Raw genomic sequence first — 69,318 nt, forward strand, 5'->3', positions numbered from 1 at the left:
GGGAGGGTGTGGGGGGCATATGAACGACTGCCAGTTTCTGTCCACCGCTGGATGGATGAGTCAGCACGACGCTCGCCGTCGTCGCGCCGATGGGTGTTGAGTGCGGGGCCGCTGCCCTCTCAGCGCTGGTGACGCGAAGTTGCGTGCTGTGGCACGCTGGTGGCACGCTGTTCGCACGCTGGTGCTGATGCTGGTGCTGATGGCACGCTGGTGGCGCACGCTCCCTCTCCTTGAAGATGCGCGAACGCTCCCGTGCTGGTTCGCTGACAGCAGTTTCCTCCACTGCTGGATGAGCTGCTGCACGCTCTTGCTTGGCGTTGCTGGCTGTGCTCTTTCCGCTGCTGTAGTATCTGACGCTGCGCTCGCGGGCGACAGGTCAAGTTTTCTTCTGCTGAGTGAGCCGAGTCGCACGTGCTCTCTTTGTTGAGGTTGTTGGCGGCTCTCTGACAGCAGGTTTCCTCCACTGCTGTATGACTCAAGTCGCACGCGCTTGGTCGTTGGTTTGCTGAAGTTGTTGGCGGCTGTCCAAGCTTTTCCGCTGCTGGTTGAGCCACGTTGCAAGCTCTCTCCCTGTGGAGATGCTCAAGCGCTCTCAGCGCTGATTCGCTGATAGCAGTTTCTCTCCACTGCTGTATGACTCAATTTCGTTGATACATGGCGACTCATGCGATCCTCGCTACTCAGCAAGGCTCGGAGCCAGCCGCTCCATGCGACTGCTCGTCCTGTGGACGTCTTGACTCGCTGATCTGTCTTGACTCTTGGCTGTTGACTGACTTTTGAAAATGCGGCTGACCGTTATATTAAAAGACAATTCTCTCCGCGCTGTGGAAAAGGTGGGGGGGGGGGGGCGTGGTCTGTTTGTGTGTGAGTTCGTGTGTGTACAGATGGTTCCTGCGATAACGATCTGTTTGCCCTGGCGTGAAATTCCTCTCTCGCGCTCTGCGGGAGAGACAAAGGTGGTCGGGAGCACCTATCTCTTTATACTTTCGACTTTATACTTCTCATACCATTTGGTTCCATGTTCGCCAAGACTCGTGTTTGTAACTACGTCCTCCCGACACCCCTCTCGGGTTACCGAGGTTCGCATTGTTATGATGGAATTATTAAAAAGAAAAATAATTTTCATCCTGAGTTTAAGAGGTCCGTTTCTTGATTGGTGAAATCCATATCCCTTGGTTCTGTAAGGTTCTATAATGGAATATCGTTTAAGGTTAACACATTATTAATGTTATATTGCAATTTCTTTAAAACTTTATTTGCCTGGTTGCCGTGTGAGGGGTGGGGTGTGTCTCCTCATCAAACCCGGCCGGCTTTTCCAGATGGCCCCTTGTGATAAGGTGTGATTCTTGCTTCTCCGTGCTGCGAGAGAGACAAAGGTGGTCGGGGTTGCTTGGGATATTGTTTAAACTCTTTCGCAAGTTTGCCCGTTGTCTCATTCCTTCTCGAAAACCTTTGATGTGACTCTGTATTTTGTCTCCAAGCTTTGTTTTAACAGTAAAAGTATTAATGGTGAAAATCATTTGATAGCGAATTAATTATTGGAGAATAATTCACTGATGTATCTGGTGGCCTGGTCTTAATTGGAGTGAGCGTGAGGACCGCTAACTTTAGCTTTTTCTTGTTATTGCATTTAAAATTTTAACCGTTATTTAAAAAAAATATGCTTTAACCCGTGGGCATCCTCATTTCTGGCTTGCGGAGGGCTTCCCTCTGCGTGACCTCCCTTAGGGCACATTAAACTCTTGTTCATCTGGAGATCTTCGCAGATAGCTGCTAACATCCTCGCCTCGAGAGTTTTATTATTTCTTTATTTATTAATAGCCTGTTTATGACCGACATCTGGTTTTTTGTGTGCCGGGCTTACGGGTTTTATTGATTATTTTTTTCGTTTGTAAAAAATATATGTAACGGCAAATATTATTGTTAATATCAATTTTGGAAAAGGCTCATATGCAACAACAGCGCTGGAGTGAAAAAAGCCACGTGCAGATCACGACCTTTAAGCTGTGTGAGAAGAAACAAAGCGCCTTGACAAAGGAATTAGCATAGAATTTAGCATTTAAATGGCTAATTAAAATAGCTAAGTTAAAGTATACACATCTGCAGAGGCACCCCTTGACAAAGGAATTAGCATAGAATTTAGCATTGAAATAGCTGAGTGATGTTCTGTTTGAGAGGAGACCTGATGGCTCATTGGGGCATTCTGTCTACAGGAAACCCACCCACACAGATTCCTACTTGAAACCTGATTCCCACCACCACCCAGCCCAAAATAATTCTCTCATCAAAACTTTATACCATAGTGCTCATTGCATTTCGGACCAACACCACCTGACCAGTGAATTAAAACATGTACACCTGGCCCTCAAAAGGAATGGTTACTCTGACCGTACCATCCGCCAAGCTTTTTCTCCCTCCATACAGAAACAACCACTTGATACTCTGGTCAAAACCATCACACTACCATATATAGCAGGCGTTACTAAAAGATTTCCAAAATTCTAAACAAACACAAGATCCAGGTCCGGTTCAATACAGTACACAAAATTCGTGATCTGATCCCATCCGTGAAGGATGTCATTCCTGACTTACAGTACCCCAGGGTTTACAAATTGAGTTGTACCTGCGGTGATTGCTATATCGGGGAGACAAAGCGACATGTCTCTGACCGAATTCGCGAGCACAAATCAGATTTGAAACACGGCAAAACGAATTCTTCTGCCGTGGCTGATCACTGTTACAACGCTGTGGGTGATCACGATATCATTTTTTCCCGATACCAAGGTTCTTTGCAAACCCACGGGTTTTTATCAGAGATTTGTTCACAAGGCAATTCAGATCTACAAACACAGACACAATTTCAACCGAGAAGATGGTTTCAAATTAAGCAACCATTGGAAAGATGTTCTAAATCGAACTAAGCATTAAACTAATTTCAATGGTACAGTATATTTTTCAAGTAGTGGTACCCCAAACTTTCGCAGCTCTTATAAATTCCCTTTTCACACCATCAATAGGTAAACTCCCACTCCCCCCCCCCCCCCCCGCGCCAAACGGCAAGTCCACCGGCACGTACACAACCTCTTTTCTAAAATCGGCCAATCAAATGCTAATTTTCATGCTAATTTCTTTGTCAGGACACCTTGTTTGCTCGCATACAGTTTAAAGGTCCGCGGTCTGAGCGTGGTTTGTGTTTCGCTAAATTCTCCTGTTTGATTTGTACTAGGTGCCTCGGTGAATGTATATGCTCTGACTTTAACATAGCTATTTCTGTGACCAGTTACAAGCTAATCACTTAGCTATTTCAATGCTAAATTCTATGCTAATTCCTTTGTCAAGGGGTGCCTCTGCGGATGTGTATACTTTAACTTAGATATTTCAATGAGCCATTTCAATGCTAAATTATATGCTAATTCCTTTGTCAAGGCGCTTTGTTTCTTCTCACAGAGCTTAAAGGTCGTGATCTAAGCGTGGCTTTTTTCACTCCAGCGCTGTTCTCCACACAGTCTCGTCCCTTCACCTGATGAAGGCCGTGTTGTGGCCGAAACGTCGTGATTTTTGTTATTTTATTTTTTTACCTACGTGACTTTACCCAATAGAACCAAAGAGTATGGATCCTAGCAGTCACGAAAGCTTTAAATCTAGAACTGTGATTCCATTTGCAAGTAAACTCACATTTCAACAACGAGGGTTGAAAGCATTAAGCATTAGCTCTGTCTGCATGTCTGCTCTGTTGTAAAGATGATGCAATATGAACACAATTGTAGTACAACAGCTCTGTTGCTGTTAGGGACCTAACAATGTTGAAAACTGCCAAAATTTATTACACGGCCCACTCATGGTCCAGAGCAGAACTCGGTACCACCTAAGGTAGCAACACTTCAGTCGTACCCATTTATTTGGATGGAAAATGAAAGTAAATTACTTGATAGTCTCACTCATTGAATTTATTTATCACTGGCCACGTAGATAAATTGCAACTGCTCAACTTAGGCCACATCACGTGGTACCGACAAAGGAGACATCTCATGGGCTATGAAAAAATAAGAATAGGTTGTATCCTTTCTGGCAATAAAACAGATCTTAAGATTCATTGAAAAAGGTTTCTGTTTGGTGTTTGAACATCTAAACACCCGTTTTGTTGCCAAAAAAGGATCAAATCTCTTCTTATTTTGTCATACTTTGATACCGGCAAAACGGTCTCATTTTGAAGCGTCTCATGGACTATTGGATGGGGAGAAAAAAAACGGCGCTAAAAGTCAGTGCCGACCTCTCCTGTTGTGCCCAATGACGTCATCACGGGCGAAGTTCACCGCGGGAAGTGAGCGCCGCTCGAAACGCAAAATCATCGCTCGGTGAACATTTCTGAGGACAAACAAACGCATGCCGGGAACCGTGTGAGTTTGTGTTTCTTGTTTCCTCTGCGCAATGTGGGGGAGGGCTTCATCCAGCAGTGGATTGACAAAAGCGCTGAATGCATACTGCACAGGCTACGCTAATGTCACATTTAGGCCCACGGACCGAACAAACGCGTCTCTTTCTCCATCCGTCTCCACTCTCTCTCTCTTCCTCTCTTCACGGCTGGCCTTTAGGTTTGGGCAGAGCGAGTTCCTGCCGGGGATTTGGCTTTTCAGGAGCTGATTCCCCCCGTGGCTTTGTCGGCACGAGGCGACCGCGCGGAGTGTCAAGGGCTCCACCGGGCCCCAAGCCGCTGCCCCAGCACCACCGTAGTAGCCAAACCACCGGTGCTCGGCATGGCCTATATGAAGGTCTTGCCGGATCGCATTTTGCGCACGGGGTACAACATCGTCCAGGAGAACGGGCAGAGGAAGTTCGGACCGCCGCCCGACTGGCAGGGGCCCCCTCCTGCCCGTGGCTGCGAGGTGTTTCTGGGGAGGATCCCGCGCGACCTCTACGAGGATGAGCTGGTGCCCATGCTGGAGACGGTGGGGAAGCTCTACCAGCTCCGCCTCATGATGGATTATAGCGGAGAGAACCGCGGCTACGCGTTCGCTACCTACGCCACGCACGCCGAAGCCACGGATGCCGTCAAGAAACTCAACAAATTAGAGATCCGTCCCGGACGCCGCATTGGAGTCTGCTTCAGCATGGACAATCGCCGCCTCTTCATTGGGGGGCTGCCAAAGGACAAGAAGCGAGCGGAGGTGATGATGGCGATGAGCGGTGCCACGGAGGGCGTGGTGGACGTCAAGATGAGCGTCTGTTACCGGGACAAAACCCTCAACCAAGGCTACGCGTTCATCGAGTACGGGAGCCATCGCGCGGCCGCCATGGCCCGGCGGAAGCTCCTTCGAATCAACTTCCAGCTATGGGGCCGGACCATCAAGGTGGACTGGGCCATCCCGGAGTGGGACACGGTGGCTGCGGCTGCGACAACGGAAGACCGTGAGGAGAAGGAGGCGGCGGTGCCAGACCTGCTGCAGCCGGAGTGCACGGGCACCGGCAAAGCCGCACAAAGCCAATTTGGGGGCTGGGGGGCACGCATGCAGCTGTGGTGGGTACCTCTCCACCTGCGGCCCATGCCCGTTGCTCTCGAGGCGCTGCCGGAGGCGGCCATGCTGTCGTGGGAGGTGCGGCTGCGGATGCTGTGCCGGACCGCCGGCATCAGCTACCCAATCTTCGAGCTGCACGCTTACTCGGAGCCCGGGATACCCGTGGGCCTCCTCTATAAGATGTCGATTCCTGGGGTGGGAGAAGGCGCCGGCATCTTCCCCGAATTTCTGAGCTCCATCGAGGAGGGAGCACGGGAGGTGGCGTGTCAGCTCGCCTACAACATCCTCAGCAATGCGAATCCCCCACCTCCGGCCACGCTTTCGTGGAACCTTCGAGCAGGTTACACGAGAGGGCGTGGCCAGAGGCGTGGCTAGGCCCCGCCTCCGGCCACGCCCTCTCGTGGAACCTTTCGAGCAGGTGACCGGAGTAACTCGGCTAGCCCCACCTGTTGCCTTTGCCCCAGATGCGCCTCCTTCCCTGATTGGTTGTTACCTCTGTGGCCGTACCCGTGAAGCCCTTGCCAGGCCAGCGGGTGTCACCCTGTCATGTCAGCAGGTGTCACCCTGTCATGTCAGCAGGTGTCACCCTGTGATGTCAGCAGGTGTCACCCTGTGATGTCAGCAGGTGTCACCCTGTCATGTCAGCAGGTGTCACCCTGTGATGTCAGCAGGTGTTACCCTGTGATGTCAGCAGGTGTCACCCTGTGATGTCAGCAGGTGTCACCCTGTCATTGCACTTTAATGAAAGCCGACAACAGAATCCTTGAAGAAAAAACGAATTCACGTGTTTGACATGTCAACGCCATTTCGTTTTTGAAAATGTACGGGAGAAAAATATATTTTGTTCACATCGCATTCTGTTTTGTCAATAATCTCTGTAACGTGCGCCTCCTCTGCAAGCCATGCATTAACCCCTTTCTGTCTCAATTTCATTCCCAGCATGCAATTCTCCAAGCCTCAGATTTTGTAACATTTCGCACAACTTTAATCCTGGTAGATATATTATTTTCTTTAAAAACACAAGCATTATATTTAGTCTATTGCATGGCTAATGTATTCTAAGTAAAAATATAAATTGTATTAAACCAATATTAGATATTAGATAATCGCTATGATAAATATATTTCTACCCTACAATATACAAATCTACATTGTGCTAATGTTTCAATTCTACTTTTATTAACTTACAAATATAGAGCCTAGGACACATTTTAAAAGAAATATTTTCATGTACCCAGACAATATTTGCACGTGGCCACGTAAAAAACTTGTAGACTGCATACGTAGCTACGGCAACAGAATCCTTGAAGAAAAAACGAATTCAGGTGTTTGACATGTCAACGTCATTTCGTTTTGAAAATGTAGGGGGGAAAAATATATATATTGTGCACATCGCATTCTGATGTCAAAACATTTGATTCTTTATAAAATTGAAAAACCCTTGAACAACTTTGCTGCACACGGAGATGTCCGTGCACCGCCTCGTTTCTACAGCCTCTATCCCGGTGCCATTTGTATTTCATGCACATACCGCTGTTAAGAGTTTGATGTTTTATTGATTTTCAATTTAGGTGTTATTCTCCTGTAATGTTTTTTTGTTACTTTTTTAGTGGAAATAAAGTCCTGAAAAGTCTCTTCCTCTCTCTCTCTCCACTCTCTCGGCCGAGTCTCTGCCACTTTTGGTTCTGAGTGTCGCATGCTTGGGATCCTTCTTTCCCTCCTCTGTGGATTTAATTTGATATTCTGATTTACACGCCAACATGTTTCAGACTTCCCTGTTTTGTTAGGGCATTTTCCTGATCATTACCAACGTTTCCATGTCTCAATTTAATTCCCAGCTTGCAATTCTCCAAGCCTCAGATTTTATAACATTTCGCTCAACTTTTATCCTGGTAAATATATTTTTTTCTGATTTGAAGCTTTCGTGACTGCAGTAATTCAACATGACTTAACCGAAAGAGCTAAGTATATATTATTTTCTTTAAAAACACGAGCATTATATTTAGTCTATTGCATTGCAAAGTATTCTAAGTAAAAATATAAATTGTATTTAACCAATATTAGATCATAAATACATTTCTACCCTATAATATACAAATCTACATTGTGCTAATGTTTCAATTCTACTTTTATTAACTCACACACTTACAAATATACTGTCTAGGACACATTTTCAAAGAAATATTTTCATGTATCCAGACAATATTTGCACGTGCCCAAATAAAAAAAACTTGCAGAATGCATACGTAGCTACGACAATGCAAAGCAGCACACACAGCCATGCATTCAATAGCTTTTTACGTTTCGCGGGTTTCTCTCTAAGTTTATTCTGTTTCTATTTCAGCTTATTGGGGTTTTCTCCTAGCGAATGGGCAGTGATGAGTCTATGGGCAGTGCTGAGTCTACGGGCAGTGCTTATCAGTTCTACGGAATCTGAGCCTCGCCCGCCCCCACGTGATCGCCTATCCGCGCTACGTTTTCTGAAAGCGTCAAGCTAAGGCCTCTGACGCGATCACAGGCACGCGCGCAAGTCACCCGTCCGTGGCAGTGACACGGAACGTCGGACATAAGCGACCTCCTCTTCCACCAGCGCACTAGGAAATAGTTTCGTGTGTAACCTCATCAAGACCCCCCCCTCCCCAAACACCTACAGGAGCTTTGCGCCGGTAAGTGCCGTAGTGAGGCCTGGTCCCCGGGAGTGTCGCCGGTCTCGGCTAGATTGCTCACCCGGCCCAGGCTGGCGATGTTGGCCGCCTGGGGCTCGCTGGGGAGACAAAGGCGGCCGCGCGCTCAGGCGCTTGGTCACCCCATCGTGCGTCACGCGGCGGCTGCTGCTGCTGGAGACTGAACAGCGGCTCGCCCCCCAAGGGTCTCGTTCCAGGGCTCGTACGGTGGGGGGGGGGGGCATCTCTATAGTTTGTCTTTGATGGTGGTGGTGATGGTGGTGGTGATGGTGGTGGTGATGTTGGTGGTGGTGTTGTTGGTGGTGATGGTGGTGATGGTGGTGATGTTGGTGGTGGTGATATTGGTGGTGGTGGTGGTGATGTTGGTGGTGGTGTTGTTGGTGGTGGTGATGGTGGTGATGATGATGGTGGTGATGTTGGTGGTGGTGATGGTGGTGATGTTGATGGTGGTGGTGGTGGTGATGGTGGTGGTGATGGTGGTGGTGATGATGGTGGTGGTGATGTTGGTGGTGATTGTGATTTTGGTGGTGATGCTGGTGGTGGTGATGGTGGTGGTGATGTTGGTGGTGGTGGGGATGTTGGTGGTGATGTCGGTGATGGTGGTGGTGATGTTGGTGGTGGTGGTGTTGGTGGTGGTGGTGATGTTGGTGGTGGTGATGTTGGTGGTGATGTTGGTGGTGGTGATGTTGGTGGTGGTGGTGGTGGGGATGTTGGTGGTGATGTTGGTGGTGGTGATGATGGTGGTGATGTTGGTGGTGGTGATGTTGGTGGTGGTGGTGATGTTGGTGGTGGTGATGGTGGTGGTGGTGATGGTGGTGGTGTTGATGTTGGTGGTGGTGATGGTGGTGGTGATGTTGGTGGTGGTGATGGTGATGTTAGTGGTGGTGATGTTGGTGGTGGTGGTGATGGTGGTGATGTTGGTGGTGGTGGTGGTGTTGGTGGTGATGTTGGTGATGGTGGTGATAGTGGTGGTGATGGTGGTGGTGGTGATGTTGGTGGTGGTGATGGTGGTGGTGGTGATGTTGGTGGTGATGGTGGTGATGTTGGTGGTGGTGGTGATGGTGGTGGTGTTGGTGGTGATGTTGGTGGTGGTGATGTTGGTGGTGGTGGTGATGTTGGTGGTGGTGGTGGTGATGGTGGTGGTGATGGTGGTGGTGGTGATGGTGGTGGTGGTGATGTTGGTGGTGGTCGTGATGTTGGTGGTGGTGGTGGTGATGTTGGTGGTGGTGGTGATGATGGTGGTGGTGATGTTGGTGGTGGTGATGTTGGTGGTGTTGTTGGTGGTGTTGGTGGTGGTGATGTTGGTGGTGGTGATGTTGGTGGTGGTGGTGGTGATGGTGGTGGTGGTGGTGATATTGGTGGTGGTGGTGATGGTGGTGATGGTGGTGGTGGTGGTGATGTTGGTGGTGGTCGTGATGTTGGTGGTGGTGATGTTGGTGGTGGTCGTGATGTTGGTGGTGGTGATGTTGGTGGTGATTGTGGTGGTGGTGATGTTGGTGGTGATGTTGGTGGTGTTGGTGGTGTTGTTGGTGGTGGTGTTGTTGGTGGTGGTGATGTTGGTGGTGATGTTGGTGGTGATGTTGGTGGTGGTAATGGTGGTGGTGATGTTGGTGGTGGTGGTGGTGATGTTGGTGGTGGTGGTGATGGTGATGATGTTGGTGGTGGTGATGATGTTGGTGGTGATGTTGATGGTGGTGGTGATGTTGGTGGTGGTGATGTTGGTGGTGGTGGTGGTGATGTTGGTGGTGGTGGTGATGTTGGTGGTGGTGATGTTGGTGGTGATGTTGGTGGTGGTGGTGATGTTGGTGGTGGTGATGGTGATGTTGGTGGTGATGTTGGTGGTGGTGGTGATGGTGATGGTGCTGGTGATGTTGGTGGTGGTGGTGATGTTGGTGGTGGTGATGTTGGTGCTGATGGTGATGTTGGTGGTGATGGTGATGTTGGTGGTGATGGTGGTGGTGATGTTGGTGGTGGTGATGGTGGTGGTGGTGGTGATGGTGGTGATGTTGGTGGTGGTGGTGATAATGTTGGTGGTGGTGGTGGTGATGTTGGTGGTGGCGATGGTGGTGGTGATGTTGGTGGTGATGTTGGTGGTGGTGATGTTGGTGGTGATGTTGGTGGTGTTGGTGGTGTTGTTGGTGGTGTTGGTGGTGGTGATGTTGGTGGTGGTGATGTTGGTGGTGGTGGTGATGGTGGTGGTGGTGGTGATGTTGGTGGTGGTGGTGATGGTGGTGGTGGTGATGTTGGTGGTGGTCGTGATGTTGGTGGTGGTGATGTTGGTGGTGATGGTGGTGGTGGTGATGTTGGTGGTGGTGATGTTGGTGGTGATGTTGGTGGTGTTGGTGGTGTTGTTGGTGGTGGTGTTGTTGGTGGTGGTGATGTTGGTGGTGGTGATGTTGGTGGTGGTGGGGGTGATGGTGGTGGTGGTGATGCTGGTGGTGGTGGTGGTGATGTTGGTGGTGGTGATGGTGGTGGTGGTGATGTTGGTGGTGATGTTGGTGGTGGTAATGGTGGTGGTGATGTTGGTGGTGGTGGTGATGTTGGTGGTGGTGGTGGTGGTGATGGTGATGATGTTGGTGGTGGTGATGATGTTGGTGGTGATGTTGATGGTGGTGGTGATGTTGGTGGTGGTGATGTTGGTGGTGGTGGTGGTGATGTTGGTGGTGGTGGTGATGTTGGTGGTGATGTTGGTGGTGATGTTGGTGGTGGTGGTGATGTTGGTGGTGATGTTGGTGGTGGTGATGGTGATGTTGGTGGTGATGTTGGTGGTGGTGGTGATGGTGATGTTGGTGGTGCTGGTGATGTTGGTGGTGGTGGTGGTGATGTTGGTGGTGGTGATGTTGGTGGTGGTGATATTGGTGGTGGTGATGTTGGTGCTGATGGTGATGTTGGTGGTGGTGATGGTGATGTTGGTGGTGATGGTGGTGGTGGTGATGTTGGTGGTGGTGATGGTGGTGGTGATGGTGATGGTGGTGATGTTGGTGGTGGTGGTGATGTTGGTGGTGGTGATAATGTTGGTGGTGGTGGTGATGTTGGTGGTGGCGATGGTGGTGGTGATGTTGGTGGTGGTGGTGATGTTGGTGGTGATGATGTTGATGGTGGTGATGTTGGTGGTGGTGATGTTGGTGGTGGTGATGGTGATGTTGGTGGTGGTGGTGATGTGGTGGTGGTGATGTTGGTGGTGGTGGTGATGGTGATGTTGGTGGTGATGTTGGTGGTGGTGATGTTGGTGGTGGTGATGTTGGCGGTGGTGGGGATGTTGGTGGTGGTGATGTTGGTGATGATGATGGCGGTGGTGGTGATGATGTTGGTGGTGGTGGTGATGTTGATGGTGGTGGTGGGGATGTCGGGTGGGACAGAACAGGGCAAGGTTCCTATGTAATTGGCCACTGATGTTATCCATTGTGGGAGTTAAACTCAGGTGGATGGGGTCATGGCTCAGTGTTCTAACCACTGCACCGCTGCTTCATCCACGTTACAGACTTGAGTCTCAGCAGCTGCTGAAGAAGCCCACTGAGCTTAGTGCAGCTCTGTTGCAAAGACGACCGCAGCCCAAGGCCGCCGCCAGTTGCAGGACATTGAAAGTGTGTAGAGATGCGCCTACTGACAAGAGCAAAAACAACTTCCACGAAATGGTTTAAACGTTACATTTTGATTTAAAGCTTTCGTGACTGCAGTAATTCATATTCTCAGCTCTTTCAGGTAAAGTCACATTGAAGAGAAACAATAAAATAATAATATATATAAAACATATAGGAATAGGTTTTACCCTTTTAATTGACACAAAAACTGACACCTTTATTCAAGGCATGTTTGCAATAACCACAACACAAGCAGTCAAAATGCAAACAAAAAAGACAACTCTGATAATAATATGCACTGTCCTTGAATTTTGGCGTCTTCTGGTCCAACACCAGTGGAGACTGGGCTCTAAGAAAAGCCGTCTCGGGTGTGGACCAATCAAATTCAAGGACAGTGCCAATATTATTATCAGAGTTGTCTTTTTTGTTTGCATTTTGACTGCTTGTGTTGTGGTTATTGCAAACATGATGCCTTGAATAAAGGTGTCAGTTTTTGTGCCAGTTAAAAGGGTAAAACCTATTCCTATATCTTGTTACTGGCAAAGGAGGTCTCATAATGTTTATAAAACAATATTATTTTATTGTTTCTCCTTCAACGTGACTTTAGCGAAAGAGCTAAGAATATAGTTTAAACGTTGTTCTCAAGGCTGTGTGATGCACCGAGTCGGAGTGTGACTCTTCCAGTCCGAGTGGCAGCCAGAGGAACGCAGAGCGCGCCCGAGAGTCCAACCCAGGGGTGGGCAAATTTCTTGACTCACGGTGCCACCAATGGGTTCTAAAATTTGACAAGAGGGTGCCGGGCCAGGAACAGACGGACGGAGCGTTTGCGTGAACTAAATATAAATGACGGCGTTAAAAATCATTATGTGGAAGGATTTGGCCTTTAACAGGTAGCAAAGTGTTCATTTGCAAGGCAATTTTAACAAATTGCATGAACATGTACGACACAAAAACGTGTCGTAACGTGACTGATCAAACATCACGAAAACGTCTGAGGCCTGCGCCCAAAACAATTACCGCACTCCCGGTCAAAGTGCGCCGTCTAATCTGGGAAACGGGGGCATTACAGGAGAAAGGTAAAATTTTATTTAACAACAACAATAATATTTGGACAAGTTCGGCAGGCCGGATTAAAAAGCCCAACGGGCCGTCCTTTGCCCACGTCTGGCTCAACCCGTGTAGAGACGGAGCTACGGGATCGCTTCATGACGCAGGAGTGAAGTGTAACGTGGCCCTTGCAGTACCGTGAACGCCTCACGAGGGGGGTGCCCTTCACCCCGCAGCGGATAGACCACGGCTGAGGCTGATGACGGACCGGTTGAGGCTCACGGCGTTCCTCTGAGGCCACATGAATCAGCCTCGCCCCCCTCCGCTGCACTCCGGGCTCTCACATGATGTATCCTGTACACAAATCGAACGTCTCTGAATGTGGATTCAACTGTCGCCGGTTCCAACGTGCAAGCCTCATCTCCCCTCTTACACCAGGCACCGCCTCCGTGCGCTCTGCGCTGCAGGAGCCGAAGCTTTCTGATCGAAGCGGCGAGTTGACCTTCTCCTTGTGTAGAGGTCAACCCTCGATTCGTCATTTGCCTCGCCTTCTCCTCTTGCTGCCTCCAAGATCTGGAACTTACTTCCCTCAACCATCTGTCCAAGTCCAAGCTAAATACATTTCCTCCTCTTCTCTGCCTATGGCCGTCTCTCTCTTAAAATACCGGACAAATATCACGCCTCGTTGTTACCGGTTAGGTGCACGCGTCTGTTGTGGTATAGCGTCGTGAGATTCGGTTGCATGTAGATGCTCTCTAAATTAAGAATCGTGTTAACTTATTCTGTACAAGCTACACCACTGTCGTCATGTATAATAATCACACACACACACACCACTTGCACTATTCTCCACCGCAGAGTTAATTGTGTAGGCAATGTCACAACAGTTGCAAAGCTACCGATGAAAGATGAATCGGCCCACTCTGAAACATGCAAAATGAATATCTAGATATGAATGGCGTGACCAAATAAAACATATGCTGGATCGTTTTGGTGAACGCTACACTAACAACAATACTCATTTCTATACAACGTCTGGCTCGCATGATTACTCTGTGTGGTTCATAAGGTGGGGGGCGTGTGCTGCTTTGATGATGGCAATTCAACCCCCGACCCACCACCCTCCCCAACAACTCACTCCAACCATTCTGCGGTCATGATTTGGGACTATGATTCCATTTGCAAGTAAACTCACATTTCAACAATGAGGGTTGAAAGCATTAAGCATTAGATCTGTCTGCATGTCTGCTGTGTTGTAAAGATGATCCAATATGAACACAATTGTAGCACAACAGCTCTGTTGCTGTTAGGGACCTAACAATATTGAAAACTGGCCACAATTGATTACACGGCCCACTCGTGGTCCAGAGCAGAACTCGGTATCACCTAAGGTAGCAAGACTTCAGTCGTACCCATTTATTTGGATGGAAAATGAAAGTAAATTACTTGATAGTCTCACTCATTGCATTTGTTTATCACTGGCCACGTAGAGAAATTGAAACTGCTCAATTTAGGCCACCTCACGTGGTACCGACAAAGGAGACATCTCATGGGCTATGAAAAAATAAGAATAGGTTGTATCCTTTCTGGCAATAAAACAGATCTTAGGATTCATTGAAGAAGGTTTCTGTTTGGTGTTTGAACATCTAAACACCCGTTTTATTGCCAAAAAAGGATCAAATCTATTCTTATTTTGTCATACTTTGATACCGGCAAAACGGTCTCATTTTGAAGCGTCTCATGGACTATTGGATGGGGGGGAAAAACTGGCGCTAAAAGTCAGTGACGACCTCTCCTGTCGTGCCCAGTGACGTCATCACGGGCGAAGTTCACCGCGCGAAGTCAAACGCCGCCTCGTGAGCGCCGCTCGAAATGCAAAATCATCGCTCGGTGAACATTTCCGAGGACAAACACACGCATGCTGGGAACCGTGTGAGTTTGTGTTTCTTGTTTCCTCTGTGCAATGTGGGGGAGGGCTTCATCCAGCAGTGGATTGACAAAAGCGCTGTATGCATACTGCACAGGCTACGCTAACGTCACATTTAGGCCCATGGACCGAACAAACGCGTCTCTCTTTCTCCATCCGTCTCCACTCTCTCTCTTCCTCTCTTCACTGCTGGCCTGTAGGTTTGGGCCGAGCGAGTTCCTGCCGGGGATTTGGCTTTTCAGGAGCTGATTCCCCCCGTGGCTTTGTCGGCACGAGGCGACCGCGCGGAGTGTCAAGGGCTCCACCGGGCCCCAAGCCGCTGCCCCAGCACCACCGTAGCAGCCAAACCATCGGTGCTCGGCATGGCCTGTATGAAGGTCCTGCCGGACCTCATGTTGTGCACAGGGTACAACATCGTCCAGGAGAACGGACAGAGGAAGATCGGACCACCGCCCGACTGGCAGGGGCCCCGTCCCGCCCGTGGTTGCGAGGTGTTTCTGGGGAGGATCCCGCGCGACCTCTACGAGGATGAGCTGGTGCCCGTGCTGGAGATGGTGGGGAATCTCTACCAGCTCCGCCTCATGATGGAGTTTAGCGGAGAGAACCGCGGCTACGCATTCGCTACCTACGCCACGCGCCCAAGCCATGGATGCCGTCAAGAAACTCAACAAATTCGAGATCCGTCCCGGATGCCGCATTGGAGTCCACTTCAGCGTGGACAATCGCTGCCTCTTAATTGGGGGCCTGCCAAAGGACAAGAAGCGAGCGGAGGTGATGATGGCGATGAGCGGTGCCACGGAGGGCGTGGTGGACGTCAAGATGAGCGTCTGTTACCGGGACAAAACCCTCAACCGAGGCTACGCGTTCATCGAGTACGGGAGCCATCGCGCGGCCGCCATGGCCCGGCGGGAGCTCCTTCGAATCAACTTCCAGCTATGGGGCCGGACCATCAAGGTGGACTGGGCCATCCCGGAGTGGGACACGGTGGCTGCGGCTGCGACAACGGAAGACGAGGAGGAGAAGGAGGCGGCGGTGCCAGACCTGCTGCAGCCGGAGTGCACGGGCACCGGCAAAGCCGCACAAAGCCAATTTGGGGGCTGGGGGGCACGCATGCAACTGTGGTGGGTACCTCTCCACCTGCGGCCCATGCCCATTGCTCTCGAGGCGCTGCCGGAGGCGGCCATGCTGTCGTGGGAGGTGCGGCTGCGGATGCTGTGCCGGACCGCCGGCGTCAGCTACCCAATATTCGAGCTGCACGCTTACTCGGAGCCCGGGATACCCGTGGGCCTCCTCTATAAGATGTCGATTCCTGGGGTGGGAGAAGGCGCCGGCATCTTCCCCAAATTTCTGAGCTCCAGCGAGGAGGGAGCACGGGAGGTGGCGTGTCAGCTCGCCTACAACATCCTCAGCAATGCGAATCCCCCGCCTCCGGCCACGCCCTCTCGTGGAACCTTCGAGCAGGTTACACGAGAGGGCATGGCCAGAGGCGTGGCTAGGCCCCGCCTCCAGCCACGCCCTCTCGTGGAACCCTTCGAGCAGGTGACCGGAGTAACTCAGCTAGCCCCACCTGTTGCCCTTGCCCCAGATGTGCCTCCTTCCCTGATTGGTTGTTACCTCTGTGGCCATACCCCTGAAGCCCTTGCCAGGCCAGCAGGTGTCACCCTGTCAAGTCAGCAGGTGTCACCCTGTGATGTCAGCAGGTGTCACCGTGTGATGTCAGCAGGTGTCACCCTGTCATGTCAGCAGGAGTCACCCTGTGATGTCAGCAGGTGTCACCCTGTGATGTCAGCAGGTGGTACCCTGTGATGTCAGCAGGTGTCACCCTGTCATGTCAGCAGGTGTCACCCTGTCAAGTCAGCAGGTGTCACCCTGTGATGTCAGCAGGTGTTACCCTGTGATGTCAGCAGGTGTCACCCTGTGATGTCAGCAGGTGTCACCCTGTGATGTCAGCAGGTGTCACCCTGTGATGTCAGCAGGTGTTACCCCTGTCATTGCACTTTAATGAAAACCGACAACAGAATCCTTGAAGAAAAAACTAATTCAGGTGTTTGACATGTCAACGCCATTTCGTTTTGAAAATGTAGCGGAGAAAAATATATATTGTTCACATCGCATTCTGTTTTGTCAATAATCTCTGTAACGTGTGCCTGCTCTGCAAGCCATACATTAACCCCTTTCTTTCTCAATTTAATTCCCAGCATGCAATTCTCCAAGCCTCACATTTTATAACATATTTCGCACAACTTTAATCCTGGTAAATATATTATTTTCTTTAAAAACACAAGCATTATATTTAGTCTATTGCATTTCTAAAGTTTTCTAAGTAAAAATATAAATTGTATTAAACCAATGTTAGATCATCGCTATGATAAATATATTTCTACCCTACAACATACAAATCTACATTGTGCTAATGTTTCAATTCTACTTTTATTAACTTACAAATATATATAGTCTAGGACACATTTTCAAAGGAAAATTTTCATGTACCCAGACAATATTTGCACGTGCCCACATAAAAAACTTGCAGACTGCATACGTAGCTACGACAACAGAATCCTTGAAAAAACGAACTCAGGTGTTTGACATGTCAATGCCATTTCGTTTTGAAAATGTAGGGGAGAAAAATATATTGTTCACATCGCATTCTGATGTCAAAACATTTGATTCTTTATAAAATTGAAAAACCCTTGAACAACTTTGCTGCACATGGAGATGTCCGTGCACCGCCTCGTTTCCACAGCCTCTATCCCGGTGCCATTTGTATTTCATGCACATACCGCTGTTAAGAGTTTGATGTTTTATTGATTTTAAATTTTGGTGTTTTTTTGCTGTAATGTTTTTTTGTTACCTTTTTAGTGGAAATAAAGTCCTGAAAAGTATCTTCCTCTCTCTCTCTCCACTCTCTCGGCCGAGTCTCTGCCACTTTTGGTTCTGAGTGTCGCATGCTTGGGATCCTTCTTTCCCTCCTCTGTGGATTTAATTTGATTTGCTGATTAACATGTCAACATATTTCAGACTTTTTCCTAATCATTACCAACGTTTCCATGGCCATGCACTTTAGAGTAACTTATTACCTTTTACCACAGCATCATAATATAATTTTCCTGGATCATCGCCTTCATAGCTTTGATCAATCACCAATGGTTTACTGGTTCGTTTTTGTATTTACTTATGCCACCGTCTTTCCCCGTGGGACCATGTGGCGTGAAGTTGTGTCGCACATAAACAGAATCGGTGCACATCACGATTTTCCGTACTCGACTGTCAGTTGCCATCCCCGGGGCGATGTGCACATTTGTCGACTCGGCGAATCGATTTGATTTCGGGGCCCCGTTGGGTCGCCCCTTTTGTGCTTTTGTGTGAGCCGGATTTCAACGCAATTCCCGATCCGCTGTGGTGCCACGGTCTCGAAGCAACTCTGCCATCGCCTCGACTCCCCCGTGCCCCCCCACACCGAGCACGCACCTGCAGCTCACGCACGTAGCGTTCTGGCGGGGGATTGCCCGGCACGACGGGTTTTCATCCGAAGGGTCTCTGGGATGAAAGTCCCGCGGTTTCCCGGCGCCAGGAGAATGGCCGACCCTCGCGGAGCGAGTCACATTGCGGCGCCCCTGAGTTGGCTTCAAATTGTTTGGGCGCGCGAAGTTTCGCCGGGTCGGCGGCGACGAGTCGCACGCGACGCTCTCCGCCTTCTCGAGCCGCTCGCGGAATCCGTGCGACGCCGGCGAGCGCCGCTACGAGGCGGCGATAGGCAAAGTTCCCTTTCGTCTTCGTCCCTCCGACTCTCACGGCGTCCGCGCGACGCCGTGAGCACGGCCGCGAGGTACGTGATGGGGCGTGCGAGCATTTGCGGACTTGGGTAGCGGTAGGCCTAGGGTCGGCTCGTAGAATATTCCCTCCGGGCGTTTGCACATTCATCAAGTCTGCAAAGACACCAGAGTACACACACGGGAGAGAAACCCTTCAAGTGCACTGTGTGTGGGAAGGCATTTTCACAGTCAACTGTTCTTAAAAAACACCAGAGAACACACACAGGAGAGAAACCATTCAAGTGCACTGTGTGTGGGAAGGCATTTTCACTGTCATCTGCTCTTAAAAAAACACCAGAGAACACACACAGGAGAGAAACCCTTCAGGTGCATTTTGTGCGGGGTGATGTTTGCACGGTCATCAAATCTTCAAGTACACGAGAGAACACACACGGGAGAGAAACCCTTCAGGTGCACTGTGTGTGGGAAGGCGTTTGCACATTCATCAAGTCTGCAAAGACACCTGAGTACACACACGGGAGAGAAACCCTTCAAGTGCACTGTGTGTGGGAAGGCATTTTCACAGTCAACTGTTCTTAAAAAACACCAGAGAACACACACAGGAGAGAAACCATTCAAGTGCACTGTGTGTGGGAAGGCATTTTCACTGTCATCTGTTCTTAAAAAACACCAGAGAACACACAGGAGAGAAACCCTTCAGGTGCATTTTGTGCGGGATGGTGTTTGCACGGTCACCACATCTTAAAGTACACGAGAGAACACACACGGGAGAGAAACCCTTCAAGTGCACTCTGTGCGGGAAGGCGTTTTCACAGTCACCACATCTTAAAGTACACCAGAGAACACACACGGGAGAGAAACCCTTGAGGTGCGCTCTGTGTGGGATGATGTTTTCACAGTCATCACATCTTAAAGTACACCAGAGAACACAAACAGGAGAGAAACCCTTCAGGTGCACTCTGCAGGAAGGCGTTTGCACATTCATAAAATCTTCAAGTACACCAGAGAACACGGAAGCATCTGAAGATCCACAAGGAGTGGAGTCTGAAATCAGCTTGTGAAAGTCAAAGTGCCGCAATGAGCCCATCCCTCATGAAACACGAACCGGAAGAAAATCCCAGCTTGGACACTTTTAAAGGTATCGAGGTGAAATATGAAGAGGTGATGGTGAAGAGGGAAGAGGTGATGGTGAAGAGCGAAAAAGTGAAGGTGAAATGTGAAGAAGTGAAGGTGAAGAGCGAAGAAGTGAAGGTGAAATGTGAAGATGAAGATTCAACTCCAAAATGGGACCTTCACATAAATGGAGGCAACGTGAAGCAGGAGGAGAATTCTGACTGAGGCAGAGCGAGGCAACTCCCAGCAGTTTGTGGAGGTGTGGGTGGACTTGCTCCTAGACAATACAAAGTCAAGTGGAGACCCGGTAGATGTGTAAGCCAGAGACAATGTCGCTACAATAGATGCACCTTTGTCACAAACCTTTAATGACAAGAATGTGAAGTTGAACACTCAGCTCCTAGGTTCAACCTGCAGAGTAAGAGCGGCCAGTCTTTGTGGACCTGTGGGTTGGGTCAATCTCTCACCAGGAGCGAGAGCCAATAAGCTCTCAAGCATTCACGATGTTCTCATGATAATTGCTTTTACGCTTTGCTCGCTTAACCGCCTCAGCAATTCGGAGTTTCGTGTTTCGTCTGAAACGCTCGAGGAGCATCCCCAAGTAGCAGCTGCCCCTGTGTGGCATACGGTGGTGGCCCTGCACCAGCCTGCATGTGGACAAGAGCCTGTCAGTAGGGGGCGATGATTGATGCGTCATCTCAGTTGTGTAGTTTGTAGGCAATCTTGATTCGAAGCTTTCGTGACTGCAGGAATCCACATTTTTGAGTTATTTCGGTAAAGTCACCACGTGGGTAGAAACATAACAGACCACGGCGTTTAGATCACAACACAAGCAATCGTCATCAGGTGGGACAACCACAGCAAGAGAAACTGCTGAAGTAGTAGGCGCCTACTCCAGCAGTTCCTTCTTCTTGCTGCTGTGCTTGTCCCACCTGATGACGATTGCTTGTGTTGCCATCGAAACGCCGTGATTTATTATTTGTAGCGTAATGTTTTAAATTTGCTACATTTTGACCCAGACGCCAGCATGCAATGGCCTACTTGTTTTGAATGACGCAACAATGGTACGTTGTACATACACTGTTAAGCAGACGGTGCGTATTTGTAAAATTACTTCTTGTTAATACGATGTAACGTGATGCAGTCAATTTCGCTGCAGTAATTCAATGTTGTTAATATGCCCGTCAATGATTTAGAATGAATACTTGTCTGATTGTGCGTGTGCATGTAACATTTTGTCTGAGGGTCAAACATTGAATAAGTGATGGTAGGACAAAGTGCGTGTGTGTTTTGGAAGTAACCTGTACAGAGAACTCGGGTGAGACCCGTTGTTCTTGTGATACAGGTCAAAGGGTACTTTTGTGTTTCACGAAGCGTCTGCCTCTGGAGCAACTCATTGTCTTTGAAATAGGTAGCATGCTCGGATCATTCATCAGTTACAAGGCATACCACTTGAAAGTTACACGTATAGGAGGAGGTACATTCTCTACAACACAAATTGTAGTTTTGTCTTACGTGTTGACGTAGATTTTGTCTAGCTGGGACTAGAAATGCTCCTTGCTGATTCACGTCTGGATGTTCGTAACCATCGGTTGAAGCAAACCCCACTGCTGTTGTTGAGACGCTGTACACCAATAAGGGTCCAACACATTGACGGCCTTCAGGCCAGGAAAGTCACAAAATTTGCACTCGAAGGACGCATTCACGCAAGTACCCCATGCTCCGTTTTTGAAGTTTTAAAATGAAACATCTTTGAATTGTGTTGTGTTTTGAATTAGATGATTTTATTTCCTCATTAAAAGCTTGTATCAATTTACATCTGGAAGACTTCATTGAAAAGGACATTTCGTGTGAATTTTCTCTCGTCATTAAGTAGATGGCCTTGCCGGGGGTTTGGTTCAATGTGGACACAAACAGGGTACACACACAGTGTGTACACTGTGTGTGTGTACGTACACTGTGTGTACGGACACACACACAGTGTGTGCACACACACACTGTACACACAATAATGTCCACGTTGTTGTTGCTGAGTTCACGCACCCAAGTGAGGGGGCAATGGAAAATGAATCTAAATCAACTTAAAGTCCATCCCCGCTCTGTGACGTCACCACTCAGCATGACCTCATCGGCATGAAGTGCCAGCGGGAGGTGTACCTCGTTAGTGACGTCATGTCACCAAGGTATTCACACTCCCCCAACCCCGTTCACGGTGCTCTTGAGCGTGACGTCACCTCCGCTTGGGTCACTGCCGATATCAATCCAGTGCCAATCCTTATTTGGGCAAAGGTACGCCAAGTGACTGGCGGTTCATTAACATAATGTCTTCGTTGTAGCCATCGAGAGTTTATTGCGACGGGTTCAGCAGCCACGCCCCATTCCTCGACATATGGCTAGGACATTAACATAATTTATTCAGTTACAGAGCCGCTCATTGTGGGAGGGGCGTGTCTCTTACCCCGGAAGTGATGTCATGTTACCTGCTTACCCGCGTGACGTCGCGAGGTAACAGGAGGCTGCCGATCCGCGCTTGCACTGAAATCCGAGGTGAGAAATTCTCATGGTGGTCGTTGTGGTGGTTGTTGTTGTTGTTGTTTACCAAGGTAGAGCCGCTCTCGTAGGGATGTCAGTTGAGTAGCAGCGATCATGGGAATCGATGTCCAGGTTGGAACTTTACAACGCGGGGCCTAGCCACGCGGGACCTTGCCTCCTGCCCTCGCCTGATTGCATTCACTTTAATTATCTCGCTTAAGTTTAATTTGTCTTCACCCGGCTCGCCACTTTGTAACTTTGTTTTATTGTAAATATTCACGCAGTTTTTTTTCGTTCTTTTGTTACCAGGCCAAGCACGCTTGAGCTGCTATACCGCTCTTGTTATCAGAAGCGACCTGCCCACAACAACACAAGGTGAGGCTTTGTCAACGTGTGTGAATGTTTTGACTTAAAACTTTGGTGACTGCAGGAATTAATATCCTTGGTTCTTTCGGTAAAGTCATGTAAATAGAAAATAAAATAATAAAATTAAATGGAAAATAAAAAAATTGAAAATAAAGCAAAAAACCCACGACGTTGAGATCGCAAAACAAGTGGTCTTTATCTTGTTGAATTTAATCTGGTATTTTTTTTTTCTATCTACGTGACTTTACCGAAAGAACCAACAATACGTGTGTCAATGTCTATCGGTCAAAGATGCTAAGCGCGTGCCGCTGTTGACTCTGAATGTGTGGACCTTCACCACGGGGAGAGAGAGACAGAGACACGGATAGCCTCGGCTATGTTGATTGATCATAATAAAGGTTTTTGGGTTAGATCGCGATTATTTATAAATGTGTCGTAACCCTCCACCACCCGACACGGCCAATCAGCAAAAAAAGTGTCACGTTGACAAAAAGCAAATAATGCACTACTTTAGCCCACCGGTGTGTTGAAGAGTGAATCCACATTTATAGTTTGAGTACGACGTTTCGCTGGTAAATACATCCAGCATCATCGGGCAATTCGCCAGAATGGTAAAGCCCTCGCTTGCTTCCGGTCTTAAATAGAGCAGCAGGGTGATGTCATCACTTAACTCATATCAGGTGCAGTGATTAGAGGCGGGGGGGGGGTATTGTAATTATATAATCGATTAGTAATCAGTCATTGGTTATGATTAGTAATGAGTTGTAGATTAGTAATTCTTTAAATCAAAATGTAATGTGTATTATTTACTAATAAGCTTACAGGCCGCACTAAGCCTGTAGCTGTCAGAGCGATTAAAGTTATTCTTATTCCTCTCAATTTCAATGGATTCTGTAATTAGTCTTTGCCAGTAATAATTAGTTTTACACAACACTGCAACATTGTCAAAATCAATTGAGTGTCCTTGTTGTGTGGTCACCACCTGGCTAGCTACACTAGTCACTTGATAACTAGTATACTAAACTATACACTACACTATACACTACACTATACACTACTATACACTACACTATAAACTACACTATACACTACAATAAACACGATTATACACTACACTATACACTACAGTACTATACACTACACTACTATACACTACACCAGTGGTGTCCAAAGTTTTTTTAGTGAGGGCCAAATACAGAAAAATAAACAAAAGGCCGGGCCACACACTAGAGGTGACATATTGACACATGAATACTGTGTGTATTTCTAACTCACCTATAATGTGAAGAACATTGCACTCAGTGCGAGCAGTGATGCTGTCCTTTGGATTGAAGGATGGCTGACATGTCTGGAGAAAGTTTGGTGGTTGAGACACGAAGGACTTCACAGAGATGGCTGTCAGTCATTCTGGTTCTCAGTCTGCTTTTGTTCTGATTTAACAGAGAAAATGTTTGTTCACATATGTATGTTGAGCCGAACAGGCTCATCATTCTTTTTGCGTGGCGTCTCATCAGAGGAAACTTGGCATTATCCAAACTCTGATAGAAGTCAGGGAGGGAGAGAAGCTGATGTTGACTCTTCAGAGAATCATCACATTGCATTTCAATCAGTTCTAACTGCAGACTCTCTTCCACTTCTGCATCCACCAGGAAGGGGGTCGAGAACAGCTTGATTTGTTTTTCAATGACAGAAAAATCTTGGAAACGCTGGTTGAATTCTGTCACGAGAGATACAATCACAGACACATTTCTCCTTTTTAGCAGAAAGGTCGGCCTTTGGAAAAGCAGACTTGATTTCAGACAGCGCAGGGAAGTGTGCAGTATTAAAGCTTCGTAGTTGTGTCTCAAACAGGCAGAGCTTTACACAGAAGGCTTTCATGTGCGCATACAGGTGTGGCACCAGCTGTTCTTTGTCTTGTAGGTTCTTGTTCAGTGTATTCAGATGATGAGTAAGATCAACTAAAAATGCCAGGTCTGCCAGCCACAGAGGGTCACTCAGTTCATGAAGAGGTCGGCCCTTCTCTTTCAAAAACTGGTCGATTTCTGATCTCAGCGAATAAAACCGCTGCAGCACAGAGCCGCGGCTGAGCCAGCGCACATCAGAGTGGTAGAGTACATCCCCGTATTCAGCATCCACATCAGATAGGAAAGCTTGAAATTCTCTGGTACAGTCCTCTAGCTCGAATTATGTTGACAGTTTTTACAACAGTGTTCATCACATCGCCCAGCTGGACAGTCTTGGCACGCAGTGCTTCTTGGTGGATTATACAGTGCATCCTAAAAGCCTCACCTACGCTCTCTTTTACCTTGGCGCACACCATCGATGCCATTCCTTTGCGCTCGCCCGTCATGGCCGGAGCTCCATCCGTTGTTACTCCACAGAGCTTGTCCCATTTAAGCCCCATCTTTTCAACTGCCTCTGACACAGCTTCAAAAATATCTCTACCCGTCGTTGTGCCTTTTAGGCTCATCGTATCAAGCAGTTCCTCCATACAGCAAAAAATTATCATCTACTCCCCGCAAAAAAATTAACAGCTGCGCGGTGTCTGTGGCATCTGTGCTCTCGTCGCATGCTATCGAGTAAAAATCAAAAGCACAAGCTTTGTCTCTCAGCTGAAGTTTCAAGTTAGCTGACAAGTCCTCGATTCTCCGCATCACTGTATTTCTGGATTTGCTCACGCTGTTGAAATCCTGCACTTTTTCCGGGCACATTTCTGTGACTTTGATGAGGCACTGCTTTATGAAATCACCGGGGGGGGGGGGGGGGAGGGGCTTGATCATATATTCGATTAATACAAATAGGGTGTACATTTAGATGCATGTCTGGATTAGAGATTAAATATAATTAAGTCTGGCGATTATGTTTAATGCAATGGGCAGTTGGAATAAACATGTTGGTGCTGGTGGATTAATGAGTGATGGACGCACGCATGAGTGGGCAAACAAGCGAGTGAGTGGGTTTGAAGGCAACTGGCAGGGAAGTGATTGGATTGGTACAGTGAGTGGTCAAATATATAATAATTGAGAGGATCAGTGATTCAAAGTGTTGCTAAATCCGAGCGCTGTTCCAACCTCCCCAGACCATCCAACTTCAAACAGAATCTACTCCTTCGTAACAACATGGATGGACAAATCAAGTGGGCTGAGATCTTGGATGACTATGAGGGTAAGTTCCCTGATACCTGCATCACGTGGCTTATATGCAGAGAAGGAGGCTCCTTGATCAATTACTTTTAGTAGACATGGCTTGGTGGTGATGGGAAGACGTAATGATCGAGTGTGGCAGAGACAATGGGTTTAGATCTGAGTTTCAGCCATCCTTGTTTAAACATGTCTCAAGCTTATGCATTTAATAGTCTCAGCATGCCCACAAAAAAATGACTTGTAAAGTTTTACTGCTACGTGATGAATATTTCTCAATAGCAGGTCCTGTTGTGTGCTAAGAGGTAATTACAGGGATCTTAAAATTAGTTCTGTGAAACTCCATGTCCTTCGTTCTCTAATTTATTACTCGTCCTTTGAATGAATTTTCTGTTCTTCGTAGGCCGGGAGTCGTCTTGCCAGTCGACCTCATGGGGGGACATAATGGATAAAGTGGACCCTTTCCCAGGCCAAAGTTACAAGCATCGCTCCCCAAAGGTATGTATGGGGTTTGTGGGGTCAAACACAACATTCTCTCCAAAACTAGCACACTGTGTCATCACACCATCACACCAAAATATCACTGCACCATCTCTCCACATCACCTTTCTCATCACACCACACCACCACCATTTAAATACTCCATCATAGAGCCTCATCATGTCTCTATACCATCACAAGACACCATCTCTCTAGAACATTCCACTTCTTCACTTCTCCATAAAACAACACCATCTCCCGACACCATCACCCAATCTCTCGACCATCCCACTCATGCAAGCACTTGAAGTGGTCATTTATTAACAATAAAGACAGAATGATATAAATCAGTCACATTAATTATTTATGTTAGTTGATTGGAAGTTGCCATTCCAGTTGCCCACTATGGGCACTGCAGTGAAATTTGTCATCATTATGGGCTTCCAGATTGTTCAACTGGAACATTATGTGGAAACTATTGCCAGTGATGATTGTTGCCAACATATATCAAATCTTCACAGTCGATCACAGCCTTAAGTGCATGTATGGGGTTTGTAAGAATATTTGAGCATGTAACATGGATTTTGATTCTGTAGGGGTTTGGGATATTTAGACGTTAGGGCTACACGTACAATGTGATCAAAGTATTGATGGATAAGGCCTTATGTTAACATCAGGTGATTGTGTATATTCATGTGTGTGCTAAGCAAGTTTAAATGAGTGAACGTGGATGTCTGCATCTGTACACAGATGTGTGAGTATGCATTTGTATTTGCATGTGCATGTCTGAATATTCCTGTGGTTATCTTTGCTTGAACAGAGGATAATTGGGGAGTTTAAAGACTTCCGCGGGGTGAAGCATCTCCAGGAGGAGAAGGACCTTGCAACGGAGAAACGCCTCATGGTAGAGGAGCGCCTATTTGAGGTGCAGCGGCTTGCCAGGGTGAAGTGCCGCACAGAGGAGAAGTGCTTCCGAGACGTGCTTCACGGATGCGAAGCGTCTTTGCGAAATGAAGCGTCTTGAAGAGAATCGTTTGGAGGAGGAGGAGAAGTGTCTCACCAACATGAAGAGCGTCAAGGAGGAGAAGCGCCTCATGGAGGAGAAGCACCTTGAGGAGGAACAGTGCCACGTCAGGACTGCTACCACCACCGCCGCCACCAACACCACCGCCACCACTGCTGCCACCACCGCTGCCGCGACCGCTGACACCACCGCCACCACCACCGCCACCACTGCTACTGACACCACCGCCACTACCGCCACTACCGCCAGTGACATCACCACCACCGCCACTACCGCCATCACCGCCACCTCCACTGCCGCCACTGAAACCACTGCCACCATCACTGCCACCACCGCGGCAACCACCACTTCTGCTACCACCACCGCTACTGACACCACTGCCAACCCCACCACCACCACCACTGTCACCGATAGACCGACACTACCAACACAACCAACACCCCTGCCGTTACTGCCACCACAGCTGCCACCGCCACCACTGCAGCAACCACCAGCTCTGCCGCTACCACCGCAACTGACACTACCGCCACCTCTGCCACTGCCACCTCTGCCACCACCACCACCGCCATCACCGCCACCGCCGTGGCAAACACCACCACCGTGGCAAACACCACCACGGCTACCACCGCTATCACCTTCACCACCTCCGCCACCACTGCTGTCACCGCCACCACCGAGGACCAGGAGGTTGAGGAGGATGAGAAGGAGAGAATGGAGAAAACAGAGAAGGGGGAGAAGATGTTGGTGGAGGATGAAGAGGAGTTGGAGGAGGACGAGATAAAGGAGGAGATGGAGGAGGTGCAGATGGTGGAGGTGGTGATGCAATTAAAGAAGAGGAAGCGAGGGGGCCTCGCTCGCGTGGCGAGAGCAATCACCTCACTCCTCCGCCGCGTGCTGCTTTGTGGTAGAACGTCCACCACTCAGTAGGGGTGATGGTGGTGGTCGTGGATTGGTGCCAACCATGACCACTATCTCCATACTACCCACCCACCCTGTGATACATACCACAAACCCACCCACCCACCCGGTGATACATGCCACACAAACCACACGGTTCCCCAGAGAGACGTTGCCATTGGGACCACAGCTGTGGAAGGAAGCTGAGCAGCAGAAGCCAGGACGACAGTGGAGAACGATTGCTACCAAGACACCGCACACACCACAAACAAACAGGACTAGCCCAAAAGCATAGCCGGCCCCACCCTGGGCCCCTTCCATGCTGGTTTTCATCCAGGCAGTCCTCATGGGATGAACTTGCCATGGTTTCCAGGACATGGAAGGGGCAGCTGACCCAGGGTGAGAGAGCTGGAGGGGTCTGGTACGGACAATGGACGACACCTGCCACGTGGCAAGCCCCAGGGCCACCCTGTAAAGAATAAGGTTCAATACCATCATTGTTGTTGGTACTATAAACTATGTGAAATACACCCATGATGACACAAAATATCGTTGAATTGCTTGCAAGTGCTGCCTGGGTTGGTTAAATGTGTCTTGGATTGGGTGTGCGGTTTTCCAGCTGTGTGTGTGGCGGTACAAGGACAAATATATAATGAGAAACGTTTTGGCAAATGTTCCTTCTTCAGAGCACATACAAATGTTGGTGGGAAAATATATTCAGGTGATTCGCCTCCTTCACAACACTGCCACTCTACTCCACTGCGCCACTAATCCACTCATCCTCTGCCCCACTGCTCGACTGACCCATTGCCCCTCTGGCCCTTTGGCCAACTGCCCCTTTACTCCACTGCCCTACTGCCCTACTACACATTTAGCCCACTGCTCTTCTGCTCTGCTGTCCCACTGCCCCACTGCCACTTTGCCCCATTGACCCACTGCTCCTCAACTCCAATACTCCACTGTCCTTCTGCTCCACTGCACCTCTGTACCACTGCACCTCTGACCCTCTGCCCCTCTACCTGTCTGCCCCACTGCCCATCTGTTGCCCTTCTGCCACAGCAGTTGAAACAAATGTTTGAGTTTCTTAAACCCCCCTGCCTCTGTTCACCAAGCAGTAGAAATGGGTACGCCACCATCGAGCAGCAAGGTGCGTGTGGTGTGTTAAAGTGTGCGTACTCCTTCCTCTTCTAAAACATCTGCCCAGTGTGGAAGAGTAGACCAAAACATCGTGTAAAGGGGCTCTCTAGAACTCGCTCTTGTAGAATGTTTTCCTGCCACCAGAGGTATGAGAAAGCAATTGGGGAATTGTGCCACCACTCCACAATTCAAATAATTTTGGCAGAGTATTCATAGAATGCTGCCGCTCACGATACAGGTTGCTACTTATGTATTTGACAGGGGGGGTGTTTAGAGGCGGCCCAGTGACCGAGAGGTCAGAGCACTGAAGTGGCACCACGGAGTACCTGGGTTTGAATCCAGGCACCCGCCTGTGATCAAAGTGGGCTCTCAAGTCAAGCAAGCTAATGATCTCAGCCTGGTCGTCATTGACTGTGAAAAATAAACCATCACATGGCTGTAATGTGGTTCTGTACTTAATTAGGTGTGAGGACGCCCTCATAAAACCATGGATTTACAAGGAGGTCTGCAATGTGCACGCAGCGTCACCCTGAGGATACGGCGAATCGGAGCGACCGCCCAGGGCCGCGAGCATTGGGAGGCCCTGCGCTTCAATGTTACGGGGGTGTCAGATGTAATGCTTCCAGTGGAATTTGAAGGCGGTGGGGGCCCACATGCGGGGATTTACCCCTGGGCTCGCACCCCTATGGACGGTCCTGTGTGTAAATTTTACTCGCCTTTGCCACACACAATAAGGACACTAAAATAAAACGCATAACAGAACTGTGAATTACATGGCATGTGAGCCCAGTACCTCTCCAAAGTGCTTGTGGGTTGAACCGCGTGTTGTTCGGCAGGAATTCAGTGTTTTTGAAGGGAGAATGAGGTGAGACAGTGAGACAGCCCCAGGTGATTATGTGTGGTAGAGAGGTGAGTGTGACAGTGAGACAGACCCAGGAGAGTGTGGGTAGAGGTGAGTGTGACAGTGAGACAGACCCAGGTGAGCCCGGTCGTCATTGATTGCAAAAAATAAACCATCACATGGCTGTCTTGTGGTTCTGTACTAATTTGGATAAATTCCATCGATTAGAAGAACATTGTTACGACCAACATTACTCCTACTTTATGAACAGGAGGGAGGGTCCTGCTCTTTACTATGTGGACCAGAGGGCACTTGAATTGTACTCAGAAGTAGCTCTGTGATATCAGCTTCATTGGGCCATTCTCTAACACAAGGCTTGCAATTGTCTGCTAGAGACACGAATTAATAATTGTTTCCATGGGAGGATGGCGAAATCCCAACCCAAGTTAAAATTTGGGAAAAATTAGAAAATGCGGGCTTTTGAATAAAATACGTTCCATTTGTGTTACCACTGCAGTGGCATTTCGGCATGAAGCATGGAGATAGGGTAGACGTGAAGTTTAACGTCATTGTGTAACTCGTCCTGTTTAACGACAAAGTAAATACTCAGAGTGAGCGTACATCCACTGTCGTTACAATCCACGTGTAGTGATACACTCAGCGACACTAGGAGTAGGAGGCAATCTATTTATTATAGCCTGCACAGGGTACAAGGGGTAACTACACTTTCAGTCAAGACAGCTAACAGACTGCCTGACTGACAACGCCGAGAAGGTGAAGATGGCGACGAAGACTCCAGCAGCACGACAGGATTCCACTCCAAGCAACAGCGATGAACCTTCGCTAGGGGTCCCCTTTTATCCTCCCAGCGTGGCCTCGCTCCGCTCTCGGCCACGCCCCCCTACTAAAAACTACTCGCAGGTTCCTGGGCTTACCTCACATGCCCCCTCTATCACCTTTCCCCTACATCCCTCTGTCTGCCTATCACGTGACCTGCAGCGAGACTGGGCTGCTGCAACTGCAGATCCCCTTCTCTGTCAGCAACCCGCGCCATGCTACATAGTGACCCATTCCATGTCACTACACATGAACAGGACAGCTGACATGTTATCATGTAAAGCAACCATAAACACATGAAAATACCTAGGTTTACAATTTTTGAGAAAACCACTATAGACACACTATACATAGACGTCAAATGTTGGGAACAGGAGACAATCAGTTGTTTTAATTGTCATATTTGAATTCAGCACGTCAAAATCCATAACAAACAGCACATTTCATCTCTGAAATAAATGACGTCTAAAAAACAAGTGGACCAGTGTGATCATCAACACCCATCATCAGCATCAATACCCATCATCACAAACACCCATCACCAGTCTTCATCACCACCACCACCACCCAGCCATCATTACCACCACACATCATCATCACAGCCCACCAAAATCGCCACCCATCATAATACTCACCACCCATAATCACCACCACCCATTATCATTACCACCACCCATCACCATCATCACACACCATCACCCATCATCACCACCACTACCCAACCATCATAACCAAAATCCATTACTTGTGTAGTGGGTTCACGGAACACGGAGACGGTGGAGTAGAGGCAGCACTGTTTTATTCAACTTAACGGGTTTCACAGGAAGGGGTAACGGCCCCTTCACCCGTATACACTCGGGGACATCCCCTAGGCTATCTAGCCTAATTCCTATACTCCCAGTTCCTCCAGCTACAGGCGCTAGAGGAGGCTATCTGATCTGGCCCTGGTCAAGCAAGGTCACGGCACACCACCAACCAGACCGGACCCTAAAAGGGCTCTGGCTCTGAGGCTCTGGGGCCGCACCACTGGCTTTCCCTGCCAGCCCTCAAAAGGACAGCGATCAGGGAAGTCCCAGGGTCTATCTAGTCGGTCTTCCTTCTTCACTGGTTCTTCATTCTTGGCCCCAACACACTGCCCCGAGCTCTCTGGCTCCCCGCCCTTAATACCCATACACCACTGAGGGCGGGGCTATAGAGGACGTGGTTGTAGCCACCAATGTGTGGCTGTGTGTTACCTTCCCACACTGTGTGTTTCCTTCCCACAACACCCCTACATCTGCAAGTGCTGCCTGGGTTGATTCAATGTGCCGTGGCTCGGGTATGCGGTTTTCCAGATGTGTGTGTGGTGTTACTGTGCAAGATGGCGCCGATGATGGCAGCCTCGGCCGGTTGGTGCGCCCTGTTTTGTCCAGTTTTGTCTTGTTTTGTCTTGAGAGGGGCTTGCTGTTCAACACACTCGTGCTGGTGAGAGAGGCCTGCTGTTCATCACACCCGTGCTGGTGAGAGAGGCCTGCTGTTTTGGGGCCTGCTGTTCATCACACCCGTGCTGGTGAGAGAGGCCTGCTGTTCAGTACACCCGTGTTGAGGGGCCTGCTGTTCAGCACACCCTTGCTGGTGAGAGAGGCCTGCTGTTCAACACACCCGTGCTGGTGAGAGGGGCCTGCTTTTCAGCACACCCTTGCTGGTGAGAGAGGCCTGCTGTTCAACACACCCGTGCTGGTGAGAGGGGCCTGCTTTTCAGCACACCCGTGCTGGTGAGAGAGGCCTGCTGTTCAACACACCCGTGCTGGTGAGAGGGGCCTGCTTTTCAGCACACCCGTGCTGGTGAGAGGGGCCTGCTGTTCAGCACACCCGTGCTGGTGAGAGAGGCCTGCTGTTCAGCTCACACGTGTTGAGGGGCCTGCTGTTCAGCACACCCGTGCTGGTGAGAGGGGCCTGCTGTTCATCACATCCGTGTTGGTGAGAGGGGCCTGCTGTTCAGCACACCGGTGCTGGTGAGAGAGGCCTGCTGTTCAGCACACCCGTGTTGAGGGGCCTGCTGTTCAGCACACCCGTGCTGGTGAGAGGGGCCTGCTGTTGAGGGGCCTACTGTTCAGCACACCCGTGTTGGTGAGAGAGGCCTGCTGTTCAGCACACCCGTGTTGAGGGGCCTACTGTTCAGCACACCCGTGCTGGTGAGAGGGGCCTGCTGTTCAACAGACCCGTGCTGGTGAGAGGGGCCTACTGTTCAGCACACCCGTGCTGGTGAGAGGGGCCTGCTGTTCAACACACCCGTGCTGGTGAGAGGGGCCTGCTGTTCAACACACCTGTGCTGGTGAGAGGGGCCTGCTGTTCAACACACCCGTGCTGGTGAGAGGGGCCTGCTGTTCATCACACCCGTGCTGGTGAGAGAGGCCTACTATTCATCACACCCGTGCTGGTGTGAGGGGCGTGCTGTTCATCACCCCCGTGTTGGTGAGAGGGGCCTGCTGTTCACTTCCATGCTGGTGAGAGAGGCCTACTGTTCATCACACCCGTGTTGGTGAGAGGGGGCTGCTGTTCACCACTCCCATGCTGGTGAGAGGGGCCTACTGTTCAACACACCAGTGCTGGTGAGAGAGTCCTGCTGTTCAGCACACCCGTGCTGGTGCAAAGATGGCGCTGATGATGGTAGCCTCAGCCGGTCGGTGCGCCCTGTTTTGTCTTGTTTTGTCTGTCAATTCAGTGTTTTGCCAAGATTTTCGGAGTTCTCTAACAAGAGACGAACTTTTAAATATCAGGGAAACAACTCCTGTGGATTTAATTCCTACTTTTCTGCTTCCAGCGGCAGAATTAGTAGGCATTCTAGTCAATGCCGCGCTAGGCTTTGCTCAAGCAACGAAACGCCGCCCAAGGGGTAAACGGTCGGGGGCTCTAGTACGGCTACGCAGACGCGGGATCCGAACAGTGCTTCCGAGCTTCTTCCTCTCCAACGTACGTTCACTGTGCAACAAAATGGATGAACTTCAGCTACTGATGGTAAAAAACAAAGACTTTCTTTCAGCTTCTGCATTGTACTTCACGGAAACATGGCTGTGTGATTTGATTCCGGACACTTCGCTACAACTAGCAGGATTCCATCTTGTAAGATCGGATCGTGACATAGCACTCTCCGGCAAGACGAAAGGCGGTGGTATTTGTTTTTACATTAATAGTGGCTGGTGTGTAGATGTCACAGTGATTCTGCAACATTGTTCTCCACTCCTTGAATCAATTTTTATAACCTGTAAACCGTTTTACTCGCCTCGCGAGTTCGCGTCGCTCATTTTGGTCGGAGTTTATTTGCCGCCTTGTCCTCAGGTTAAAGAGGCCCAACGCATGCTCGCCGATCAGATTCTGAGTGTGGAGCGAGCAAATCCAGATTCGTTGGTTATCGTACTTGGCGACTTTAACAAAGGTAATCTCAGCCACGAACTCCCCAAATACATACAATTCATTAAATGCCCAACCAGAGAAGGGAACACTCTGGATCACTGTTACACTACAGTCAGTAGAGCCTACCACGCCGTCCCCCGAGCAGCACTAGGACACTCTGACCATGCCATGGTCCACCTGATTCCTGCATACAGGCAGAAACTAAAACTCTGTAAACCTGCTGTGAGGACATCTAAACAGTGGACCAGTGAGGCTGTGGAAGATTTGCGGGCGTGCTTAGACTGTACTGACTGGGATATGTTCACGACTGCTACCAATAGTCTGGATGAACTCACAGAGGCTGTGACGTCCTACATCAGCTTCTGTGAGGACTGCTGTATCCCAACACGTACCAGGGTGAACTTTAACAACAATAAGCCCTGGTTCTCAGCAAAGCTCAGAAGGTTGAGGTTGGAGAAGGAGGAAGCGTTTAGGAGTGGAGATAGAGACAGATTCAAGGAGTCGAAGAACAGGTTTAGCAAAGCGGTGAGAGAGGCTAAACGACTGTACTCAGAGAGACTAAAACACCAGTTCTCTACAAACGACGCTGCTTCTGTCTGGAGAGGGCTCAGGCAGATCACCAACTACAAACCCAGAGCCCCCCACACCACTAACGACTCCCGCCTAGCCAACGACCTGTACGAGTTCTACTGTAGATTTGAAAGACAATTGGACTGTCCTGAACCACCCCTTCCAACCCAAGAGGCCCCATCCCCCACCAATACTACAGAGACGACTATCTCCTTTCAGGAGGGAGAAGTTAATAGACTTTTCAAGAGGCAGAATCCACGCAAAGCAGCCGGGCCGGACTCTGTCTCTCCAGCCACCCTCAGGCACTGCGCTGACCAGCTGTCTCCGGTGTTCACCAACATCTTTAACACCTCCCTGGAGACATGCCATGTACCAGCCTGTCTCAAGTCCTCCACCATCATCCCTGTGCCCAAAAAGCTAAGGCCAACAGGACTAAATGATTACAGACCGGTCGCCCTTACATCTGTGGTAATGAAGTCTTTTGAGCGCCTGGTCCTGGCACACCTCAAAGCCATCACAGACCCTCTCCTGGACCCCCTTCAGTTTGCCTACAGAGCCAACAGGTCTGTGGACGATGCAGTTAACATGGCCCTCCACTTCACCCTACAGCATCTGGACGCCCCAGCATCCTACGCCAGGATCCTGTTTGTGGACTTCAGCTCTGCCTTCAACACCATCATCCCTGCCCTGCTTCAGGACAAGCTCTTCCAGCTGAACGTGCCATACACCACCTGTAAATGGATCACAGACTTCCTGTCTGACAGGAAGCAGTGCGTTAAGCTGGGAACACAAGTCTCTGGCTCCAGGTCCATCAGCACCGGAACTCCTCAGGGCTGCGTCCTTTCCCCTCTGCTCTTCTCCCTGTATACCAACAGCTGCACCTCCAATCATCTGTCCGTCAAACTATTGAAGTTTGCGGATGACACCACCCTCATTGGGCTGATCTCTGGTGGGGATGAGTCTGACTATAGGTGGGAAGCTGACAATCTGGTGACCTGGTGTAGCCAGAACAACTTAGAGCTAAATGCTCTAAAGACAGTTGAGATGGTTGTGGACTTCAGGAAGAATACAGCACCACTCACCCCCATCACCCTGTTAGACTCCCCAGTAAAAATTGTAGAGTCCTTCCGCTTCCTGGGCACTATTCTCTCCCGGGACCTCAAGTGGGAATTGAACATCAGCTCCCTCACCAAGAAAGCTCAACAGAGGATGTACTTTCTACGGCAGCTGAAGAAATTCAACCTGCCAAAGACAATGATGGTGCAATTCTATACAGCGATCATTGAATCCATCCTCACCTCCTCCATAACCGTCTGGTACGCTGCTGCCACTGCCAAGGACAAGAGCAGACTGCAGCGTATCATCCACACTGCTGAGAAGGTAATTGCCTGCAATCTACCGACCCTCGAGGACCTGCACACGACAAGGTCTATGAGGCGAGCGAGGAAGATTATGGCCGATTTCTCCCACCCTGGTCACTCTCTGTTTCAGCTACTCCCCTCCGGCAGAAGGCTTCGGTCCATCAGGACCAAAACCTCACGCCATAAAAACAGTTTCTTCCCATCTGCTGCTGGCCTGTTAAACAAGGCCAAGGGCTAACACTGTTTTTAACATTTGATCTACATAACGACACGTTGCTGATATTAACTATGTTTCCCTATTTGTATTTTTAAATTATATCTTAAAGCTATTTTATATTCGATATTTATTTAATTTTATATACTTCAGCCCCTTAGTGTTAGACTTTTAACCCTTATTATAGTAAGACTTGTTTAAAACTTATTTAAGATTTTAGATTCCTATATGTTGAATGTATGCACCATCCTGCCAAAGTAAATTCCGTGTCGGTGTGAACTTACATGGCGAATAAAACCCTTTCTGATTCTGATTCTGAAATATATAATGAGAGTCGTTTTGGGAAATGGTCCTTCTTCAGACCACATACAAATGTTGGAGAGACAAGATATTCAGGTGTTTTATTCTTAGCTCTTTCGGTAAAGTCACGTTGAAGGGAAACAATAAAATGATAAAATATATAAAACAGTAAAATTTCTCACGACGTTTCAACCATAATACAAACGGTCGTCATCAGGTATGTCGGTTCGCATTAAATTATATATTTCCAAACGGTGTATTTATTTATATATATAAAAGAAAAACGTCAGCGCCACGCCCAGCGATTTGGCAGTTTATTTAGAAGGACTAGTCCATCTATGTTCTGAAAAGAGGAGGGGGGAGACGAAAAATTAATGTATGCTGTCTGAAAGCCACCGTAAGCGTGAACAATCAATTAAGACCTGAAATGGTTTATCAAATATTTCCAATGATTGCTAAGCCAGAATCCATCTTCTCGGTTGAAATTGTCTCTGTGCTTGTATATGTGGATAGCCTCATGAACGAATCTCTCATGGTAGCCAGATGGCTTACAAAGAACCTCTGTCTTGGAAAAGTCAATGTCATGTGAGCCTACTGAATTATAACAATGATCTGCCACGGCCGAGGTGTTGGTCCTACCGTGTTTAAGGTCTGCTTTGTGTTCACGAATGCGGTCCGAGACATGGCGTTTTGTTTCTCCAATGTAACTACTACCACAGAGGCAACTTAGTTTGTAGACACCAGGGTACTGTATGTCCGGAATCACATCTTTTACAGACGGAACCAGATCACGGATTTTATGTAATGTGTTGAAACGGACCTGGATCTTGTGTTTATTCAAGATTTTGGAGATCTTTTTTGTGATCCCCACAATGTAGGGTAAAGTGATGGTTTTGAAAGGCTCCTCAAGAGGGTCCTTCTTCATGGTTTGAGTGATAGCTTTGCGGATTGTATAGTCGGAGTAACTATTAGCATTAAGAGCTTGGTGTACGTGCTTGAGTTCACTGCCTATGTGTTCCTGGTCGGATATGCATTGGGCTCTATGGTACAGAGTCTTGATGAGAGAATTCTTCTGTGATGGATGGTGGTGGGAATCCGGTTTCAGATAAGCATCCGTATGGGTAGCTTTCCTGTAGACAGAGTGGCTCATTGAACCATCAGGTCTCTTTTTTATCAGGACATCCAAAAAAGGTATTTTTTTCGACTTCCATGGTAAATCTGATGGCTGGGTGTATGGAATTGATGTGGTCGAAGAATTGGTCTAGAGCAGGTCGGCCATGTGGCCAGATGACAAAAGTGTCATCCACGTACCTCTTCCATAAAGTTGGGCACAGAGTGGCAGTCTGGATGGCGTCAGTCTCACATTTCTCCATGAAAATCTTAGCTATAACCGGAGATAGGGGGGAGCCCATTGGGGTGCCCTCAGTTTGTTTGTAGAAAGTTCCATTCCAAGTGAAGTATGTATTGGTTAAACTGTGTCTCACCAGGGGGGATACCTCAGTGTTTAGTCCTTGATGAACCAAGTCTTCAATGATTGTGATGGTGTCAGGTACAGGAACCTTGGTGAATAAGGAAACTACATCAAAACTGACAAGCAGGTCGTCTGGGGACAGGGAAATACCTTTGATTGTCGATACCAGGTGAGTAGAATTTTGTACCGCAGAGGTGGTTTTTCCAGTGAAAGGATGCAGGATTTCAGACAAAAAACGAGCCAGTTTGTAGGTGGGGGAGTTGATAGTAGAGACAATGGAACGAAGGGGTGTATCTACTTTATGTATTTTTGGTAAGCTGTATAATCTTGGTGAGCCACTCTGTCTACAGGAAAGCTACCCATACGGATGCCATATCTGAAACCGGATTCCCACCACCATCCATCACAGAAGAATTCTCTCATCAAGACTCTGTACCATAGAGCCCAATGCATATCCGACCAGGAACACATAGGTAGTGAACTCAAGCACGTACACCAAGCTCTTAAGGCTAATGGTTACTCCGACTATACAATCTGCAAAGCTATCACTCAAACCATTAAGAAGGACCCTCTTGAGGAGCCTTTCAAAACCATCACTTTACCCTACATTGCTGGGATCACAAAAAAGATCTCCAAAATCTTGAATAAACGCAAGATCCAGGTCCGTTTCAACACATTACATAAAATCCGTGATCTGGTTCCGTCTCTTAAAGATGTGATTCTGGACATACAGTACCCTGGTGTCTACAAACTAAGTTGCCTTTGTGGTAGTAGTTACATTGGAGAAACCAAACGCCATGTCTCGGACCGCATTCGTGAACACAAAGCAGACCTTAAACACGGTAGGACCAACACCTCGGCCGTGGCAGATCATTGTTATAATTCAGTAGGCTCACATGACATTGACTTTTCCAAGACAGAGGTTCTTTGTAAGCCATCTGGCTACCATGAGCGATTCGTTCATGAGGCTATCCACATTTACAAGCACAGAGACAATTTCAACCGAGAAGATGGATTCTGGCTTAGCAACCATTGGAAAGATGTGATAAACCATTTCAGGTCTTAATTGATTGTTCACGCTTACGGTGACTTTCAGACAGCATACATAAATTTTTCGTCTCCCCCTCCTCTTTTCAGAACATAGATGGACTAGTCCTTCTAAATAAACTGCCAAATTGCTGCGCGTGGCGCTGACGTTTTTTTATTTTTATAAATAAATACACCGTTAAAAATAAATAAATTAATGCAAACCGATACACCTGATGACGACCGTTTGTGTTATGGTCGAAACGTCGTGATAATTTTTATTGTTTTATAGATTTTTTATTATTTTATTGTTTCCCTTCAACGTGACTTTACCAAAAGAGCTAAGCATATGGATTACTGCAGTCACGAAAGCTTTAAATCAAAAGATATTCAGGTGATTTGCCTCCTTAACAACACTGCCATTCTACTCTACTGCCCCAATGATCCAGTGTGATCATCAACACCCATCATCAGGATCAATACCCATCATCATCGCCAACCATCATGATCACCATCATCACCACCCATCATCAAAATCACTCATCACCAGCCTTCACCACCACCACCCATCACCAGTCATCATCACCACCACCCATCATCATTACGATCACCACCAATCAACATCATCACACATCATCACTCATCATCACCACCACCACCACCCAGCCATCATAACCACCATACATCATCACAACCCACCACAATCACCACCCATCATAATACTTACCACCACCCGTCACCATCATCACACAGCATTACGCATCATCACCACCAATACCCAACCATCATAACCAACACCCATTACTAATCATCATCACCACTACCGCCCATCATAATCACCACCACCCATCATAATCACCACCACCCATCATCATCACAATCCCTCATAATCACCACCCATTACCATCATCACACACCATCACCCATCATCAACACCACCACCCACCAATCACCACCACCACCCACCACCACTACCCACCAACCACCCACCAACCACCACCAACAACAACCACCCACCAACCACCACCAACCAACCACCACCAACCACAAACACCACCCACCAAGCCCCACCACCCACCAACCACCATCACCTACCAACCACCACCACCCACCAACCACCACTACCCACCAACCACCCACCAACCACCACCAACAACCACTACCCACCAACCACCACCAACCACCACCACCAACCACTAACACCACCCACCAACCCCCACGACCCACCAACCACCACCATCCACAACCACCACCTACCAACCACCACCACCCACCAACCACCACTACTCACCAACCACCCACCAACCACCACCACCACCAGCAACCACCACCCACCAACCACCACCAGCCAACCACAGCCACTAACCACCAACACCACGCAGCAACCAATACCACTACCAACCACAAGCACCCACCAACCACCACCCACCAACCACTACCACCCCCCATCAACCAACAACCACCGCCCATCAACCACCACCGCCAACCAACCACAACCACCACCCACCACCACTATCTACCAACCACCACCATAACCAACCACCCCCACTACAACCAAAACCCGCCAACCAATCACCACCACCCACCAATCTCCACCACCCACCCAAAAACCACCACCACCCAACAACCAACACCACCACCCACCATCCACCACCACCAACCAACCACCACCACTCATCACCACCCACCAACCAACAACAACACAAATCACCACCACCCACAAACCTCGACAACCACCCACAACCCACAAGCACCCACCAACCACCACCACTAACCACCAAGCACCACCACTAACCACCAACCACCACCCACTAACCCCCACCACCACCCACCCACCAAACACCCACCATCACCACCAACCACCACAACCCACCATCCACCACCGCCACCCACCAACTATCACCACCACCACCACCAACCAACCACCACCAATTACCACCCACTACCCACTAACCCCCACCACCAACCACAACCACCCAACAACCACCACAACCGACCAACCACCACCATCGCCCACCAACCACCACAACCACTACCACCCACCAACCACCACCACCCACCAACTGCCACCAACCCGAAACCAACCACCACCCACCACCACCACCCCCACCAACACCACCACCTACCAACAAACACAAACCAAACACCATCAACCACCAACCACAACCAACCACAACTACCCACCAAGGACAACCACCCACCACAACCAACCAACCACCCCCACTACAACCAAAACCCGCCAAACAATCACCACCACTCACCAATCTCCACCACCCACCCAAAAACCACCACCCCCACCACCACCAAACAACCAACACCACCACCCATCACCACCCACCAACCAACAACAACACAAATCACCACCACCCACAAACCTCGACCACCACCCACAAACCACAAGCACCCACCAACCACCATCACTAACCACCAACCACCACCCACTAACCCCCACCAACACCCACCAACCCCCACCACCAACCAAAAGCACCCACCAACCACCATCCACCATGCACCAACCACCACCACCCACCACCACCCACTAACCAACACCAACCACAACCAATCAACCACCCACCAACGAACACCACCACCACCCACAAACCACCACCACCCACCAACCATCATCCACCAACGACCACCACCACAACCAACCACCACTCATCAACCACCACCAACCACCACACAACCACCCACAAACCACCACCCACTAACCACCACCACCACCCACAAACCACCACCACCAACCATTACCACCCAATAACCACGAACCACCACCCACCAACCCCCACCACCACCCACCAACCACCACCCAACAACCACCACCAACCACAACCACCACCAACCACAACCACCACCAACCACCCACCAACCAACAACAACACAAATCACCACCACCCACAAACCTCGATTGGAGGGCATGGGCCAGATCAGCTCAATAACAACGGTAGGAGGCTGTTAGATTTTTGTGCAGCCCATGGGCTTGTAATTACCAACACGCTGTTCCGGCATCGGCGCATCCACACAACATCATGGATGCATGCCGGGTCCAAGCAAGAACATCTGCTGGACTACATAGTGACGGACCAGTGGATGCGAGCCCATGTCCTTGACACCAGGACCTACCGTGGAGCTGATCTGCCCTCTGAATCATCGACTAGTCATCTGTAAGATGCGCCTGCCATTCTTCCACTCCGGTGGTGGGTGTACACCCAGGACACCATTCCAACCTAAAGTGGCCTGGTCTCAGTTATCTGATGAAAGTTGCAAGCGAGAATTTCATTATCGCTTGCGGCTGGGATTGGCATCGTCCCCGACTCCTCCTGATGTCGAGGGTAAATGGGCGAGGTTTAGGACTGTGACTCATGCAGCTGCAATGGCTGCTTTGGGTACGCGGTCCAGACCTCCCCAGAGACCCTGGCTGACAGAGGAGGTGTTCAGGATGGTTGAGAAAAAGCGACAGGCCCACTGTCATCGGCTACAGAATCCCACGTCAGAGAATGAGGAGGCTTACCGCAGCCTTCGCTCGGAGGTTCGGAGAGCCGTGAGGCGCTGCAAGGATGGGTGGTGGTCGCGGGTTGCTGAGGAGATGGAGTCTGCCTCAGTGGCCCGTGATCACAAATCTCTATTTAACTCCATCAAAAAAGTAGCCTGCAGCGCCACACCTATTATCATCATTAGGGGAAAAAACGGTGATCCAATCTCCGACCCCCAGGAACAGGTTTGCAGATTTGCTGAGCATTTCTGTGAGGTCCTGGGGGAGGGAAAATCGCTCAGCCAGGAAAACATCGTGACACAAAGTGATGATGACCCTGCTGAGGCTGCGGTGCCTCAAATATTGGAAGAAGTCACCCCCTGTGAGTGGCTGGCTGCGTTGCCTTCTGTTGAGGAAGTACTGAAGGCAATCTGGAGGCTGAGACCAGGAAAGGCAGCGGGCAGAGATGATCTCCCAAGCGAAATGCTGAGGGAGGGTGGCGTTTGTGTACAGACTGCCCTATATGACATCATAACAACGGTCTGGACCACTGGACGGGTTCCTCAGGATTGGAAGGATGCCCTGGTGGTCCCCCTTTTTAAGAAGGGGGACCGCACAGACTGTAACAACTACAGGGGCATCTCACTCCTCAGTGTGCCGGGAAAGGTCCTGGCAAGGATTATTCAGCATCGCCTTGCCAGGCACGCTGAGGAGAGGCTTGCGGAGCCCCAATACGGTTTCAGAAAAGGGCGGTCCTGCACAGATGCCATATTTTCTGTCCGTCTGCTACAGCAGAGGTGTAGGGAATTCCAACAAGACCTACATCTCTGCTTTATTGACCTGGTCAAGGCCTATGATACCATCAGTAGGCCTGGGCTTTGGGTTGTTCTTTGTGCTTTTGGAGTACCTGACCCTCTGCTCACGATCATTAAGGACCTTCATGATGGTGAGCAGGCCCGGGTAAAACTACGTGGCCGGGAGTCAGAGCCATTCCCTGTACACCTTGGGGTGCGACAGGGATGTCCTCTGGCTCCCACATTGTTTAACATCTATTTTGACCATGTAGTTCGTGAAGCCTTCAATAGCTGTACCGGGGGAATCTCCATATGGTACAGATATAATGGGAGGCTGATCGATGCCCGGGTGCGGTCAAGGGATGGCTCCCTATTGCTCAACCACGTTATGTATGCTGATGATTTGGTAATAGCTGCTCATTCAGAGGAGGAGTAGGAGACGCTGCTGCTGAGACTGGAGCATGCCACTAAGAGGTGGAGCCTTACCATCAGCCCCACCAAAACTAAGCACCTGCCTGGGTATTTTGTACCAATGGACACTCCACCCCCACAACTCCCAATCGGTGATGGGGCAGTTGTGGAGAGAGTGGAGAGTTTCCCATACCTGGGCAGTGTGCTTATGACCGGCTCCAGGTTAACAGCAGAGGTCTCACTCCGAATCAGTCGAGCGGCAATCTTTTCATCGGTTGCGTAACGCTGTGTGGAAGCTACCTGGTCTGTCGCTCCGCACTAAGCTTCAGGTCTTCTCAGCCACGGTCATTCCCTCCCTTCTCTACGCTTGCGAAACGTGGACCCCCCTAATGGAACATCTTCGCCGGTTAGAAACATTTAGGCTGGCCTGCCTACGATCCATCCTGGGTTTAACCAGACTGGATTGTGTGAGGAGCTCACAAATCCTTGAAAGATCTGGGCAAGGTCCCATCGGTGAGCTCCTCCGGCGGGCAAGGCTGCGATGGCTGGGTCATGTAGCCCGCATGCCCAGCCACCGCGTGCCGAAACAGCTTTTTTTCGGCTGGATTGAGGGGGCTAAGCGGGTGCGGCACAGGCTAGAGAAGACATGGAGTGATGTGGTACAGGAGGACGTGGAGCTGAGTGGACTTGCCGATGACCGGTACCAGCGGTGTCAAGATCGGCCTCTGTGGAGGAGGCTCGTGAAGGACGCTACTGGGCAGTTGGAGGTAGTCGCCCTCCAACAACGGAGGGCGGAGGAGCGACGCTCACAACGAGCGGAGCGCCGGGTGGCTAAAGCACAGTAGGTTGGCACAGTAGGGGGCACAGGTGGTGCATCAGCCAGTCATCTCAGTCAGTCGACCCGTGGCACCTGGGTCTACCCCGTGACCTCCTGCCAGCGGGCGTTCAACACTTCACGTGGCCTCAGGGTGCACATAGCCTGGCACAAGCGTCGTGGTGACGTCACCGCCACTTAGTGGCGAATGGCGGTTGTTGTTGTTGTGTGGAAGCGTAACGCATTGTAGTGTAGCGGTTAGCGCTACGCTGCGCTACGAACCTGGCGACCCGAGTTCGATTCCCGCTCACGGCCCCCACCGGTGACGATTATTTCAACCGGTCCTGGGCCTCCCCTAGGTCGACTCAGCCTCAAACGAGTAACTGTTGTGGTGTGAACATCGGGAGACAAAGGCGGCCGGGTGTGGTGAATCCAAGTCCCGGGCGAAGCCGGGTAGTTAAAGCTCGTGCTGTTATATTCATAATCAGATGTTTTTTATTTCGACTCGAGGAAAATCGGTGAAATCGGAAGCCAACGATAGGCCCCAGTTGTGGGCCCTTCTTAACCTGGTAACAAAATATTATTCTTCGTGAGTGATGTCCTCACCTAAGCGTGTGAGACGAGACGGACGCACAAGACTCTAGTCTCCCTTTGCTGTACATCACTCACAGAGCACCACAGCGCCCACCCCCCCCCCCCCCCCCCCGGGATCCACAACAGCGTTCGCCCCGCAAGACTCTGGCACCTTCTCCCTGCCTCAGCTGGACCATCAACAACGGCAACATTTGTGTCAACAACAGCAGCAACAGCTAACTTGGCGCCTTTATGATTACGTCTTCAGCACGGCAGCAGCAGCACGGAACAACTTCAGGGTATGACTCAGTCGCAACGCGCGTTTAAAATCGTCACGCAAGACGGCTCTCCGCGAGACGTCGCGGGCACACGGCGCGTTACTTTTCTCCCCCAATAAAACTCAGACAACGTGAATGCGTGGAAACGAGAAACGATGTCGGAACGCAATGGGGCATCGCAAATCGTGAAGCTTTTTGCGAGAGCGGGAAAGAAAAGCTTCCTTCTAGACGTCGCCGCCGCAGCGCCACGACGGCACCAGCGTGAGCAGAAGTGACGTGGGCCAAGCGGCACCGGGACAGCAAGACGCCTTGCTGGTGGCGGACGCCCGCCCCGCTGACGTCGTCGCCGCTGACGTCGTCACCGCTGATGTCACCGCCGCTGACGTCGTCGCTGATGATGTCGTCGCTGCAAAGGGGCAAGCGGAGAAACGAGACGTCAGTCGCCATCGCTACGATGAGAGCGATGTACGAGTACCGGGGGGACTCTTACCCCCTCCGGCTCCTCCTCCATCTCCACCACCAACAACACCAACACCACCACCACCAACACCACCAACACCACCACCAACACCACCAACACCACCACCAACATCACCATCAACACCACCAAGACCACCAACATCACCAACATCACCAACATCACCACCAACACCACCACCAACACCACCAACACCACCAACACCACTAACACCACCACCACCAACACCACCAACACCAACACCACCAACACCACCAACACCACCACCAACACCACCAACACAACCAACACCACTAACACCACCAACACCACCAACACCACCACCACCACCAACACCACCAACACCACCACCGCCACCACCTCCTAAGGGATGGAAGATTTGTTGGAGGTTGTTGGTAGTTGAGACTGAAACCTCTTCCTCACTTGTTCACTCAGCCACTCACCCACCCACCCAATCACTCATTCAGAGAGACGATCCATCACTTTACGTTTAAAACTATTTGGTAAATTAAAACGCCGACTGTCACATCATCGACGTCGGGTGCCCGATTGTAACTCCTCTGCGGTGAGCGGTGCACCACCACCACCACCCCCCGCATGTCAACAACGCTCTTTGCCAAAACAGCAAACCCCTGCCCAGAGTTGCGATGCTGAGATTCTTTTTATTGTCAAATCGTTCTTTTATCTCCGTTTGACCGCAACTTTGTTGACTGCCCTCGATGTGTGCACCTCCGTGAGTCTATGGGAGCCTTTAACATTGAAGTCTATGGGAGCCTTTAACATTGAAGTATATGGGAGCCTTTTACATTGAAGTCTATGGGAGCCTTTAACATTGAAGTCTATGGGAGCCATCTTCTTTGGTTCTTTCGGTAAAGTCACGTAGAATGAGAATAAAATAATAAATTGAAAAAATAAAATAACACAATAATATTCTCACGACGTTTCGGCCACAACACAAGCGGCCTTCATCAGGTGAAGGGGACGAGACTGGAGGACAGCGCTGGAGTGACTTTACCGAAAGAACCAAAGAAGATGAATCCTTGCAGTCACGAAAGCTTTAAATCGAAATCTATGGGAGCCTTTAACATTGAAGTCTATGGGAGCCTTTAACATTGAAGTCTATGGGAGCCTTTAACATTGAAGTCTATGGGAGCCTTTGACATTGAAGTCTATGGGAGCCTGTAACATTTAAGTCTATGGGAGCCTGTAACATTGAAGTCTATGGGAGCCTTTAACATTGAAGACTAGGAGCCTTTAACATTGAAGTCTATGGGAGCCTTTAACATTGAAGTCTATGGGAGCCTTTAACATTGAAGTATATGGGAGCCTTTTACATTGAAGTCTATGGGAGCCTTTTACATTGAAATCTATGGGAGCCTTTAAAATTGAAGTCTATGGGAGACTTTAACATTGAAGTCTATGGGAGACTTTAACATTGAAGTCTATGGGAGCCTTTGACATTGAAGTCTATGGGAGCCTGTAACATTTAAGTCTATGGGAGCCTGTAACATTGAAGTCTATGGGAGCCTTTAACATTGAAGACTAGGAGCCTTTAACATTGAAGTCTATGGGAGCCTTTAACATTGAAGTCTATGGGAGCCTTTAACATTGAAGTATATGGGAGCCTTTAACATTGAAGACTAGGAGCCTTTAACATTGAAGTCTATGGGAGCCTTTAACATTGAAGTCTATGGGAGCCTGTAACATTGAAGTCTATGGGAGCCTTTAACATTGAAGACTAGGAGCCTTTAACATTGAAGTCTATGGGAGCCTTTAACATTGAAGTCTATGGGAGCCTTTAACATTGAAGTATATGGGAGCCTTTTACATTGAAGTCTATGGGAGCCTTTTACATTGAAGTCTATGGGAGCCTTTAAAATTGAAGTCTATGGGAGACTTTAACATTGAAGTCTATGGGAGACTTTAACATTGAAGTCTATGGGAGCCTTTAACATTGAAGTCTATGGGAGCCTTTAACATTGAAGTCTATGGGAACCATCTTCTTTGGTTCTTTCGGTAAAGTCACGTAGAATGAGAATAAAATAATAAATAGAAAAAATAAAATAACACAATAATATTCTCACGACGTTTCGGCCACAACACAAGCGGCCTTCATCAGGTGAAGGGGACGAGACTGGAGGACAGCGCTGAAGTGACTTTAACGAAAGAACCAAAGAAGATGAATCCTTGCAGTCACGAAAGCTTTAAATCGAAATCTATGGGAGCCTTTAACATTGAAGTCTATGGGAGCCTTTAACATTGAAGTCTATGGGAGCCTTTAACATTGAAGTCTATGGGAGCCTTTGACATTGAAGTCTATGGGAGCCTGTAACATTTAAGTCTATGGGAGCCTGTAGCATTGAAGTCTATGGGAGCCTTTAACATTGAAGACTGGGAGCCTTTAACATTGAAGTCTATGGGAGCCTTTAACATTGAAGTCTATGGGAGCCTTTAACATTGAAGTCTGTGGGAGCCTTTAACATTGAAGTCTATGGGAGCCTTTAACATTGAAGCCTATGGGAGCCTTTAACATTGAAGTCTATGGCAGCCTTTAACATTGAAGTCTATGGGAGCCTTTAACATTGAAGTCTATGGGAGCCTTTAACATTAAAGTCTATGGGAGCCTTTAACATTGAAGTCTATGGGAGCCTTTAACATTGAAGTCTATGGGAGCCTTTAATATTGAAGTCTATGGGAGCCTTTAACATTGAAGTCTATGGGAGCCTTTAACATTGAAGTCTATGGGAGTGTTCTATGTTGAACTTCTTTCGCTCCGCACGTGACCAGCCATGCAAACCCGCTGGCGGCATTCACAAAACAGACTCAGCTCCCGTGCCTCTGATTAGCACGGTTGGCCACGTAGGGTGCGAAAGAAGTTAAGGGCACGTACACATACAGAGAGACCCACGGACACCCAGGTCCACGGAGGCACAGATTAGCACGGTTGGCCACGTAGGGTGCGAAAGAAGTTCAGGGCACGTACAGCCCTCACGACAGGGAGCGTCGAGGCGCGATGACGGCGTGCCGAACGAACGAGGAGCCTCTTCGTCGTCAGGGCCGTCGTTTGCGACATGGCCGGGTAGCTTCTGAAAAACAGCTGCATGGCTCGGTGGGCATCAGGCGGTGAAATAAACAAAAAGAGTCTCCAGCGAGCGGAGAGCGAGAGGAGAGGCGGAGAGGGACGGACGCTCTGGCGCGGCGTTCGGTCTCACCACAGGATGGTGGCGGGCGGCCACGCCAACACCGAGCACTCCATGTACACCGCCTCTCCCTCTCTCGCCCTGTATATCCTGTCTGGCTCCGACAGCATCTGTGGGGCGCTGGCTGTGTGAGGCGGTCGTCGGGGGGCTGCCGCGTCCCCCCCTACGAGTCGTGGAGGGGGGGGGTCGTAGAAGGCGATTCGCACAAAGTGGGTTTTTAAAAAATATAAAAAAAATCGATTTTCAGAACCCTCTCTCTCTCTCTCCCTCTCGCCTGCGAGGTTCTGCGGCTCGGAGTGGTTGTTTCTCGCGTTGGCCTCTCGTCACCGTGGCGGTCGCGTGGATTTCTCCCTCCGGGTCCTTCCTGGCGTCTCTCCCCCCGCGCCGCGCTCAGAATCGACTACTCACAGAGAGACCCACAGACTACTCACACAGAGACCCACACACTGCTCACAGAGAGACCTACACACTACTCACAGAGAGACCCATACACTACTAACAGAGAGACCCACACACTACTCACACAGAGACCCACAGACTACTCACAGAGAGACCCACACACTACTCACACAGAGACCCACAGACTACTCACAGAGAGACCCATACACTACTAACAGAGAGACCCACACACTACTCACACAGAGACCCACACACTACTCACACAGAGACCCACACACTACTCACACAGAGACCCACACACTACTCACACAGAGACCCATACACTACTCACACAGAGACCCACAGACTACTCACACAGAGAGACCCACACACTACTCACACAGAGACCCACACACTACTCACACAGAGACCCACACACTACTCACACAGATACCCACACACTACTCACACAGATACCCACAAGTGTTTCGAGTACTCGGCCCCGCTTGAACGTCGAAGCTCAGTGGGCATTGCCTAGTGAAGTCAAAAGAGTCGAGTTTAGTCGATGGCCTTTAGTGGGAGTAGCGTTGAGAGGGGGCATCGTCTCAAGTGGGGTAGCGGCGCTGTTTGCTACTCACGGTCAAGGGGCAGGGCGAAGGGGTTGTGACGGTCGCCCAGCACAACGACCAGCAAGGCCACTAAACGGGTGGTGGTGTGGAAAGTCTCCATTGGGGGGGGGGGGGGGTGGCAGATGGTCGGCCTGGCGGCTTCCTTCACTTGGCTAGGAGGGGTGAAGGGGAGGGAGTAGGAGGAGCAGTGGGAATGATATTTATTTAGACTGCAAGAGGAGGAATCCAAAGCGCTACGAAGCTCTTTTTTTCACAGATGTCCAGTTGTGGCGCTGAGTCAGAACATGACAACAAACACAAAACAAAAACACGGCGTGAGTGCAGAGTTACAGGAAGAGTAAAACAAATCACTTAAAAAATATATATACTAATAAAACTAACCAATGTTTAATCTTGCCACGCGAAGCACACCACCGTGCTACATAGCTCTTTTTAAGAAGAGACATTGGCCCATAAACGGTGGGCTGATATCAAGTGGACATTCAGGGCAAAATACTCTAAACGCGTGGCGTTTCTGAATGTGCAGGGGAAAAAACCGGAGGACTCTGGGAGAGAAATCCACGCGGCTGCGGGGCGCGAGAAACGTCAACTCCAAAGATAGAGCAGGGAGTGTCAGAGTCGGTATCAAACCCCACGACCTCCTGTACACCAGGTGACAACCATGCTGGGTTAAAGACCTCCTCCTTCACAACGGGACAATTGGATGCATGCCTAAGGCTCCCTCACTGATGGACACGTTCCTCCTGCGTTGAGCAAAATGTTTAGGTTCTCATCGTTTCGCAGAGGCTGCATTTTTTGCCACCGCAGAAAACGAACGTTGGGGGAAACGCCTCCTTGCATTGGACTCTTTGTTTTTTTTTGCTAAAGTCACGTAGGTAAAAAAATCTATAAAATAAATAAGTGGAAAAAAACTCAATTAAAATCACGACGTTTCGGAGGCAGCAGCACAAGCTTCCGTCTTGAGGTGGAAACCGTCACGGCAAAATTGCTGCATCAGGTGAAGAGAACTCTAAGACACCCGAGATTGTATACAGGTTAAGGGGGGGGGGGAGATAAGAAGGGCCGTGGGGGGGGGCTAAGTTAAGCCGCCTTCTGTTATGCTGCAGGGGGTTGGGGACGGAGAGATGGCCGTGTGCAGGTTGAAGAGCGTTACACACGTGAACCAGAGGCAGGAGGCAGTAGTTAAGCTGACAAATTGGTTGCCTTGCAGAGCATACTGCTGTAAACTATAAGGCTGCTAAAGTTTAACTTGGGTTTAACTTTATTTTTTTTTACCCCCGCGACTTTACCGAAAAAAATCCAAAGAGTATGAATCCATGCACATCGCGAAAGCTTCAAATCTAGCGCCTCACATCGTGTTAGTTTGGCACCGATGTTCGTGCTGATGTTTTAAACTAGATCAATAAAACAACATTGATTACAGCCCCAGCTCAGGTTTTTTTTTCCCATCAATGAAACATCCCCTGAAGTGAGAGCACCTTCCAGGATATAAACCAACACTGCCGCACGTCTGTCCAAGAGCTGTGTAAAAAAACAATTGAGTTGAAAAAAATGTCAAGCCGACAGGGAAAGGGGCTCCTGGCAACTGTGACCGCCAGCCAGGTCGATGTATTGGTAATGAGAATGTGCAATTTTTTTGTCCTTGGAAACACAGACTATGAATAAAATGAGATATTCTTAGCTCTTTCGGTAAAGTCACGTGGAAGGTAAACAATAAAATAATACAATATATATAAAACAATAAAATTTCTCACAACGTTTCGACCATAACACAAACGGTCGTCATCAGGTCGAAACGTCGTGAGAATTTTTATTGTTTTATATATATTTTATTGCTTTATTGCAGGGGTCGGGAACCTATGGCTCGCGAGTCAGATGTGGCTCTTTTGATGATTGCATATGGCTCGCAGATAAAACAAAATATTCTCACTTTGTTTTAATCCATCCATCGATTTTTCACTGTGCATGTCCTGTTCAGGGCTGCAGGAGCAATTGTCCATTATTTTAATTGGATGATACTAGCCTACGTTTGCCGTTGCTGGGTAAAACAGGTAAACGCCCCCTTTTGAATCAGTCTGAGACTGCGTCTGCTCGGTCATTAGCTCAAAGCTAACCCTTCGACGAAGAAGATGGCGAAAAGAAAAAAAGACGACGAGTATCGTACATTTCAGGACGAATGGACCGAAGAATTCGCCTTTGTGGAGAGAGCGGGTTCTGCAGTGTGTCTAATTTGCAATGACAAAATTACATCGTTGAAACGGTCGAATGTAAAGCGGCACTTCGACACGCGCCACGCTACCTTTGCATCAACATACCCTGTGGGAGACAGCAGAAAGAAAGCGTGCCAAGAGCTTCTGAGCAGGGTGCAAGCTAGCCAGCAGCAACTCCGCGTATGGACCCGGCAAGGTGACTATAATTCGGCTAGCTTTGCTGGTTCTTTAGCAATAGTGAGGAACGGAAAACCATTCACAGATGGCGAGTATGCTAAAACGTTCATGCTGGATGTAGCCAATGAACTTTTTGATGATCTTCCGAACAAAGACAAGATAATCAAACGGATACAAGACATGCCTCTGTCGGCAAGAACTGTTCATGATCGTACCATCGTGATGGCAAACAAAGTGGAGGAAACGCAAGTGAAGGACATAAATGCAGCGCCGTTCTTTTCTCTGGCTTTGGATGAGTCAACAGACGTGAGCCATTTGTCGCAGTTCAGCGTGATTGCAAGATATGCTGTTGGTGACACACTGCGCGAAGAAAGTCTTGCTGTTCTGCCATTAAAAGGGTCCACAAGAGGTGAGGATTTATTCAAGTCTTTCATGGAGTTTGCTCAAGAAAAAAGTCTACCTATGGATAAACTTCTCTCAGTGTGTACTGATGGTGCTCCGTGTATGGTGGGGAAAAACAAAGGATTTGTGGCGCTTCTCCGTGAACATGAAAATAGACCCATCCTAAGTTTCCATTGCATTATACACCAGGAGGCACTTTGTGCTCAGATGTGTGACAGGCAGTTTGGCGAAGTGATGTCGCTGGTCATTCGTGTGATCAACTTTATTGTTGCCCGAGCCTTAAATGATCGCCAGTTTAAAACACTGCTGGATGAAGTTGTAAATAACTATCCTGGTCTGCTTTTGCACAGCAATGTGCGTTGGTTGTCAAGAGGGAAGGTGCTTAGCCGTTTTGCGGCTTGCCTGAACGAAATCCGGACTTTCCTTGAAATGAAAGGCGTCGGGCATCCTGAGCTAGCCGACACCGAGTGGCTCCTCAAGTTTTACTATCTCGTAGATCTGACTGAACATCTGAACCAGCTCAACGTGAAAATGCAAGGCATTGGAAATACAGTGTTATCCCTTCAACAAGCTGTATTTGCTTTTGAAAACAAGCTGGAGCTTTTCATCACGGATCTTGAAACAGGTCGTTTACTACATTTTGAAAAACTGAGCCAATTTAAAGATGCATGCACAGCAAGTGAGCCCATTCAAAACCTTGATCTCCACCAGCTAGCTGGCTGCACATCCAGTCTCCTACAGTCCTTCAAAGCACGCTTTGGAGAATTTCGTGAGCACACTCGTCTTTTTAAGTTCATCACCCATCCAAACGAGTGTTCACTGAACACAGCCGACCTGAATTACATCCCTGGTGTCTCCGTCAGAGATTTTGAAGCAGAAGTGGCTGACCTGAAGGCCTCAGACATGTGGGTGAATAAGTTCAAGTCACTGAATGAAGATTTGGAAAGAATCACACGACAGAAAGCGGAGTTGGCGAGCAAGCACATGTGGACAGAAATGAAAAAACTCCAACCCGAAGACCAGCTGATTCTCAAAACTTGGAACGCGCTTCCTGTCACATACCACACACTGCAGCGTGTGAGTATTGCTGTATTGACCATGTTTGGATCTACGTATGCATGTGAGCAGTCATTCTCACATCTTAAAAACATCAAGTCCAACCTACGATCACGTTTAACGGATGAAAGCCTCAACGCTTGCATGAAGCTTAACCTCACCAAGTACCAACCCGACTACAAAGACATCAGCAAATCCATGCAGCACCAGAAGTCGCATTAATGGTGAGTGTTATAACAACATTATTTAAAAGAATAAATTCAGAGGCTTATTATACTGACATTTAGTTGAATTCACTTTTAAAATATATTATATGGCTCTCACTGAAATAAATTTCCAAATTTTTTGCTTTCATGGCTCTCTTAGTCAAAAAGGTTCCCGACCCCTGCTTTATTGTTTCCCTTCAACTCTGACTTTACCGAAAGAGCTAAGAATATGAATTACTGCAGTCACGAAAGCTTCACATCAAGATTCAAAACGAGATACTCGCAGAGTTTACGCTTCTGAATGTGCACTTGTTCAAGCGATTCACTCGGTCTAAGAGGCAGACGCACGGTAAATTATTGGGCGGCACTTTGTAAGCTCCTAAGGTAGACAAAGCGAGCTTGAACACGACACGCTCGAGTGAAGTCTTTGAGCGACGCATAGTTCATAGTTCATTTATTTGGTATAGCCCTGTGAGCCATTCGGCTCTTGAATCGGGTGCAACCGCAACAAACAAAAAACATGAACAAGAAAACATCTTAAAGTGATTATGTGACTGTGCAAACAGAAAATATAGGAAAAAAATATCAAAATATTCCTGAAATAGCACCGTACACCAATGCTGTGTGCAAAAATCCCAGTGGGATGCAAGTCAAATAACAACAACAACCACAAGACAACTAAGATTAAAGCCATCAGTCTAACTCCGTACTACAATAAACAAAAACATGGCCAAAACAAAAAAAAACTTTTCGAAATCACCAAAATAAAACCCATAAATTCAATGTAACAGTGATCATAGGGACTGTGACCGAATTTTAACAATAAACTACATAAATAAATTATAACACCAAAATCTAGAGCCATAATTTAGGCCACTGAATAGCAGTGGCAGCTAGGGTTGTACAACTCCTCTAGAGCACATTGACACGCGTGCATTGCAAATAATTCAAGTTTAAAACACGCAGCAAAGATTCGTTACAAAAGCCTAGCGGCAGCCTTCACGCATCCTTTGGAAGCTTGCCAACCCACAACATAACCTAGAGACCATCTTCCAGGTCTCTATGGAGACCATCGCATGACAGCGGCATCTGTAGCCGGCCAAAGTGCCGCCTCGGCCGGCTGGGCAATCTAGCCGAGACCGGTGACACTCCCGGAATAGGCCTCAACACGGCACTCACCAGCGCAACGCTGCGTAGGTGTCTGGGCGGGGGGGTCTTGAGCTATATCCTCCTTCGTGGTGAGGTTACAAACAAAACAATGTCCTCGTGTGGTCGTGGTGGAGGAGGAGATTCGACGTTCCGTGCCTCGAATCACGGGCAGGCGACTCGGCGGGGCTGTTATCACGTGAGGCCTTAGCAGGGCGCTTTTATAAACCGTAGTGCGGATAGGCGAACACGCAGTGCGAGCGAGGCTCAGATTCTGTAGAATTGATAAACACTGCCCATAGACTCAGCACTGCCCATAGACTCAACACTGCCCATAGACTCAGCACTGCCCATAGACTCAACACTGTCCATAGACTCAACACTGCCCATAGACTCAACACTGCACCATAGACTCAACACTGCACCATAATAGACTCAGCACTGCCCGTAGACTCAACACTGCCCGTAGACTCAACATTGCCCATATACTCAACACTGCACCATAGACTCACCACTGTGATCTCTACATTAGGTCAAACTTAACATCTCTTAATGTTCGACGGCTTGTGCACCAGATCTTATTTATTCATGATGTACTTACAAAAAATTCCGCAGACTACCTACTGGATCTCCTCTCTGTTTCAAAGAACAAATTTGACCTCAGGTCTTCGCTCATTTACCAGCTTCACATTCCCTATTGCCGTACAAAAACTGGAGGAAGGGCCTTTGCTATTCATGACCCCAGGGTCTGGAATGCTATTGCCAATAAACTGCAACTTGAATCACTACCTATGAGATCTTCACTCAAAACTGCTCTAGAGGAGTTGTACACCCCTAGCTGCCACTGCTATTTAGTGGCCTGAAATATGGCTCTAGATTTTGGTGTTATAATTTATTTATGTAGTTTATTGTAAAAAATTCGGTCACACTCCCTATGATCACTGTTACATTGCATTTATGGCTTTTATTTTGGTGATTTCGAAAAGTTTTTTTGGTTTAGGCCATGTTAATGTTTATTGTAGTACGGAGTTAGACTGATGGCCTTAATCTTAGTTATCTACATAATGACACCTTGCCGATATTAACTATGTTAACCTATTTGTATTTTTTTATTTTTAAATTATATCTTAAAGCTATTTTATATTCGATATTTATTCAATTTTATATACTTCAGCCCCTTGGTGTTAGACTTTTAACCCTTATTATTATAGTAAGACTTGTTTAAAACTTATTTAAGATTTTAGATTCCTATATGTTGAATGTATGCACCATCCTGCCAAAGTAAATTCCGTGTCGGTGTGAACTTTCATAGCGAATAAAACCCTTTCTGATTCTGATTCTATTGTGGTTGTTGTTGTTGTTATTTGACTTGCATCCCACTGGGATTTTTGCACACAGAGTTGGTGTACGGTGCTATTTCAGGAATATTTGGATATTTTTTTCCTGTATTTTCTGTTTGCACAGTTACATAATCATTTTAAGATGTTTCTTGTTCATGTTTTTTGTTTGTTGCGGTTGCACCCGATTCAAGAGCCGAATGGCTCACAGGGCTATACCAAATAAATGAACAAATGAACTAAAATGAACTAATATCGAAAGGCACATGAACATAATTTATTCATACTCTAATTTATTTATTTACGGAGAAGCTCATTGTGGGAGCGTGTCCCGTTCCCCGGAAGTGACGTCATGTCACCTGCTGCCGCTTGACGTCACGAGGTAACAGGAAGCTATTGCTTCCTGCACTGAAATCCGAGGTGAGAAATTCTCATTGTGGTTGTGGTTGTTGTGGTGGTGGTTGTGGTGGTTGTTGTTGTTTACCAAGGTAGAGCCTCGCTCTCTCTCGGAGAGATGTCAATTGAGTAGCAGCGAGCATGGGAATCGATGTCCAGGTTGGAACTTTACAACGCGGGGCCTAGCCACGCGGGACCTTGCCTCCTGCCCTCGCCTGATTGCATTCACTTTAATTATCTCGCTTAAGTTTAATTTGTCTTCACCCGGCTCGCCACTTTGTAACTTTGTTTTATTGTAAATATTCACGCATTTTTTATTTTTTTCACCAGGCCAAGCCCGCTTGAGCTGCTATACCGCTCTTGTTATCAGGAGCGACCTGCCCACAACAACACAAGGTGAGGCTTTGTCAACGTGTGTGAATGTTTTGACTTTAAACTTTGGTGACTGCAGGAATTAATATTCTTGGTTCTTTCGGTAAAGTCACGTAGATAGAAAATAATAAAAATAAATGAAAGAATTAATGCTGAGCAGATGAAGGTGGTCAGGCATGGTTCTGGACACACCACCACCTGTTTACTCATGGCAGTGTGTGACAGTGTCAAGTTTGTGTTTGAAGTAAAGTCTATTAACTCTGTTGAACACGGAGGTTATATCAAAAAATAGTTTATTTTGTTTTCCTCTGGAACTCTTTATAAGAATGCAAACAGGAGGTGAACACAGCACACACATTCAGCTGAAGTCGGAACTGTTCATCCCCAGCATTCAAGGACACCTGAGCCTGGATTCACACCTGAGTTGCGATTGAACATTAATGTATGCATTTCTGCATAACACAAATAGTATTGTTTTCAACACCCTTTGCTATGTCAGCCGAATTTAGCTTTCATAAATATTTATTTTGTAGTCAGCCGAAATTGTGTGCTTAGAGTTTTGGGTTAACATTCATCTTGAAGATATGAAGGCTTCCAGGCATATTAATGACATTTTCCCTCTCATTGCGTGCCATAACAGCCCGTGGAGAGAAACCCTTCAGGTGCACTCTGTACGTGAAGGCGTTTGCACAGTCACCACATCTTAAAGTACACCAGAGAACACACACGGGAGATACACCCTTCAAGTTGCAGTGTGTGCGTGAAGGCATTTGCACGTTCATCAAATCTGATTAATTTGGGAAACTTTTTCACTACATCATGAATATATTAATAAGTATAGACGTGTAAGTCTCGTGTGCATTCCTCTGTGCCTGACGTGTAGATGGTGTGGATATTATTTTTTTCTGTCTGCAGCTGACGCTTCCTCTGCAGATTTGGTCTGATGGAGCAAAGGCAGTCAGCGCAGCTCGGTACGACAAGTCAACAATGCGACCAGCGTGCATACAGCACGGACCGGACTGGAAATTTGACACGGCACCAGAGAAGTCACACAGGAGAGAAACCCTTCAAATGTACTGTGTGTAACAAGGCATTTTCATGGTCATCAGTTCTTCAGAACCACCATAGAACACACACAGGAGAGAAACCCTTCAGGTGCAGTGTTTGTGGGAAGGCATTTTTATGGCCATCTGCTCTTAAAAAACACCAGAGAACACACACGGAAGAGAACCCCTTCAAGTGCAGTGTTTGTGGGAAGGCATTTTCAGATTCATTTGCTCTTAAAACACACCAGAGAACACACACGGGAGAGAAACCCTTCAGTTGCAGTGTTTATGGGAAGGCATTTTTATGGTCATCTGCTCTTAAAAAACACCAATAACACACACGGAAGAGAACCCCTTCAAGTGCAGTGTTTGTGGGAAGGCATTTTCAGATTCATTTGCTCTTAAAACACACCAGAGAACACACACGGGAGAGAAACCCTTCAGGTGCACGATGTGCGGGATGGCGTTTACACAGTCATGTAATCTTGTAAAACACCAGAGAACACACACGGGAGAGAAACCCTTCAAGTGTATTCTGTGCGGGATGGCGTTTGCACAGTCACCACATCTTATAGTACACCATAGAACACACACGGGAGAGAAACCCTTCAAGTGCAGTGTTTGTGGGAAGACATTTTCAGATTCATCTGCTCTTAAACAACACCAGAGAACACACACGGGAGAGAAACCCTTCAGGTGCACGATCTGCGGGATGGCGTTTACACAGTCATATCATCTCGTATTACACCAGAGAACACACACGGGAGAGAAACCCTTCCAGTGCAGTGTTTGTGGGAAGGCATTTTCACGGTCATCTCTTAAAAAACACCAGAGAACACACACGTGAGAGAAACCCTTCAAGTGCAGTGTGTGTGGGAAGACATTTTCAGATTCATGTAATCTTGTAATACACCAGAGAACACACACGGGAGAGAAACCCTTCAAGTGCAGTGTGTGCGTGAAGGCGTTTGCACAGTCATCTGATCTTGTAAAACACCAGAGAACACACACAGGAGAGAAACCCTTCAAGTGTACTCTGTGCGGGAAGCCGTTTGCAGATTCATCAACTCTTCGAAGACACCAGAGAACACAAAAGCATCGGAAGATCCACAAGGAGCGGAGTCGGAGTCTGAAATCAGCTTGTGAAAGTCAAAGTGCTGCAATGAACCCATCCCTCATGAAACAAGAACCGGACGAAAATCCCAGCTTGGACACTTTTAAAGGTATCAAGGTGAAATATGAAGAGGTGATGGTGAAATGTGAAGAAGTGATGAGCGAAGAAGTGAAGGTAAAATCTGAAGATGAAGATTCAACTCCAAAATGGGACCTTCACATCGTGAAGCAGGAGGAGAATTCTGACTGTGAGTCAGAGTGAGGCAACTCCCATCAGTTTGTGGAAGTGGAGGTGTCGGTGGACTTCCGAGACAATACAAAGTCAAGCGGAGACCCGGTAGATGTGTAAGCCAGAGACGATGTCGCTACAATAGATGCACCTTTGTCACAGGCCTTTAATGACAAGAACGTGAAGTTGAACACTTTGTGGGCCCGTGGGTTGGGTAGATCTCTAACTAGGAGCAAGAGCCAATAAGCTCCCAAGCATTCACTATGTTATAATAATTGCTTTTACATGGTGCTTGCTTAATCGCCTCAGCAACTCAGAGTTTTGTATCTCATCTCACCCTCGAAGAGCATCCCCAAGTAGCAGCTGCCCCTGTGTGGTACAAGGTGGTGTCCCTTGTACCACACAGGGGCAGCTGCTACTGCCCCTGTGTGGTAAGAGCCTGGACAAGAGCCTGTCATCTTCTTTGGTTCTTTCGGTAAAGTCACGTAGAATGAGAATAAAATAATAAAATAAAACAATAAAATTCTCACGACGTTTCGGCCACAACACAAGTGGCCTTCTTCAGGTGAAAGGAACAAACCTGTCGGGATGACAGAGCTACAATCAACGCTGCTAAGATTCTACGTGACTTTACCGAAAGAACCAAAGAAGATGAATCCTTGCAGTCACGAAAGCTTTAAATCGAAAAAAGAGCCTGTCAGTAGGGGGCGATGATTGATGTGTCATCTCAGTTGTGTAGTTTGTAGGTAATGTTTAGAATTTGCTACATTTTCACTCAGATGCCAGCATGCAATGGCCTACTCAATAGTATGTTTTACATACACTGTGAAGCAGACTGTGCCACTTTTTTTAAAAGCTTCTTGTTAATACGATGTAACGTGATGCAGGATATTTCACTGCAGTAATCCAATTTTGTTAATATGCCTGTCAATAATTGAGAATGTATACTTGTCTGGTTTTGTGCATACTTGTAACATTTGATCTATATGGGTCAAACATTGAATAAGTGATGTTAGGACAAAGTGTGTGTGTGTGTGTGTTTGAAAGTAACCTGTACAGAGAACTCAGGTGGGACCCGTTGTTCTTGTGATACAGGTCAAACGGTATTTTTGTGTTTCACGAAGCATCTGGAGCAACTCATTGTCTTTGAAATAGGGAACACGGTCGGATCATTCATCAGTTACAAGGCATACCACCTTGAAGTTACACGTAGAAGAGATACATTCTCTACAACACGACTTGTAGTTTTGTCTTACATGTTGACGTAGATTTTGTCTAACTGGGACTAGAAGTGCACCTTGCTGATTGACGTCTGGATGTTCGTAACCATCGGTTGAAGCAAACCCCGCTGCTGTTGTTGAGACGCTGTGCACCAATAATGGTCCAACACATTGACGGCCTTCAGGCCAGGAAAGTCACAACATTTGCACACGAAGGACGCATTCACACAAGTACCCCAAGCTCCCTTTTGAAGTTTTAAAATGAAACATCTTTGACTTGTGTTGTGTTTTGAATTAGATGATTTTATTTCTTCATTAAAAGCTTGTATCAATTTACATCTGGAAGACTTAATTGAAAAGGACATTTCGTGTGAATTTTCTCTCGTCATTAAGTAGATGGCCTTGCCGGGGGTTCGGTTCAATGCGGACACAAACAGTGTACACACACAGTGTACACACACACAGTGTACACACACACAGTGTACACACAGTGTGTACACACACACAGTGTACACACACACAGTGTACACGCAGTGTACACACACACAGTGTACACACACATAGTGTACACACACAGTTTATACACTGTACACACAATGTACACACACTGTACACACACAGTGTACACACAGTGTACACACACACTGTATACACAGTGTACATACACACTGTACATACACACAGTGTACACACACACAGTGTACACACACAGTGTACATATACACAGTGTACACACACACAGTGACAGTGACACACACAGTGACACAGTGACACACACAGTGACACACACAGCGACACACAGTGACACACACAGTGTACACACACAGTGTACACACAATGTACACACACAGTGTACACACACACAATGTACACAATGTACACACAGTGTACACACAGTGTACACACACACACAGTCTACACACAGTGTACACACACACAGGGTATACACAGTGTACACACACACAATGTACACACACAATGTACACACACAGTGTACACACAGTGTATACACATAGTGTACACACACAGTGTACACACACAGTGTACACACACACACAGGGTATACACTGTACACACACACAGTGTACACACGGTGTACATACAGTGTATACACCTAGTGTACACACACAGGGTACACACAGTGTATATATATACACACACAGTGTACACACACACAGTGACACACAGTGTACACACACAATGTATACACATAGTGTACATACACACAGTGTACACACACAGTGACACACACACAGTGACACACAGTGACACACAGTGTATACACATAGTGTACACACACAGAGTGTACACACACACACAGTGCACACACAACAATGTCCACGTTGTTGCTGAGCTCACACACCCAAGGGAGGGAGCAATGGAAAATGAATCTAAATAAACTTAAACTCCAACTCTGTGACGTCACCACTCTGCATTACCTCTTCGGCGTGAAACGTCAGGGGGAGGTGTACATCGCTAGTGGCGTCATGTCACCAAGGTATTCACCCCTCCCCCGTCCACCACGCTCTTGAGCGTGACGTCACCTCCGCTCGGGTCGCTACCAATATCGGTCCAGTGGCAATCCTTATTTGGGCAAAGCTACGCCCAGTGACTGGCGACTCATTAACATAATGTGTTCGTTAAAGCCGTCGCGAGTTTATTGCGATGGGTTCAGTGCCCACGCCCCCATCCCTCGACATATGGGCAGGCCTCATTAACATAATCTATTCAGTTACAGAGCCGCTTGTGGGAGGGAATTGACGTCATACAACTTCCCGCTGTCGCGAGGCAACAGGAAGCTGCCGTGTGCGCGCTTGCACTGAAATCCGAGGTGAGAAATTCTCATGGTGGTTGTGGTTGTTGTTTACCAAGGTAGAGCCTCGCTCTCTCGTAGGGATGTCAGTTGAGTAGCAGCGAGCATGGGAATCGATGTCCAGGTTGGAACTTTACAACGCAGGGCCTAGCCACGCGGGGCCTTGCCTCCTGCCCTCGCCTGATTGCATTTACTTTAATTATCTCTCTTAAGTTTAATTTGTCTTCACCCGGCTCGCCACTTTGTAACTTTGTTTTATTGTCAATATTCACGCAGTTTTTATTTTTTTCACCAGGCCAAGCCCGCTTGAGCTGCTATACCGCTCTTGTTATCAGAAGCGACCTGCCCACAACAACAATAACAACAACAAGGTGGGACTTGATAATTGTTTTTTTTACCCTTTTATCTGGCAACAAAACTGGCACATTTTTTACAAGGAGTCATGTTTACATTGACCACAATACCTGCGGTCGGAACACAAACACAAAACAACTCTGATAATGTATGTGGCACTGTCCTTGAAATTGATTGGTCCACACCCGAGACAGCTTTCTTTAGAGCCTCGCCTCACGTTGGTGTTGGACCATAGACAATGCACCACAGTGCCACATACATTATCAGAGTTGTTGTTTTGTGTTTGCGTTCCGACCGCAGGTATTGTCGTCAATGTACACATGACTCCTTGTAAAAAAGGTGTCAGTTTTGTTGCCAGATAAAAGGGTAAAAAAAACAATTATCATATTTTGTTACTGGCAAATGAGGTTTCCAATGGTGTAAGGTGGGGCTTGTCAACAGCGTGGTGGTGTTCACTCTAGACACGTGGTGGTTTTCACTCTAGACGTGTGGTGGTGTTCACTCTAGACGCTTGGTGGTGTTCACTCTAGACGCGTGGTGGTGTTCACTCTAGACACGTGGTGGTGTTCACTCTAGACACGTGGTGGTGTTCACTCTAGACGCGTAGTGGTGTTCACTCTAGACGTGTGGTGGTGTTCACTCTAGACGCGTGGTGGTGTTCTCTCTCGACGCAGGGTGGTGTTCACTCTAGACACGTGGTGGTGTTCACTCTAGACGTGTGGTGGTGTTCACTCTAGACACGTGGTGGTGTTCACTCTAGACACGTGGTGGTGTTCACTCTAGACACGTGGTGGTGTTCACTCTAGACGCATGGTGGTGTTCACTCTAGACGCGTGGTGGTGTTCACTCTAGACGCTTGGTGGTGTTCACTCTAGACATGTGGTGGTGTTCACTCTAGACACGTGGTGGTGTTCACTCTAGACACTTGGTGGTGTTCACTCTAGACGCGTGGCGGTGTTCACTCTAGACACGTGGTGGTGTTCACTCTAGACGCGTGGCGGTGTTCACTCTTAGACGCGTGGCGGTGTTCATTCTCTACATGTAGAGGGGAGACCGGGGGTTCGGGAAGGAAATCCACACGACCATGGGGAGAGAGAGAGAGAAACGCAGCCTCGGCTGTGTTGATTGATCCTCAATTAACTACTTGGTGGAGTGAGGAAGCATTAATACTGAGCAGGTGAAGGTGGCCAGGCGTGGGTCTGGACACACCACCACCTGTGAACCATGAGAGTGTGTGACAGTGGTGGAGCCAGTGGGGGGTGGGGTGGCACGTGCCCCCCCCCCCCAACGATCCGATCTAAATCCCTCATTTTGATAGGATTATTGGGGTTTATTAGTAATAAGCTTCACTACCCAGCTTCGCCCGGGACTTGGATTCTTGTCTTGGATTAACTTCACATTCCCTTCTATTTCACTGAAAACCCCTGGAAAAAAATTGATGCTTGCAAGAAAGAAAAAAGCCGAAACAAATCAATTTACCTAAATCGGATGTTTTCACTCAAGGAAATTCAACCTTAACCCACTTCTATGTCTGGTCGATTTTGGCCACTCGGGGAAGGGAATAATGACGTGGCGAGCTGAAAATAGTCACGTTCACTTAGAAATTCCAGACAGCGTCAGCTGTGCAAATTTTCACGACGCCAGAGCTCGGCGTTGGAGAGGTTTTTGCTGCTTCGCACAAACAAACAGATGAAATGTTCTACTTCATATTTAAGATAGCAGTTCTACCCGTTCTTCGCACGGAGGATATGTATTGAACTCCTGAGAAACCAATGGCTTCATCGGCCAGGAGCGAAGCGCCACCTAAAATCTCCCGGCACGCTGTTAACAGCTCTAAGCATTGCAGAGCGCTTAACTCAGAGGTGTTGCGGGTTGACGCCAGACACTTCATGGTCATTCCCCCCCCAAAATACAAAAGACCATTTTTATATTTTTTTACATTGTGTACAGTATGAAACATACCCACATGCCAAATTTCAAGTGTGTGGCACGTTGGGAAGTATGCTAAACATTTCAAACAGACACACGTATCCACACATTTCCCTTTCATATATATAGATAAATCAGCATTTTGCGTCCCCCACTGCCACCGTGTGGCATATTATTACGTGCCAGGGACTCTATGAGAGGACAACAGACCGAGTCCATAATTGGCAATAAGTAACGGCAAAGCAGTTTTAAGTGAGTCACAGAATTTTGCACAGTTGCGTATACAGAGTACACGACTTCCCTGAAGGCAAACACCTTCAGCGAGTGCAATGCCGATCACACGCGTCGAATGAAAAGCAAGGGACAAGTCATTACGTACTAACAACTCCTTACTAACAACTCCTTACTTACTAACAACTCCTTACAACTCCTTACTTACTAACAACTCCTTACTAATAACTCCTTACTAACAACTCCTTACTAACAACTCCTTACCAACAACTACTAACAAACAACTCCTATCATTTTTCATTAATGGAGGGGTTGCCCCCCTACCTGAAAATCCAGGCTTCGCCTCTGAGTGTGTGACAGTGTCAAGTTTGTGTTTGCAGTGAAGTTTATTAACTCTATTGAGCACGGAGGTTATATCAAAACAGTAGCTTAGTTTTGTTTTCCTCTGAAACTCTTTGTAAGAATGGAGTCAGGAAGTTAACACAGCACACACGTGCAGCTGAAGTCGGGTCTGTTCATCCCCAGCATTCAAGGACATCTGTGCCTGGCTTCACACCTCTTAAGTTCCTTTTGAAGCCAGACAGCTGAAATTGTGTGCTCGGAGTTTTTAGTGAACATTCATTTTGAAGATACAAAGGCTTCCAGGCATGTTTATAACCATTTGCCCTCTCATTGTGTGCCATAACAGACCGTGTGATGAATTTGTGACACTTTTCCACTATATCATGAATATATGAATGAGTATAGACGTGTAAGTCACGTGTTACTGTGTATATATGCTTTCCTCTGTGCATCGATACTGACGTGTCGATGGTGTGGATATTATTTTTTTCTGTCTGCAGCTGACGCTTCCTCTGACGCTTCCTCCGCAGAATTGGTCTGATGGAGCAAATACACTCAGCGCAGCTCGGTAGGACAAGGCAACAATGCGACCGGTGTGCATACACCACGGATCGTACTGGAGATTTCACACGGCACAAGATAACTCGCACAGGAGAGAAACCCTTCAAGTGCAGTGTGTGTGGGATGGCGTTTGCACATTCATCTACTCTAGTAGAACACCAGAGAACACACACGGGAGAGAAACCCTTCAAGTGCAGTGTGTGTGGGAAGGCGTTTCCACGTTCATCTGCTCTTGTAATACACCAGAGAACACACACGGGAGAGAAACCCTTCAAGTGCAGTGTGTGTGGGAAGGCGTTTGCACATTCATCTCTTCTTGTAGTACACCAGAGAACACACACAGGAGAGAAACCCTTCAGGTGCACTCCGTGCGGGATAACGTTTGCACAGCAACCACATCTTAAAGTACACCAGAGAACACAGAAGCATCAGAAGATCCACAAGGAGTGGAGTCTGAAATCAGCTTGTGAAAGTCAAAGTGCCACCATGAGCCCATCCCTCATGATACAAGAACCGGAGGAAAATCCCAGCTTTAACACTTTTAAAGGTATCGAGGTGAAATGTGAAGAGGTGAAGGTGAAATGTGAAGAAGTGATGGTGAAGAGCAAAGATGTGAAGGTGAAATGTGAAGATGAAGATTCAACTCCAAAATGGGACCTTCACATCGTGAAGCAGGAGGAGAATTCTTACTGTGAGGCAGAGCGAGGCAACTCCCAGTAGTTTGTGGAAGTGGAGGTGTGGGTGGACTTGCTCCTAGACAATACAAAGTCAAGTGGAGACCCGGTAGATGTGTAAGCCAGAGACAATGTCGCTACAATCGATGCACCTTTGTCACTCACTTTGTGGGCCCGTGGGTTGGGTAGATCTCTAACCAGGAGCAAGAGCCAATAAGCTCCCAAGCATTCACTATGTTATCATAATTGCTTTAACATGGTGCTTGCTTAATCGCCTCAGCAACTCGGAGTTTTGTGTCTCATCTCAAACGCTCGAAGAGCATCCCCAAGTAGCAGCTGTCCCTGTGTGGCACAACATGGTATCTCTGCACCGGCCTGCGTGTGGACAAGAGCCTGTCAGTAGGGGGCGATGATTGATGCGTCATCTCAGTTGTGTAGTTGGTAGGTAATGTTTAGAATTTGCTACATTTTCACTCAGACGCCAGCATGCAATGGCCTACTCGTTTTGAATGACACAATAGTATTTTTACATACACTGTGAAGCAGACTGTGCAACTTTTTTTAAAAGCTTCTTGTTAATACGATGTAACGTGATGCAGTATATTTCACTGCAGTAATCCAATTTTGTTAATATGCCTGTCATTAATTTAGAATGTATACTTGTCTGGTTTTGTGCATACATGTAACATTTGATCTATAAGGGTCAAACATTGAATAAGTGATGTTAGGACAAAGTGTGTGTGTGTGTTTGGAAGTAACCTGTACAGAGAACTCAGGTGAGACCCGTTGTTCTTGTGATACAGGTCAAACGGTGTTTTTGTGTTCCACGAAGCATCCGGAGCAACTCATTGTCTTTGAAATAGGTAGCACACTCGGATCATTCATCAGTTACAAGGCATACCACTTAAAAGTTACACGTATAGGAGGAGATACATTCTCTACAACACGAATTGTAGTTTTGTCTTACGTGTTGACGTAGATTTTGTCTAACTAGGACTAGAAATGCTCCTTGCTGATTCACGTCTGGATGTTCGTTACCTATCGGTTGAAGCAAACCCCACTGCTGTTGTTGAGACGCTGTGCACCAATAAGGGTCCAACACATTGACGGCCTTCAGGCCAGGAAAGTCACAACATTTGCACACGAAGGACGCATTCACGTTAAGTAGATGGCCTTGTCGGGGGTTCGGTTCGATGCGGACTTTCACCTGTTTGGGATTGCGGGATCGAGATAAGGCGACACGGAGCTGCTAGCCGTGCGAGAAGACCGCCGTCTGCAGATAGATTCCAACGTAATCGAACGTCTGTCCCTGCGCCTCCATCGTCCATGCAGGGGGTGCGTCGGTTTGCAGCGCCCCCTGCATGAAAACAACGGAAAGTGCAGCACTCATCACAGATAAAGTTGTGCGCTTATATTTAAAATGTTATTCTTTTATAAGGTGACGTTGAAATCGAAAAGTGTTTGGCCAGTTGATGATTTCAATCAGATTGATTAATTTATTATGAACCACATCCGAGCTTTTGTGGTCCTGTTGAGCTAAAGTTGGAAAAAGTCCGTGACTATAACTTCGCTCAATATTGTAAACGTGTTTCTATTATTTAGTTATTGTTTAATACAAACTACTTCAGATAGTGGGTTTCAAGATGTACTTGAATGGCACGTTCGTTGTTCTGGTATTTAATGGCTTGGACGTCATGGCAAATGGCTTCCATTGATGTGGAAGTCAATGGTGGATGATCATTTGACATTTCGGTGCTGATTTGGAGTAGATTGTTTAACTGTTGCATACCGGGTGGTGAAATGCTTTGCCGAGTACCTGAACTATTTGACCGAGTGAATTCATGAAGAGTTCGATACGAGTTTGAGCGTTAATATTCTTGCGGAACAACAAAGGTCGGATATTTTAAAGATTCCTGATCGTACGTTTATTGCGACAATGTTCACGGGGAACACGTGTGGAGGAGAGTTCCGGGTGAAGTCTCCCCTTACCTGGCAACCATGGTGGCTGTCCACTGATCACTCTCACTCCGTCACAGCTACGAGCTGTAGGGACAGGACGCTCCACCCTGGCGCTCTTTTAATTCACAGCACCAAGACTGGAGAGCCTCATCCCTGTAGTGCCCTCCTGTTGTGCCGCATCATTTACCGTGTAACGAGGCAATGTTTTCATGAGCAGTGCGTTCCACTACACACCCACACGAGCGAACCATGTGCAACAGTGTGCGTACATACAGACACGAACAAACACGC

At 48.1% G+C, this 69,318-nt stretch overlaps 1 protein-coding gene and 1 long non-coding RNA gene across 3 annotated transcripts; one reads left to right on the top strand and one right to left on the bottom strand.

Moving 5' to 3' along the window:
- Positions 1-8,006: 8,006 nt before the first annotated feature.
- LOC116937262 (uncharacterized) lies at positions 8,007-16,558 on the top strand. The gene is made up of 2 exons (XM_076059379.1): positions 8,007-8,179; positions 14,953-16,558. The coding sequence occupies exon 2, from the start codon at positions 15,398-15,400 to the stop codon at positions 16,556-16,558; it is 1,161 nt and encodes a 386-aa protein (XP_075915494.1). The 5' UTR covers positions 8,007-8,179; positions 14,953-15,397.
- A 28,638-nt stretch (positions 16,559-45,196) lies between these two features.
- LOC142908610 (uncharacterized) lies at positions 45,197-55,682 on the bottom strand. Of its 2 annotated transcripts, none has more exons than XR_012931885.1 (4): positions 55,485-55,682; positions 50,264-50,526; positions 49,260-49,410; positions 45,197-45,975 (listed from the first exon to the last, which is right to left on the bottom strand). It is a non-coding gene; the product is annotated as an uncharacterized LOC142908610 (long non-coding RNA). The 2 variants fall into 2 exon arrangements; XR_012931886.1 differs by having other exon boundaries at positions 49,031-49,410.
- Positions 55,683-69,318: the final 13,636 nt, after the last annotated feature.

This window comes from Petromyzon marinus, unplaced genomic scaffold (assembly GCF_048934315.1).
Source record: "Petromyzon marinus isolate PM22_M1 ecotype Great Lakes invasive population unplaced genomic scaffold, UKy_Petmar_22M1.pri1.0 PM_G_Scaffold_10, whole genome shotgun sequence".
Classification (NCBI taxonomy): Eukaryota; Metazoa; Chordata; class Hyperoartia; order Petromyzontiformes; family Petromyzontidae; genus Petromyzon; species Petromyzon marinus.

Coding starts and splice junctions, on each gene's coding strand:
- LOC116937262 (XM_076059379.1), top strand. CDS start 15,398: ATGGATGCCGTCAAGAAACTCAACAAATTCGAGATCCGTCCCGGATGC.